Genomic DNA, 72,089 nt, shown 5'->3' with positions numbered 1-72,089 from the left:
AGTGTGTGTGGTTAACCGACACACTAATTTGGGGATGACATTGGTGGCGAAGGGTGGCTCAATGCCTATCATAGATCAATGGAGTGTGCGTGGCTAACCGACACATTGATTAGGTGATAGTAGCATTGGGTGCACCACGTGATTCGTATGGTAATTCACACCTTGTTTGTGATCCTTGGTATCCCAGTCACAAATAGTAGGGCATAATCGAGATTAAAGATGCCATTGAAAAGTTCAGCGAATCTAAAAAGATCTAGGAGTTTCAATTCATTTAAAACTTAAACTTCCTTTTCGTTTTTCATGGTGGAATTTGGTAAATCATCATTTACCTACATTCAAATATTATGCGACTAGATTACGGCATCCCTCTTCTAGGTTGTAGAGTATTGTGTTGGATCCTAGCTTGATGTTTCATTTGGGTTTTACATCAATAATTCTAATCAACTTAACTTGAATTTTCTCCCATTTTGTAGATGTCTAGTTCTGACAATCATGGTCTTCCTAAATCCCATGGAACAAGCTTTCCAAATGAAGATGATGTTCCACGATATGATCAAGGAATAAGAGATCATGCTTCACTTCCTCCAACTCCTCCAATTGTTCTCCCTTCCCCGAAAGTTCAAGCTCACTCAAGCTCTATTGGCAATTAAGCATGAAGATGGAAAGTCTGTGTGTGCACACGTCATAGAGATGAAATCGTACATTGATAGGTTAAGAATGTTGGGTGTTCATATCTCAGAAATATTGACTGTTGACTGGGTTCTTCAGTCACTTCCTGAATCATATATTGTGTTTGTTATAGAGTACTATATGATGGATCTCACCTATTTGCTTATAGCTGCTGAATCAACAATGATTTGGCGTGCTGGTCAAGAAAATTTGTCTGGTGAATCAAACTCCCAAACTTCAATGGACACAGGGAACATTAGAAGTCCAGAAGAACTAAGTCTGTGATTGTCCAATGTGTTGTACCAAAGGAGTCCATTTGCTTTTATTGCCAAGAGAAGGGGCATTGGAGACGAAGCTGTGCAAACTACATGAGAGATCTAAGAGATGGGAGAGTCAAGAAGTATGGCTCTACTTCAGGTAAAATCCATTATTCAACTCTATTAAGTTCTTATTCTATATTCTTAATACATGATGTGATAATATTACATTTTGATGTTTTGTAGGATCGAAGAAAAGAGAGGAAGCTTATGGGAAGAAGTGAGCTGAATCTAATTATGAAGAAATGGATTTCGATCGCATTGCTTGAAGATTGGATTCTTGAGCTACTACTTGGAGTTAGAATAGATTGCTAAGAAATATGTAATAACATAAGTTTTCAGTTGAATTGCATTGTAAGAACAAGTTTTTCCGCAATAAAATAAATTTTGATTTGGTCTTATTTATTTATCCTTACAATGGCGTGTATGAAAAATTAATGTTTGAAGGTTTCTATTATTAGCAATAATGGATTTGATTCTTAATTATGTTATTTGTGAAGATGTCAAGAATTTACCAAATAGGGAGAGTTTCTCATTGTCACACCCCCAAACCGGAACGGCGGAAACGTTCGGGGGCGGATGACTTCATGTAGTACCATAACAATTGAATACATAGTAAAGAAAGCAATATAACCATTATATATATAATTGAAAGTTTACATTGTTAAAAGGTGCATGTTCAAAACCAATTACAAGTACTTTTGAAAGAGTAGATCAACATTTAAGCTGGTGAGTTTCATAAGTATTAAATGACAATATTGATATGAATTAAAATGAAACAGTTTGTTTTTGTTTGTTTGTTCCTAGAAAATCCCATATTTTCTACTGGTATAACTGTAGCCTTCTATCAAGACCAATGTTTGTTTCTAGAAAATTGATGTTTTTCCATATGTGGATGGCAGTTTAGAAGTTCCAAAACTGTAACACAATAGTGTTTTTCATGCCTAAAGTAGTTAATTTATGTAAGTGTAAAGTCGCCAAGACGTTTGAAAAACCCCGTAAATCAATGTATTTTTAATACTCCATGTGAGTTTTATAACCATGCTATTGACTAGGACGGCCTATGCACAACGTTCTTCAGGCGTTGGAATGTTCTGACGTTTGTCACCCCAAATGGTGTACTGTAGCTAACAGTTAGGGTGCGGGGTTGTCAATCCCGTATAGATCTATACACAAACACCATGCTCCCCCTCCTAGGGATTCTGTTATATAATATAAGACTTGAAATGTGTACTCGAACGTACGTGAAGTTTAATGTCTCAAAAAACATAGTATAAAACAGATTTACGTATGAAAATGTTCGTTTGTTCTTTATATGAATGTATCTCTTTGAAATAGTGTTTCTAGTACGTAAAAGTTTGTGATGTTCTCGTAAAACTATACCTATTATAGTTTTCTAAAAGTGTGACTCGTTTGTATAGTAAACCCTAGTGAAATGCTCACTTGTTATGAAAAGTATAACTTTTGTAGTGCCAAAGATGGACACATATACATATAGTATAAGCACAGTGTTTGATTTCTATATATATATATATATATATATATATATATATATATATATATATATATATATATATATATATAACAACATTTTTCATTTCAAAAGACAAGATGTTATCGTGATATATTTTGCATACGAAAGTTTCCCTATAATAGTTATGATTCACATATGATTCAATTTATAAAAAGTGTATAATGAAACTTTATATAACACACGATAATAATCGTGTGTTCTACATGTATCCCCCCCCCCCCTAAAAGCATATAAAAGCATTTATAAAACATTTAAAAGTGTGGATTATAAGGGTATGAACTCACTTGATAGATCGAAGAAGGCGAGATGAAAACCGAGCAGAACTTCGACTCGAGAAAGTGGATTTTCTCAGGATTCTCAGGAATCTCAGGAGCACAAATGTGACCACCCGAAATTTCCATTATGAACAAACCATATCAAGCCAATAGAGGTTAGAACAGTTTCTGTGAAATTCCAGACTTCGGGTATAAGTTTGGCAGTTTTTCAGGATTTACACTTAAGAAGATATCAGGAGAGTGGATGCACTTGGGTTTTGTGCAACACTGTTATTTCGATACTCTATGATATTAGAGTTCATTCTGGGAATAAAATATTTTCTGCCAAAAATCTCAGGACCATAAATAGAAAACTGAACCAAATAATTAATTAGTTACATTTCCAATTAGAGAAAAGCCAAATTCTCTTTCAAGGATCTTCGGGTTTTTATCCCAAATCGTGAGTACTTCAATCTAGTTGTATTATATAGCTTAGATTGTGCTTAATAACATCAAAATCAAGACAGAACAGCAAGATCTGTGAGTTTACTCCCCAAGAACATCTTGGAGAGTAAACTCCTTTAAAAGAGCCAAATGGTGCCTAGTCTTTCCTTAAGCCATGAAACTAGTTTGGACTTGTACACTAACGAGTTTAGGGACCGAAAAAAAACTCAAATCAACAAGATTTGAGAGTTTACTCCCCATGAACATCTTGGAGAGTAAACTCCTCTTGAAGAGTTGTCACACCCCCAAACCTGAACGGCGGAAACGTTCGGGGGCGGATGACTTCATGTGGTAACGTAACAAATGAATACATAGTAAAGAAAGCAATACAACCATCATATATATAATTGAAAGTTTACATTTGTCAAAGTTACATGTTCAAAACTCAATTACAATATGATGTCAAAATACGAGATTAAACTGGCGCCGCAGCATCCCTTCATCAAAAGCGAAATGAATACCTGAAATTACTGATTTCCTGGGACATACAAGTAATTTTGAAAGAGTAGATCAGCATTTAAGCTGGTGAATTTCATAAGTATTTAAGTGACAATGTTTGAATGAAATGAAATGTTTTATCTTTGTTTGTTTGTGTTTAGAAAATCCTATATTTTCTACTACTATAAAAGTAGCCTTCACTCAAGACCAATGTTTGTTTCCAAAATGTATGTAAATGTAAAATAACCAATGAGTTTGAAAACCTTGTAAATCAATGCATTTTTAATACCCCTTGTGAGTTTTATAACCATACTATTGACTCGGAATGCCTATACACAACGTTCTTCAGGCGTTGGAATGTTATGACGTTTGTCACCCCAAACGGTGGACTGCAGCTAACAGTCAGGGCGCGGGTTGTCAAGCCCGTATAGATCTATACACAAACACCATGCTCCCCCTCCAAGGGATTCTGGTATATAATACAGGACTTGAAATGTGTACTCGAACATACATGAAGTTAGTGTCTCACAAAACCGTGGTATAAAAACAGATCTACTTGTTAAAATGTTACGTTTGTTCTTGTATATGACAGTAAACTTCTTGAAATATATGTTTCTAGTACATAAGAGTTAGAAATCTGTTTGTAAAACTATACCTATTATAGTTTTCAAAAAATGTGTCTTGTTTGTTTAGAAATACTGAGAAAAGGAATCACTTGTTTATGAAAGTATAGATTTTTGGTGTAGAGTCTAGGATAGACAAGAAAAATCTATGAACAGTTTAGTTTATACATGCATTTCAACAACTTTATATTTTAAAAGATAAAATGCTATTGTAACATATGTTATATATATAAAAGTTCCTTTAAAGTTTTATAAATCGCATGTGATTTGAATATATAACAGTATATAAAAGGGTTTCTTTATGTAACACACGATAATACTCGTGTGTTTTACTTGTAATCCCCCCCTTGAAAGCATATAAAAGTATTTAGAATAATTAAAAAGGTTGATTAAGGGGTATGAAACTCAGTTGAAAGTTTTGGAGATAGCGAGATGGAAAAAACCAGGCAGAGTTTCGTCTCGGGAAACAGATTTTCCTCGGGATTCTCGGGAATCTCGGGAGTAAAATTGACCTTCGGGACATGAGCCAAAAAGACCAGAGCTTCGGGTTTGAACGGACACGGAAAACGAGGCAAAGTTGAGGGAGAGAGGAGAGAAATGAGCCCTTTCTTTGGAAACCCTCGCATCCTATTTATAGTAAGGCTGGTCTACCTCGGTACGCGGGGCGTACGCTCGTACGCAGCGCGTACGCATACGTCATGCATGACCGAAGCCTCGACTGCCTCGGTTCGGATGGGTCGGGTTGCTGGGTACGCGGGTCGGATGGGACGGCGGGTCAGACGGGTCGGGGCTTCGGACGGGTCGGACGGGTCGGTTTCCTTCGGATAGCGCGACGTGGACGATCAGAGGCCAATCCTCTCGGTTACGCGGGGCGTACAGGGGTACGCAGCGCGTACCTCGGATGAGGACGCTGACTCCCCTTCGGATAATATCCGAATTTTGAATAAAATAAATAATTAATTTCTTTAATAAACTTCAAAAATTCATATCTTCTTCATACGAACTCCGTTTTCGATGGTCTTTATATCCTCGCGTAGGTGAGACTACGCTCTACAACTTTCGTTTAGACTCCGTCGGCAAATTCCGAAATTATTTTTTTATTATTTATTAAAAACCCATCGTGTTTAAGGAATTTCTTTGAAAATTCATAACTTCTTTATCTGATGTCGGTTTTTGCCAGACTTTTTACCGCTGGAATACTAATGTCGAGACCTTCGATTCTCGTTTAGGTCATTCCGGCCAAAAGTCGCTCGAGTTCCGATTCGGGTTTTTAGCTGTCCATTGCTAAGCCGAACTTGGAAAAATCATAACTTCGCTATATGAAGTCGGATTTGGGCGTTCTTTTCATGTACAATCATGGTTCAAAGACATTTAATCATAGAAGGAAATTAAATAGAACTTATTTGTACATTTTATTATGAAAGTGAATTTTATTACTCAAAAGTGGTTACAATACTTGACCCGTTTTGGTTGTTACAAAGAGTTGAAATATCGGGTTGCCACATCATCCCCCCGTTAGAGAGAATTTCGTCCCGAAATGTAAAGTAGTAAAGATACTAGTGAATATGAAAGAGATGAGGGTACTTTTGTTTCATCTGATCTTCGCGTTCCTATGTGAATTCGGGTCCCCGCTTGGTGTTCCAGCGAACCTTCATCTGATCTTCGCGTTCCTATGCGACTTTGTTTTGTTTGTTTGACCTCTCGGTCCATGATTTCTACTGGTTCTTCCACAAAGTTGAGGCTCTCGTTGATCTCGATCTCGTCGAGTGGAATAACAAGAGTCTCGTCGGACAGACACTTTTTCAAGTATGAGACGTGGAAGGTTGGATAGATGTTACTAAGTTCGCGCGGTAGGTTAAGCTTGTAAGCCACAGCGCCGATTCTGGCAAGAATCTCGAAAGGCCCTATGTATCTTGGATTCAGTTTCCCACGCTTTCCAAATCGTATTAAACCCTTCCACAGTGAGACCTTTAATAAGACGTGGTCTCCTACCTAGAATTCCAAAGGTTTCCTCCTTTGGTCAGCGTAGCTTTTCTGTCGGTCTCTTGAGGCTTTCAATCGTTCATGAATCTGAACGATTTTCTCTGTTGTTTCACGTATGATCTCCGGACCTGTGAGAGTGCTTTCAGGAACTCTTCCTCTAGCTAACTGGGTATCGCCAACTTCAGTCCAGCACAGAGGGGATCTGCACTTTCGACCATAGAGGGCTTCAAACGGAGCAACCTTTATGCTTGTATGATAACTATTGTTGTATGAAAATTCGACAAGGGGTAAATGAATATCCCATGTCTTTCCAAAGTCAATCACGCAGGCTCTCAACATGTCTTCTAAAGTTTGTATTGTTCTCTCACTTTGTCTGTCTGTCTGTGGGTGGTAGGTTGTAGTCATGTCTAGCCTAGTTCCCAGGGAACTTTGTAGTGACTGCCAGAATCTTGAAGTGAATCTACTATCTCGATCGGAGATAATGGATATCGGAACACCATGCAGTCGCACTACTTCCCTTAAGTAAGTTCTTGTAAGCTTCTCCATTTTGTCAGTCTCCTTGATGGGTAGGAAATGTGCGGATTTGGTCAATCTGTCGACAATGACCCATATGGTATCGAGTCCACTTGTCGTCTTGGGTAACTTGGTTATCAAGTCCATAGTAATCCGCTCCCATTTCCATTCCGGTATCTCTGGTTGTTGTAGTAGTCCTGACGGTTTCTGATACTCGACCTTAACCTTAGCGCAAGTAAGACATTTACTCATGAAGGTAGCAATTTCTGCTTTCATGTTAGTCCACCAGTACAGTTTCTTAAGATCCAGATACATTTTATCTGAACCCGGGTGAACGGAATATCTTGAGTTGTGAGCCTCGGTCATGACTACATTTCTGAAACCACCATGTTTTGTGGTCCAGATTCGGTCCATGAGATAGTAGGCTCCGCCACCCTTGACCTCTAAATTCTTCTCCATTCCTCGCAGGGATTCACCCGCCACATTTTCAGGTTGCAAAGCTTCCATTTGTGCTTCCTTAATTTGTGTGGATAAGTGGGAATGGATAGTCATGGTCAGAGATTTGACCCTCCGACCAGTGTATTCCTTTCGACTGAGGGCGTCGGCTACTACGTTGGCCTTGCCAGGATGATAACGAATTTCGCATTCGTAGTCATTCAGTAACTCAACCCATCGTCATTGTCGCATGTTGAGTTCCTTCTGATCGAAAATGTGTTGAAGGCTCTTGTGATCGGTGAATATAGTACTCTTTGTTCCGTATAAGTAGTGCCTCCAGATCTTCAGAGCAAATACCACTGCTCCTAACTCGAGGTCGTGTGTCGTATAGTTCACCTCGTGTGTCTTAAGCTGTCGGGAGGCATAAGCGATAACCTTCCCTCTCTGCATAAGAACACAACCAAGTCCTTGATTTGAAGCATCACAATACACTACGAAGTCTTCTATCCCTTCGGGGAGGGATAGTATCGGTGCGGTGCACAAGGCCTGCTTTAGTGTCTGGAATGCCTTCTCTTGTTTCGCTTCCCAGTCAAAGGCCACACCTTTCTGGGTTAATGAAGTAAGAGGTTTCGCAATGCTCGAAAAGTTCTTTATGAATCTGCGATAGTAGCCAGCTAGACCTAGAAATTGACGAATTTCTGTAGGTGTCTTTGGTGCCGACCAGTTCTCAATAGCCTTAATTTTGGAGGGGTCCACGTGTATACCTTTCTCGCTAACAATGTGACCTAAAAATTCGACTCTTCGAATCCAAAATTCGCATTTAGAGAACTTCGCATAGAGTTTCTCCGTTCCCAGTGTTTCTAGGACCTTTCGCAGGTGTTGACTATGCTCTTCCTCACTTCGAGAGTAGATAAGTATATCATCGATAAAGACGATGACGAACTGATCCAAGTAAGGGCGGCATACCCTATTCATTAGGTCCATAAATACTGCTGGTGCATTGGTTAATCCGAACGGCATCACCACGAATTCATAGTGTCCATAACGAGTTCGGAAGGCTGTCTTTGGAATGTCTCCTTCTAGAACTCGTAATTGGTGATATCCGGATCGCAGGGCTATTTTGGAGAAGTAGTTCGCCCCTTGAAGTTGATCGAATAGGTCATCGATACGGGGTAGAGGATAGCGGTTCTTGACAGTAAGTTTGTTCAGCTCTCTGTAGTCGATGCACATACGGAACGATCCGTCTTTCTTCTTTACAAACAAGACCGGTGCTCCCCAAGGTGAGAAACTTGGCCTTATGAACCCTTTGTGAAGGAGTTCATTAAGTTGACTGGAAAGTTCCTGCATCTCTGCTGGTGCAAGACGATAAGGCGACTTCGCTACTGGGGTAGCTCCTGGAATTAAGTCGATTCTGAACTCGACTTGGCGTTGCGGTGGTAATCCTGGTAGTTCTTCTGGAAAGATATCGGGAAAGTCGCGTACTACCGAGATGCTCTTGATGTCCTTCAGTTCTTGACTTGTATCAACGATGTGCGCTAGGAATGCTCGACAATCCTTCCGCAAGCACTTTCGAGCTTGGATGCACGAAATGATGCGAAGGTTTGTACTAGATTTGTCGCCGTAGATAACTGATGTTTCGTTGTTAAGGAGGTTAAGACGGACTGCTTTCTCAAAGCACATGATGTCGGCGCGAAGAAGACTCAACCAATCCATGCCGACTATGACGTCGAAACTTTTAATTTGAACCGGCATGAGATTGATTTGGAAAGAATGGCCGTCTAATGTTAACGTACAGCCCATGTATATGCAATTTGTGTTTTCGGTTTTTCCATTGGCCATCTCTACAGTGAATGAGTTTTCTAACTTGCTAGGTTTAGGTTTAAGTAAATGAATAAAGTTTTGACTCACGAAGCTTCTCTTCGCTCCACTATCGAATAATATGCATGCGTATGAATTATCGGGAAGGAACGTACCAGCAACTATAGTTGGGTCAGCTACAGCTTCGTCGTGGCCTATTGCCAAAACTCGTCCCACACCTCCGGTGCCTGCTGCCTTAGGACAGTTTCTCTTGTAGTGGCCCACCTCGCCACAACCATAGCAAGCCTGCCCTACACCCGCACCGGGAACTTGAGTGATCGGCTTTGCGGGTTCCTTGCAGAAACGGGCTGTGTGTCCTTTCCTGCTGCAGTTGGCGCACTGCATATCTCGACAAGGTCCATGGTGGTGGTAATTGCATTTGGTTCATTTTGGGAGGTTACCTATATAAGGCTTTGTTGGGTAGGTATTTGTAGGGGCTGTAGCAGGTACAGTGGCAGCATTTACTGACACCAATTGTTTCTTTGCGGATTCTTGGGAAGACCCACCCTTCCCTTTAATCCACGCTCTCTTCCTTCCATTGTTGTTGTTGTTGCTGTTGTTGTTGTTGTTGTTGTTTCCTTTCTGTGGTGCTGGTGCAGAAGTGGTTGAGTTCTGATGACCTCCGTAGTCGATCAGAGATTGTGCCAGTTCCTTAGCACTTTCAAAGGTGTCAGGTTTAGACGCTAACACGCTTGATCGCATTTGGGGCGTCAGTCCCCAGATGTACCTTTCTATCTTCTTGCTCTCGGGAGCAATCATATCTGGACAAAGGATTGCCAGTTCGCAGAATCTGTTGGTATAAGTAGCGATGTCGGTACCCACCATTCCGAGAGTCCATAGCTCGTGTTCAAGCTTTTGAATTTCTCCCCGTGGGCAGTATTCTCTCATCATCATGGCCTTCAAGCTCTCCCAGCTTATGGAGTTCGCCACGATTAGGGTAAGTACTTTAACGTAGCCATTCCACCAAGTTAAAGCTTTATCGAGTAGGGTGAAAGTTGCAAATTTGACCTTGCTATGCTCGGGGCAGGAGCATATTTCAAAGACTGCCTCCGTCCTTTCAATCCACTGCCTCAGGGCCATCACACCACCAGTACCATAAAACATTCGGGGCTTGGCATTAGTGAAGTCCTTATAGGTGCATTCTCGAGGTGGTCCATGACTCTCGCCATGGTTGGATAGGTGTGTGCCAGATCCCGAGCCATTAGTACTCGAGTTATTGATTTGTCACATGGCAGCTGCTACCGCTGCGGTGACTGCTGCTTGAAACATAACATCATCAAATTGGGGTGGTGGAGGTGCTGGTGGTATAGGTGCTTCCTCACCGTTGTTTCGCCTTGGATTCCTACGCGGAGGCATCCTTCAACTGTAGATTGAAAAGACAAGGATAAGGATTTCATAGAATGGAAAATGTATGTGTCTCATGAACTAAATCGCTATAGTTCAACAACAAATGATAGTATGAGTTTTAAAATAGAAGAATGAAAGTTATTTGTAAGACTGAAGGTATGAAACAAGTATTTGGGTTCACACAGACCATTCAAGGTTCAAACGAAATACTCAACATAGTAGTAATAGTGCCACTTATATTAATATAAAAGTTGTTACAACGATCATGAAAATTTGACCCCTATAAGGGTCTCTGATTACAAAGTTCGAGAAATTTAAAGACTTTTAGCCGAGGTCCTAAGCTACAACAAAATTTGAGTCTTTGACAAGCACTACTTGCGTCGAAGGTTGCGCTTGGAGCTTGACTCCGTATCTGATTGCTTTGACTCCATTAGACGCCTATCTAAAGCGGCTTGTTGTTCCCTTAGTTCGGCGAGGGCTGCAATCATTTGCGCTTGAAACGCTTCGGTTTGGAATTGAGCGTTGTCTTGCATCTTGTCCAGCCTACGGATGTCAGAAGTGTGAACCTGTACTTCTACGTTGATATCCCAGAGTCAACTAGCTTGTACTCCAGACTGATAGGACTGATTGGCTAACTTACCTACCATTACCGGGAGTGCTCGATCAGCCGAACCTCCGCCGCGGACATCATAGAAGTCCCGACACATGTCGTAGGGAGGGCGTAGGTTTTGCTGTTGGCTCCAATGGTGGAGGTGACTTCCCCAGACGGGAGTCGGTCCTTGAATGTTCCTTACGAAGACGGGAGGTTGAATGGGTGGTGGATCGATAACTTCCGGCTCTGAGTCGGTACCATAGTCATCACCCACTTCTATGGGTTCCTCGTCCTCTTCGGGATCATCTTCGATCCATCCTCCGTTGCCTTGGTTGGGAAAGTAGGGGTCGCCAGGGTGGTGAAATCCATCCATTTGACTGTACGAGAAATAGGGTTATAAGAATTGAGTAAAGTCGGAACATGTAAAACATGTAAGTTAAACTAGTTTAGATAGCAAATACTCCTATAGTATTTAAGTTCTTGTGTTTGATTCTTGTAATGGTTTGGTAAGTTTTGACTTGTTGCTTACTATGATCATTCCTCGATATACGTTGGTCCAATCTTGGGCAAATATAGTTGATCACGCTATATTTGTCCAAAATCTGATTACATATATTGAGTCTCAATCGTAGTGTCAACTTGTCTAAATACTTGTACAGTTGTATAACATGAAAATAGTTTGTGGTATGCATGTAATTGTACTTAAATGAACTATCAATTTAAGTTGAACGAAATGCTGCTTGAGTGTAAAAAAAAAAGAAAATTTGTTTTGTCAGAGAGTATTAGACCCTTAAGCATTTATAGTTTGTATATCTTATGTGGTTCGATATACTTAGTTCACTATAAACATTGCTCTGATACCAATCTGTCACACCCCCAAACCTGAACGGCGGAAACGTTCGGGGGCGGCTGACTTCATGTGGTAACATAACAAATGAATACATAGTAAAGAAAGCAATACAACCATCATATATATAATTTAAAGTTTACATTTGTCAAAGTTACATGTTCAAAACTTAATTACAATATGATGTCAAAATACGAGATTAAACTGGCGCCGCAGCATCCCTTCATCAAAAGCGAAATGAATACCTGAAATTACTGATTTCCTGGGACATACAAGTAATTTTGAAAGAGTAGATCAGCATTTAAGCTGGTGAATTTCATAAGTATTTAAGTGACAATGTTTGAATGAAATGAAATGTTTTATCTTTGTTTGTTTGTGTTTAGAAAATCCTATATTTTCTACTAGTATAAAAGTAGCCTTCACTCAAGACCAATGTTTGTTTCCAAAATGTATGTAAATGTAAAATAACCAATGAGTTTGAAAACCTTGTAAATCAATGCATTTTTAATACCCCTTGTGAGTTTTATAACCATACTATTGACTCAGAATGCCTATACACAACGTTCTTCAGGCGTTGGAATGTTATGACGTTTGTCACCCCAAACGGTGGACTGCAGCTAACAGTCAGGGCACGGGTTGTCAAGCCCGTATAGATCTATACACAAACACCATGCTCCCCCTCCAAGGGATTCTGGTATATAATACAGGACTTGAAATGTGTACTCGAATGTACATGAAGTTAGTGTCTCACAAAACCGTGGTATAAAAACAGATCTACTTGTTAAAATGTTACGTTTGTTCTTGTATATGAGAGTAAACTTCTTGAAATATGTGTTTCTAGTACATAAGAGTTAGAAATCTGTTCGTAAAACTATACCTATTATAGTTTTCAAAAAGTGTGTCTTGTTTGTTTAGAAATACTGAGAAAAGGAATCACTTGTTTATGAAACTATAGATTTTTGGTGTAGAGTCTAGGATAGACAAGAAAAATGTAAGAACAGTTTAGTTTATACATGCATTTCAACAACTTTATATTTTAAAAGATAAAATGCTATTGTAACATATGTTATATATATAAAAGTTCCTTTAAAGGTTTATAAATCGCATGTGATTTGAATATATAACAGTATATAAAAGGGTTTCTTTATGTAACACATGATAATACTCGTGTGTTTTACTTGTAATCCCCCCCTTGAAAGCATATAAAAGTATTTAGAATAATTAAAAAGGTTGATTAAGGGGTATGAAACTCACTTGAAAGTTTTGGAGATAGCGAGATGGAAAACCGGGCAGAGTTTCGTCTCGGGAAACGGATTTTCCTCGGGATTCTCGGGAATCTCGGGAGTAAAATTGACCTTCGGGACTTGAGCCAAAAAGACCAGAGCTTCGGGTTTGAACAGACACGGAAAACGAGGCAAAGTTGAGGGAGAGAGGAGAGAAATGAGCCCTTTCTTTGGAAACCCTCGCATCCTATTTATAGTAAGGCTGGTCTGCCTCGGTACGCGGGGCGTACGCTCGTACGCAGCGCGTACGCGTACGTCATGCATGACCGAAGCCTCGAATGCTTCGGTTCGGATGGGACGGGTTGCTGGGTACGCGGGTCGGATGGGACGGCGGGTCGGGGCTTCGGACGGGTCGGACGGGTCGGTTTCCTTCGGATAGCGCGACGTGGACGATCAGAGGCCAATCCTCTCGGTTACGCGGGGCGTACAGGGGTACGCAGCGCGTACCTCGGATGAGGACGCTGACTCCCCTTCGGATAATATCCGAATTTTGAATAAAATAAATAATTAATTTATTTAATAAACTTCAAAAATTCATATCTTCTTCATACGAACTCCGTTTTTGATGGTCTTTATATCCTCGCGTAGGTGAGACTACGCTCTACAACTTTCGTTTAGAGTCTGTCGGCAAATTCCGAAATTATTTTTTTATTATTTATTAAAAACCCATCGTGTTTAAGGAATTTCTTTGAAAATTCATAACTTCTTTATTTGATGTCGGTTTTTGCCAGACTTTTTACCGCTGGAATACTAATGTCGAGACCTTCGATTCTCGTTTAGGTCATTCCGGCCAAAAGTCGCTCGAGTTCCGATTCGGGTTTTTAGCTGTCCGTTGCTAAGCCGAACTTGGAAAAATCATAACTTCGCTATATGAAGTCGGATTTGGGCGTTCTTTTCACGTACGATCATGGTTCAAAGACATTTAATCATAGAAGGAAATTAAATAGAACTTATTTGTACATTTTATTATGAAAGTAAATTTTATTACTCAGAAGTGGTTACAATACTTGACCCATTTTGGTTGTTACAAAGAGTTGAAATATCAGGTTGCCACAAGAGTAAACTCCTTTTGGAGAGTAAACTCCATTTAAAGGGCCAAAAGTGTCCCAACGTCCCTCAAAGCCTTGGAAATGAACCTTGAGACTACCCATGACATGTTTAGACATCCAAAACAAATAGAATCAAGGGTTGAAAGTGAGTTCACGGCCAAGGAAGTTCTTGGGCCGTGAACTCCATTTTTGCGTGTCAAAATGCCCTAAATGCCACCCTTAAGCCAAGAGACTAGCATAGCTTTTTACCTTGATGTGTCTAAGACCGCAAACAACCAAAATACCAACACCCACAAGTGTTTATGGCCGCAAACACATGACCAAATGGTCTATGGGCCAAAAACTCAAGTTAGGGGTGTTTTGGTGCCACAAACACTTCCAAGGGCTTAGGCATGAAATAAATATGCTTCCTTATGACCTTTAAGACCCTCATAAACATATTTGGACATGAGTTTACGGTTGTAAACTCCCTTGGGCCGTGAAATCATGGTAGTAAACTCATATGTGTGCCTTATACCTTCCTATGTTGAATCACATGTGATTCCAACATTTGGTCAAGTTGTTTCCTAGTCCCGGAAGGTGTTATCTTTCATATAGTTGTTATAAACACTATATTCATTTCATTATGTGTCCTTAAATATCATTTAGGACTTATTGTGTCTCGGGACTTCATTCGTGGAACTTCTCATCCTTACACGCGTACTCGTTAGAACCACTCACAACAGGTGAGTTCATACCCCTTAATCAATATTTTAAATGATTTTAAATGCTTTGATGTGGGGGGATACAAGTAGAAAACAGTATGTTATTAAATCAATCTTATGTATTTTATAACTGTGTTTTCACTCCGTAGATTGCACATACTCCAAAAGGTGACACATGAAATGGTTTTCTATCTTAAAATCCCTTGATCACAAAAGTTTTAGTTTTGAAATGTTTATTAAAATGGCATCAAGTCACTCTTAATTATTGTTCAAAACTCTTAGATATCTTACAAAACCATTTTCAAATTCTTGAACTAAAACTATGCATATACGCTTATATTCTTATATATGTATTGATGTTATAGTTTCCGTCTTTCATTTAGCTTCTCACACTCTTGTGTAGTAAGGGTGTATAAACCTACTTGAACAACCAATTACCTTTCAGTTAACGATCTTGGGGATAGTTAGAAGATATCAAACATTATTCCTATTACAAGGAATCACACAAGTGTCAGTTCATTCATGAGTCTTTACGAGTACATTAGCTGATACGTGAGTACCTTTACATATGCTTAGATGATACATGAATACGCTTACATGAACACATTACATGAATACCTTTACGTAGACACGTCTACCTGTGTATACTTACATGAATACTTGAAACTCGATTCGTAAAGATGATTTATTAGTACCTTCAGTAAATCATCCAGCCCATCCCAGTTCAACGGGAGTCAATTACGGGACTAACCATTCCTGGAACCACTGTTCGCTACGGAGGTTAATGGACATCTACGGATGCCTAAGGTTATTACTTATATTAGGAGTCAATTACGGGATTAGCCATTCGTGGAACCTACTGTTCGCTACAGAGGTTAATTGGACAATCTTCGGATGTTCGTTAGGTTATCTATTTCTCTTACAATGATGTAGAGCCTGTTACGGGACTAACCATTCCTGGAACCTTCTATTCGCTACAGGGTTTAATTGGACAATCTTCGGATGTTCATTAGGTTATACCTTTCGTTTATTGCGATGTTATGTTAGTCCTAGTACCCAGTGACAACACTTACATGATTATGCTTTTTCCTGTTTACTTTATTTTGTGATACTTTCACATAAACGATGAGTTAGACTAAGTACTTTAGTACTGGTCAATAGAAAGGAAAAACTATCATTTTACTTACAGAACACTTAAGTCTTGGTAGAAGACTATCATATCATGTTCCTCTTTTACTTTATTTTGTGATACTTTCACATAAACGAGGAGTTAGACTAAGTACTTTAGTACTGGTCAATAGAAAGGAAAAACTATCATTTTACTTACAGCACATTCGGGTCTTGGTAGAAGACTACATTTCATACTTGTAGGAAATAAGGGATTTTCTAGGATTTTCAAACTTATATCAATTGTTACATTTAAAGATTGGCCAGACAATCATGATAGTTTTCCAAACAAGGAAATGACACTTAAATACTTATGAATTCACCAGCTTTAGGCTGATACTTGCTTTCAAAATAACTTGTATTCTCAGGTCACCAGTTAGACAGGTACAATGTCCAGGCCTTGAGAAGACGAAGCACAGTCAAGACTCGTCATATTTTGATTATTCATTTTTATTGTTGTACATTATGAAAGAAACACATGTATTAAAACTTTAGTTTTAATGCAATGGATGATGTTGTTGCTTGTTTACTACTTTACACTGTTAGGATACTTCACATGACATCCTCCACCCCGGAACGTTTCCGCCGTTCTTGGTTTTGGGGTGTGACAGATTGGTATCTGAGCATTGTTTATAGTGAATTAAGTATATCAACCCATAAAGGATATACTAACTATAAACACATTGGGATTAAAACACTCTGTCGAAGAGTTTATACTTTTAAATAATAAAACATTTAACATAGTATACATGCCTGCATTCATACTAAAATCCGTGTCACAATGACAAGAACAAAAGTATTGAGATTGTTGAATATCACAGGTAAGCTCGGGGATGTATGGTCAGTCTTGGGAGTGGCATAGCCTGATCAACTATGTTGTTCCAAGGAGTGATTAGCTCATGCCCAAGAATGGTTGTGATATGGAAACAAGTCTAAAAACGTACCAACATTACCACAAGGAGAACATTATAACAAAACCCAAGCCTAAAATACCATAGGGGTGTTTTGTGTTACTATAAGTAGTTTATACTTGAGAACTAAAATGGAATCTTCATTCCTAAGTTGATAATTGCTAAGTGGATACGCTAAAGTTATATGTAACTAGGATGTTATAGACTTAGAATCGGTGAAATTTTTGCTTTACCCTATTCCTTGTGAATTTGGAGTTGAGGGAACTTATTCGAAGGCCTATCCTGTGTTGATTACATATAACTGGTATGCATTTTACAAATAGCGATGGAACTAATGAAGATTTTCTAAATAATTATCTAGATAGTTCGTCTAATAATTATTTTCATACCCTAATTCTCGCGTAGATAACATGGTTGGATTCCATCCCCACGGCAACTTGTTCCTTCCGAACGATGTGATTGCTGGATGGTTTGGAGAAGAACCAGATAATGATCATCCAATCCCTCTGAATGATCACCATGCTGACAACCTTTCAGACGATGCCATCTCCAAAACCGAGGTTGAGAACCTACCTCAGGCAGCTCCCGTTCAAATTCTTAACCCTCGTCCGGCTTTTCAAGGCCCGACGCCTCCATGGGTGGAATGTCTAGAAACATGGAGCGAAGATCAAGATCAACCTATGCCGTTCAATGGAGACCAAGGTTTCTACAATGTAAGTGAAGGTAGCTCAGCAGACAGAGTTCTACCAATTCTGATATGAAGAGTTGCCTGAAACAAAATTCAGGGCAGGGCAGCTCTACAACGTATCGCAAAAGTTGATACAAATGGAGGAATGCATATGCTTCGTACCAGTCGCCTTGAACATGCTCGTGAGAGGTCTGAGAGAGACCATGAAACCCTGCTGCAAGCACTGGCTAAATCAGGAGCTGAAGTCATAGAACTTCGAGTACGCCAGAGTGTGTACGAAAGTCACCTACTTGATGTGGAACGCCAACTGCTTGAACTGAGAGTTCACCAGAGGGATGACCGTCACTAGTAGTAGATGCTTTACTTTATATTCCTTGTTAGAAAGGAATTGTGTTCATGTCTATGCCTGATTTGGCATTTTATATGAAACTATCTTCTGTGGATATGATGTACGACCTTTTACAAGGTCATTTTCCCGAACTTGTACGTCATGAATATTAAAGATATTGACAGCCGGCTAACTTTTGTGTCATTCTTTATTCAAATACTCTTATCATACTTTCATTTGAGTCTATTTGAAACATGCTCTAGTCAGGTCATTGGACTATAGAAATTTAACTACGGAGACATCTTCAAGTCCCTTTTAAATGGTTGAATCATGTTATTCGCCAACCAACGATATCTCGGCTAGAGCGACAAAACATCTTGAGACTATTGTACAAACTTACTTCCGATCTTTTCTAGGACTGCATCATAGGGATGTAGGTCAAACCTTCGTGAACATACTTCCATTCCGTAATAGGACTGCATCATAGGGATGTAGGTCGAACTTTAGAGAACATACTTCTATTCTTTTCATGAGCGATCGAACTACGTCTAGGTTCAACCATTCTTGCTCACAAATTCATTTTCTTTCCATGAAATAGAATCATGTCGCCAAAGAAAAACGATCAAACCAACAACGATGCACCAACTCTTCAAATTGATGCAGCTACCTTTCAAGCTGCAGTCTCGGCTGCCGTATCAGCGATTCTGACCCACCTAAATGCTAACAACTCAAGTGTTAGCGGGATCGTTATGAATCATTCCAATCCAAGTAACAATCCAGCACCGCAGCGGGCAAAAAACTACCACGATACCCCAAGTGCCGAGACTAAGAGTAACAGCCGGAAGTTTTGGGCCAAAAGGAAGAACAAATCGCTTCGAGGGGTGAATAAGAACACAGCTATGACATCTGCACCTCCTATGACCATTCCTTCTGGGGTCCCAACGGTCCCCACACCAGCCAAACAGTATGTCGGAAACCTACCGAAATGCTATGAGTGTAGCTTTCATCATATGGGTAGTTGCCGACCGTTACACTGTTATAAGTGCAACATGAATGGACATACTGCCAGTTGCTACAGGATCCAGATCCAACACATTTCTTCAACCACCAATGTCCAAACCTCTCAGATATGCCATCTATGTGGCGTCATGGGACACTTCAAGAAGGACTGTCCAGCAGGGAAGGGCAACGACGAATCCGGAGGAGTTTGACCTCAGAATGGGAAGAGGCAGTTAAGGACCCTAATACAGTATAAGTTCCCTCCAATTCGTCAGTCTTTTGTATGTTCAAAAACATGTTTAAAACTAGTGCAACCAGGGTCTTATCTTTTGCGAGATCCCGTCCTTTTAGGGATGCTCGTGCTGTGTATACGTGTCTTTTGTAGTATACCTTGTTCGCAGCATTAGTCTTGTAGTAAATCCTAAGTACAGTAACTCTGTTAATGGTTGCGGTATTGTGTTTTTGTCTGTAACGCTTTATGTTCAAATCTAATGTCTTTAGTTTCCATATCTTTCCGACATTATCATACGACTCGAGTAAATTCAAATCTCGCAATACCAGCTTCATAAGTACATACTGTTTCTCAGAAATCTCCTTTTAGCGAAGCCGTCATATCAGAACACCGAAGTACTCATACAAGGAGTACCTTATAGTTCTTTTCCTTTCCGAAGGAATGCCCACAGTATTACTCGTGCAGTACGTCAAGTTTAATTCCAGGATTCATATGGGTGATCTATCACAAAAGAATGTATACATGAGAGTGATGTATAATCAATGTTCTACAGGTTTAGAATTGATGATTCCACTTTAACTTCTTTTCCCTTGAAGGGATGTGAGATTAAGGAAGAATCAGTTATTCGACTACCTTTTCAGTCTTAATTATATACGACTCGTATACACGAAATTGTGATCATTGAATCACGCATGAATTGTAATATGAACTTCAGGACGGAGACTGTCCAGGAGTACGAGTAATTGCATTGGCATATGAACAAACTTAGAACCCAGTATGACTCTTATAACCAGATCGCCTTCAGTCTAAACACCTACGGAAGATACAAGAACAGTCTGGACAACACAACGAACTACTCAACAATAGAATTAGAAGACCAGGCTTCTCACCCTTGAGAGCTCCGGTCTTATTCTTACCAGAAGTCGACGGAGTGCATCTTATGTACCTCGACGACCGGAAAACTTCATTAAGATTTCCTTTAGAAATCGTTGTCTCCGCCTCGCTTAGACGAGTTGATTGAGAAAACATAGGGAAATAGTTACTTTCAGAAATAGACCTGAGATTCGAATATCACCAGTTCGAGTGATAGGGAAGGATGTCTTGAAGACTATCCTCCAAACCCGATGCGGACATTTCAAGTCCATAGTGATACCCCTCGGATAGAACCAATACGCCCATAGTATTCATGAACTAAATGAGCGGTGTACATCTTCTTACTGGGATCAGTTCGTCATTTCCCCATGTAATGACTTACTTATCTACCCTCGTATTAAGAAAGAACCCATAGAAACATTACCCTCGGAGATACTTTTCGCAAAGTTCTCTGAACAAGAGTTTCGGAATTTAGAGTCAAATTTCCTGTGACACACTTTTAGTGTTGTGGAAATTTTTGAGTACTCTGTCAACTTATCCAAAACCGTTGGGAATTTGTCGGTACCGTAGACACCGACGGAAAATTCACCAAATTCTAGGTCTTACAGATCTACTATAATAGTCCATTCGGAACTCCCTGCAAAATTCAGGAACCCTTTCAACTTTGACCCAGCAAGGGATGGCCCTTGACTAGGAAGTAAGCGAGAGAAAGAACCTTTGGAATTCCAAGTGAGACCAAATTCTTTAGGAAACCATACTCTAGGAACGGCTTAATACGCTTCGTAAAGCGTGGAAAGCTAAAACCAATGTAGTTGGGACCTCCGAGATTCCTACCAGAATTGGTCCTGCATCTCACCGACTAGATCTACTCCGCGAACTCAGTAACGTACATTTTACCCTTCACGTCTTGAACTTGAAACAGTTCCTTTCCGTTAGGACTCTCGTAAGTGTAGTGACAAAGAACATGGTTTGACATGTGGAATTAAAGCTTGCACAATTGAACATGGTGATTTGGGTGTTTAAGAGATATATTGAATGTATATGGTCTTACACAAAAGGATCTAGATCTAGACTACATAATTAACACACACTTACACACTCACTTCTACATCTCTCAAGCACACCTCTACAAGTGGTATGAACCCACTATTTATAGAGGTGTTTACATGTCTCTCCCTCACTCTCTATCTCTCATGTGTCACAAGGCTAATACTCCACATGCAAGTGGGTTTTACAAAAGTCAAACATTTAGAAAGTCATGAATGAATAACTTTGCAACCCCAACATTCTCCCCCTCAAAGTTAGGAATGAATGACCCACTTCAAATCTTCCAAAATCAAGCACTACGCAGTTTGAGCCTCAAAGGTGACACATGTCGAAATGATCTTCAATCTTCAATTCTTCCATGACTCTTCAATTTGGGCTCTAGGATGTGAGACCATACAAACCAAGTAGCAACTAATGATTATTTCCAAATAATCACCCCAAAGTTGCGCATAAAAACACACCCCAAAAATCTTCAATAAACCAAACCCATTTCGAATACATTACTTCCGAACTTCCAATTGCATCATCTCGTGAGCTTTAAAAATTGAAGATCACTTCGGTCTTCAAATCCGCGTAATATGAAAAATTCAAGTTCGGATTTCCATATAAAACTTCTCCCCCTTTTTATAATCGAAATTTGATTATAAAACTCCATGGAAAAAGAACGTGCTCTATTCGGAATTTTTCATGCCAAAACTCCCCCTTAACATGTGGCATAAACATTTTGCTTCAATCCGAAAAATCCAAAAAATATTGAATTTTTAGCTTCGTTCACGGATCGCCTTTGACAAAGTTTCTCAAAAATGGGTAGAAATCATCAATTTCAAAATTCTGCAGTGACCCGTTGCGCCAAAAACAGGCAAATATGCAAAACTCTCCCCCTTTTCCAAAGTTGGGTAAAAAGTGTTAATTTGCACAAACTGCAGGGACCAGATTTGAAAATTCTGCAATTTCAGCATTTTACGACCCCATTTGCGAAGTTGGGTACAAACTGTCAAAAATGCGAAACTACAGGTATTCGTTTTGACAATTTCTGCATGTACTTCAAATTTGCGAAGTTGGACAACATGTGTTATTTCTTGAAAAGAGCAGGGACCAAATGCGAAATACTTGTGTTTCTTCCCCAATTCGCATTTTACTGTAAGAGCTTTTTCCAAATCACAGACTTCGCATGTTTCAATTGCTTCGCACGTTTTGACTTCGCATTTTGACACTTCGCATTCATCAAATGCGAACCATGTTTGACACACCCAAATGCGAAATCAAATTTTGATATACAAACTGAAACCCATATGCAAACACAATACTGATCTTTGATTCCAAATATGCGAAACCAAACCATCAAGATTGATTCCCATAAATCCTTTCATACGAACAATCAATTCTAGATTTCAAACAGATCATACCAAATGCGAATCCAAAATCAAAAGTGTGAACCCAATCTGGATCTTTAACCAAACACGAAAGCGAATCCATCTTATACCCTTTGACAATATTCTTCCCTGTATACACGAATGAACCCAACAATCGACTCCAAATTTTGCGAATCAACATTGATTTTCATTCAAGAACCCAATTCTATCGACTAACCTTAGAAATCTAACCCCAAAATCCACAGTGGAACTATTCGCATATCATAAGAACAATCGATCGATGCGAATATTAATCATTAATTCCAAAATCGACTCCAATCATTTTAGTCGATATTGACTCCCAAAATCAATCCATTGCCCTTCGCTGAACGAGACGTATTCCAAAATCAAAGCAAATTCCACTTTGCGATTCAAAATTTTGACACAGTTTCGTTTTTGAATCAATCGTCTCAGCAAAGAACTCAAAATCGAAAATCAATTCATTGAATCAGTTCCTGGACATTTGTACCCTCGACCATCGTTCTTCAACTTTTCTTGAATTTCGATTCCAAGAACCTTCGTTTAATCTTGCGAACTAGCGACTAACACCAAATTTTTTTTTCTCAAATCGATTTTTGGATTAAACTCACTAATTCAACAAATTCACCCTGTTCGTTCATCAATTCTTGAAATATTTCGACTGATACATTCAATAATCAAAATCGATATTGATCCAAATCAACAATTTCCGAGTTCAATCAAATTCTTCAAACCAAGAATCATAAACTTGTCATTCTGATTTAACTAATAACTTGATCATTATCGATTCTTGTATTCAAACAAATCGATTCACAAGTTCATAAAAAAAATCGAAGCTCATCAGAAAAAGTGAAAACGAAAATCAAGAACACGATTGACTTCCGATCTTCAAATATATGTCTGACAAACATATATAAATCAACAGATTTTGATGAATAAATGGGATCGATTATGAGAAGTGTATCGGATCTATTCATTTGGGCTTAAACAAGATTATGAACAGTAAGTTTCTTTTTGTTCGGGCTTTCATTCGATCATTGTGAATAGTAACTAAAATATTGATTTTGGGATTTAAAATCGGATCCTATGAACAGTAACAAATTAGTGATTCAAGAAATTTGATCTGAATTTTGATCTTAAAATTCAATTCAAACAAACACTTGTAATTTGAGAATCAAATAGAACAAAAGAATAGGATTGGATCGGGCTTGATCAACAAAAAATTTTATTGGATCACAACAAATGGGTTTTTCAACAAAAATTTAGATCCAACGAGTCAAATGATCACAAATCAAAAACGTTACGCACGATTTCAACAAAATTAAGAGAGATCATAGAGAGAGACTCACCAAAATTGTTCAAGTTGCGACAAAAATTGCCAAACCGAGAATCATTCTTCAAAAGTCACGTTGATCTTGAAAACCAAGCTCTGATACCAATTGTAGTGACAAAGAACATGGTTTGACATGCGGAATTAAAGCTTGCACAATTGAACATGGTGATTTGGGTGTTTAAGAGATATATTGAATGTATATGGTGTTACACAAAAAGGATCTAGATCTAGACTACATAATTAACACACACTTACACACTCACTTCTACATCTCTCAAGCATACCTCTACAAGTGGTATGAACCCACTATTTATAGAGGTGTTTACATGTCTCTCTCTCACTCTCTATCTCTCATGTGTCATAAGGCTAATACTCCACATGCAAGTGGGTTTTACAAAAGTCAAACATTTACAAAGTCATGAATGAATAACTTTGCAACCCCAACAGTAAGGCCACTCGACGAAATCGAGATTTACGAGATCGTTGCCTTCGTATTAGAACCATAGTGACCCTCGACCGAGAGGTCAAGCGGACGAAGCAACACCGTCTCCCGTTAGTGAAGGTTCGTTGGGATACCAACCAAGAACCCAATTTCACTTAGGAGTGCGAGAACCAATCGATTAGGAAGTTCACCTAACGACTCGATCATTTATACCTACTTCCTTGCCTAAATTCTAATTTCAGGAAGAAATTCCCTTTAACAAGGGGATGATGTGACAACCCGAAATTTCCATTCTGAAGAAGCCATATGAAGCCAATAGATGTTAGAACAGTTTCAGTGAAATTCCAGACTTCAGGTATAAGTTTGGCAGTTTTTCTGGATTTACAATTAAGAAGATATCAGGAGAGTGGATGCACTAGGGCTTTGTGCAAAACTGTTATTTCGATACTGTATGATATTAGAGTTCATTCCAGGAATAAAATATTTTCTGCCAAAAATCTCAGGACTATAAATAGAAAACTGAACCAAATAATTCATTAGTTACATTTCCAATTAGAGAAAAGCCAAATTCTCTCTCACGGATCTTCGGTTTTTATCCCAAATCGTGAGTACTTCAATCTAGTTGTATTCTATAGCTTAGATTGTGCTTAATAACATCAAAATCAAGACAGAACAACAAGATCTGTGAGTTTACTCCCCAAGCACATCTTGGAGAGTAAACTCCGTTTCCAGAGCCAAATGGTGCCTAGTCTTTCCTTAAGCCATGAAACTAGTTTGGACTTGTACACTAATGAGTTTAGGGACAGAAAAAAAAAACTCAAAGCAACAAGATTTGAGTGTTTACTCCCCAAAAACATCTTGGAGAGTAAACTCCTCTTGGAGAGTAAACTCCTTTTGGAGAGTAAACTCCATTTTAAGGGCCAAAAGTGTCCCAACGTCCCTCAAAGCCTTGGAAATGAACTTTGAGATTACCCATGACATGTTTAGACATCCAAAACAAATAGAATCAAGGGTTGAAAGTGAGTTCACGACCAAGGAAGTTCTTGGGCTGTGAACTCCATTTTAGGGTGTAAAAATGCCCTAAATGCCACCCTTAAGCAAAGAGACTAGCATAGCTTTTTACCTTGAGGTGTCTAAGACCCAAAACTACCAAAATACCAACACCTACAAGTGTTTACGGCCACAAACATATGACCAAATGGTCTATGGGCTGGAAACTCAAGTTAGGGGTGTTTTGGTGCCACAAACACTTCCTAGGGCTTAGGCATGAATTAAGAATGCTTCCTTATGACCTTTAAGACCCTCATAAACATATTTTGACATGAGTTTACGGTTGTAAACTCCCTTGGTCCGTGAAATCATGGTAGTAAACTCATATGTGTGCCTTATACCTTCCTATGTTGAATCACATGTGATTCCAACACTTGGTCAAGGTGTTTCCTAGTCCAGGAAGGTGTTATGTTTCTTATAGTTGTTATAAACACTATATTCATGTCATTATGTGTCCTTAAATATCATTTAGGACTTATTGTGTCTCGGGACTTCATTCGTGGAACTTCTCATCCCTACATGCGTACCCGTTAGAACCACTCACAACACGTGAGTTCATACCCCTTAATCAATATTTTAAATGATTTTAAATGCTTTAATGGGGGGGGGGGATACAAGTAGAAAACAATATGTTATTAAATCAATCTTATGTATTTTATAATTGTGTTTTCACTCCGTAGGTTGCACATACTCCAAAAGGTGACACATGAAATGGTTTTCTATCTTAAAATACCTTGATAACAAAAGTATTAGTTTTGAAATTTATTAAAATGACATCAAGTCACTTTTAATTATAGTTCAAAACTCTTAGATATCTTACAAAACCATTTTCACATTCTTGAACTAAAACTATGCATATACGCTTATATTCTTATATATGTATTGATGTTATAGTTTTCGTCTTTCATTTAGCTTCTCACACTCTTGTGTAGTAAGGGTGTATAAACCTACTTGAACAACCAATTACCTTTCAGTTAACGATCTTGGGGATAGTTAGAAGATATCAAACATTATTCCTATTACAAGGAATCACACAAGAGTCAGTTCATTCATGAGTCTTTACGAGTACATTAGCTGATACGTGAGTACCTTTACATATGCTTACATGATACATGAATACACTTACATGAACACATTACATGAATAACTTTACGTAGATACATCTACTTGTGTATACTTACATGAATACTTGAAACTCGATTCGTAAAGATGATGTATTAGTACCTTCAGTAAATCATCCAGCCCATCCCAGTTCAATGGGAGTCAATTACGGAACTAACCATTCCTGGAACCACTGTTCGCTATGGAGGTTAATGGACATCTACGGATGCCTAAGGTTATTACTTATATTAGGAGTCAATTACGGGATTAACCATTCGTGGAACCTACTGTTCGCTACAGAGGTTAATTGGACAATCTTCAGATGTTCATTAGGTTATCTATTTCTCTTACAACGATGTAGAGCCTGTTATGGGACAAACCATTCCTGGAACCTTCTGTTCGCTAGAGGGGTTAATTGGACAATCTTCGGATGTTCATTAGGTTATACCTTTCTCTTATTGCGATGTTATGTTAGTCCTAGTACCCAGTGATAACACTTACATGATTATGCTTTTTCCTGTTTACTTTATTTTGTCATACTTTCACATAAACGAGGAGTTAGACTAAGTACTTTAGTACTGGTCAATAGAAAGGAAAAACTATCATTTTACATATAGCACATTCAGGTCTTGGTAGAAGACTACATTTCATACTTGTAGGAAATAAGGGATTTTCTAGTATTTTCAAACTTATATCAATTGTTACATTTAAAGATTGGCCAGACAATCATGATAGTTTTCCAAACAAGGCAATGACACTTAAATACTTATGAATTCACCAGCTGTAGGCTGATACTCGCTTTCAAAATAACTTGTATTCTCAGGTCACTAGTTAGACAGGTACGATGTCCAGGCCTTGAGAAGACGGAGCACAGTCAAGACTCGTCATATTTCGATTATTCATTTTTATTGTTGTACATTATGAAAGAACACACATTTATTAAAACTTTAATTTTAATGCAATGGATGATGTTGTTGCTTGTTTACTACTTTATACTATTATGATACTTCTCATGACGTCCTCCACCCCGGAACGTTTCCGCCGTTTTTGGTTTTGGGGTGTGACAACAAACGACCCTCGGGGCTTGAGTATGGAAACAAGGGCTTCGGGATATCACGTGCACGGAAAACGAGGCAAAAACATAAGAAAGATGAGAGGAAATGAGCCTTTTCTTCAGAACCATCACATCCTTTTTATTGGGGCTGGGAACCGCCTCGGTACGCTGGGCGTACGCATGCGTCATGCGTGACCGCATCCTCGACTGCCTCGGAGCTCGGATAGGACAGGGCATAGCCTCGCATAGGGGGTGAAGTCGACAATCCGAGGCCTAGTCCTCGAGTACGCTGGGCGTAACTCGGATTGGCCCGGTGACTCCTCCTTCGGATAATACCGAAATTTAATTTAAATATATATTTTTATTATTTAGTAAAATTCAAAAATTCATATCTTCTTCATATGAACTCCGTTTTCAACGTTCTTTATATCCACGCGTAGGTCAGAGTACGCTCTACAACTTTCGTTTAGTCTCCGTTGGCGAATTTAAATATTATTTTTATGATTTATTTTTAAAAGGTCGCGGTAAGAAAATTTCATTAGAAATCCATAACTTCATTATCCGACGTCTGTTTTTGCCCGACTTTTTACCATTGAAAAACTATTGTCGAGACCTTCGATACTCATTTAGGTCATTCCGGCCAAAATTCGCTCGATCTCTGTTTCGAGTTTTTAGTTGTCTGTCGCTATGTCGAACTTGGAAAAATCATAATTTCCTTATACGAAGTTAGATTTGGACGTTCTTTTTATGTATGATCATGGTTTAATGATATCTAACATACTAGGTAACCAAATAGAGACTTTTGAACATTTTATTTTCGAAGTTAATTTTATTATATCAAAAGTGGTTACAATACTTGAGTTTTTAGGTCATTACATAGAGTTGAAATTGTTGGATAAGGTGTCTAAGTCCATAACAATTTCTGGTTAGTACTTGACCCGACTCGGCATGGTCCATTTGGGTTGCATGGCACCATGCAATTAGATAGACTAAATGAGAGGAATAACACTTGGAGATTATTAATATATTATAAGTTCTATTATATTAATAATATTATTTGATTAGTTTGATCAAAGAATTAATTTGGAATTAATTAAGTGATTAAAAGATAACTAATTAAACATATGGGTTGATTATGTAAATCATTCATATCTTGTATAGTGGGCTAAGAGGCTCCATGGATTATCAAGTTGGGTTCTACCCATAGGATGCTCCATGGGAGTTACAAACCCATGGGTCATGGAAATGAAGATTCATGACACATTAGGGTTTACATGGTGTAACCCTAGATGTGTCTGTTGGATAAGGTGTCTAAGTCCATAACTTATTTGGTACATACTTGACCCGGCCCGACATGGTCCATTTGGTTTGCACTTCACCTGAACTATTTATGGATAATTTTATGAGAGTTATACACATATGTTTATTAATATATTGTAAGTTATAATATACTAATATGAAGTTATTTAATTAGTCTTAGTCTTAAATTAATTATGAATTAATTTAGAGATTAAAAGGAAGACTAATTAAATTGTGGGCTATTGTTGTATATGGTGTGGGCTAAAACTCATTTGTTAATGGGCTAGGCTTATATGGAAGTCCATGGATGATCCATGGAGCTTTTAACCCATGGATCCTTGGAAAAGGAAAGGTCATGGGTTATTAGGGTTTCACCTGAATCATGTACACTGTATAAGCATGCTTATGTTGCATGAAATAGCCACGAGTGCCACTAGTGTGTGTGCTTGTGTGTGGCCGATTTTATAAGTATGGATACACTCTCTCAAAGTTTTCCAAGAGTTTGTGGTAATTTGTGATTCCATTTGAGACATTCACACTATTGGTGCTTGGCTCTCAAACTCCAAACAATCAACCACCATCAAAAGGTATGTATTTCTACTAGTAGTTTTATGATTCATAATCCTCATGCTATGCTAGTTAGGAAGAAACCTTGGAAATTATTATTTGCATGTATTTTAGAAGAAAACATAGATCCAAGGTTTATTAGGGTTGCATGCACACTTTGGAAGTGTTAGATTGCTCAAAACCCAACAGTCCAAGATTTTATGCAAATTGTTGAATACTTTATGCAAATTGTTGAAAATCGAAGATTTTATGCTGTCTGCACAGCTGACTCGCCGAGTCCATGAAGGGACTCGACGAGTCCAAGACAAAATTCATCCAACTCGGCGAGTTGGTTCATGCACTCGACGAGTTGGAACCCCAGACATCATATATTCGGGTTTTGGTGCTGGAATTGGTCTAGAATCATTACCTTAAACAATTTTGGACTCATAAAACATGTTTTTAATGTGGTAATGATGATGGTGGACCAATTTCAAAGTTATAATCAAAATTTCAAGTTTATATGTGTTAATATGATTCTTGAAATCGTTGATGTGGATGTTCATGTTCATATGAGTTTTGTTAGATCATAAGAATTATTTGCAAATTGTTTGTTAGTTAATTCTTGATCGTAATGTGTTTTAATGGAATTCTTAATTTGTCCTCACGTTATGGAATTCCAAGAGTTTTTCTTTTAAATGTTTTTTAAGAAGTTGTAGGTTACATTTTCTTGAAGAGTTTTTCCCATAAATGTTTTATGGACTCCATAACTTGTCCTCAAGTTATGGATTTCCAAGAGACTCTTCATTAAAAGCTTTAAAACACTTAATTAAAACTCATAAGTTATGAATATCCAAAAGTTTATGAACTGTTCAAAACTTGCCCTCAAGTTTTGGAATTTGTAAAGTCTCACACAAACTTTAATTCCATACCCTAGAAGTTTTAAAAGTTAAAATTCTACCCTTATACTATTATAAAATTAATGGTTAATTGTTATATATATGTATAAGAACAAGTCGTTTTACCGTTAGTAGGCCTCATTCACGAAGCCGGTCTATAAGGTGGGTATAAGGTTGTTGCCTATAAAATGGCAACTTAATGGGTGTCCACTCTCACCCACCGCTTGCTTGATCGGTGGAGGGTCGTTAGCCGAACGGGTAGGACAATGACTTTAAATTCTCATTAAAAGTATAATGAATATTATAAAGTAACTAAATATTTTTTATTTAATTCCCAATCTTAGTTACTTTAGGAAAAATGTGAATTTGGTGCTAGCCCATGGAATTCACACTTTGTACCTTACCAAGTCGTTGGTGGAGCGTGTGTGGTTAACCGGCACACTAACTTGGACTAGTAATGATGACGTTGGGTGACTTAATGTTTGTAATAGATCAATGGAGCGTGTGTGGTTAACCGGCACATTGATTAGGTGATAATATTAAGGGTACCAAGTGAATTGGTATGGTTATTCACACCTTGTTTTGTGATCCTCGGCATCCCAATCACAAAATTTGAGAGGGCACACTCGAGATTGAAACATGCCATTGAAAAGTTCAATGAATCTCAAAAGATCTAGGAATTTCAAATCCAATTAAAACCTAATAAATTATTTCGTTTTTCATGGTGGAAATTGGTGAATCGTCATTCGCCTACCTTCAAATATTTTATAGTTTGGATTACGGCATCCCTCTTCCAAATTATAAAATATTGTGTTGGGTCCTAGCCTTAATATTTCATATTGTGTGTTATATTAAGGATTTTGAATCAACTAACTTGATTTTCTCCCATTATAGATGTCTGGTTCAGACAACTATGATCTTCCCAAATCTCTTGAAGATGGTGTCCCTCAACATCATGCTTCACTTCCTCCACCTCCTCCAATTATTCTCCCTCACCCACAAGTTCGTGAAAAGTTTAAAGTCACTCAATCCCTATTAGCAAGCATAGTCTATGTGTGCTAACATCTTGGAGATAAAGTCAGATATTGACAAGCCGGGAGAGTTAGGTGTCAAAGTCTCGTGAAAGTTGGATGTTCAATCACTTTCTTAGAAAAATAGTGAGTCTCTTTGGGACTACTATGAGACAGACTATGACATGACGCTTAATGATGTTATCTATTTGCTTGGTGTTCTAGAATCAGCAATGATTTGGAACACCAGTAAAGCAAATTTGATTAAAAACAACTTCCCAAGTCTTAAATGGACATTGACAATGGTAGCATTGGATATCTAGAAAAGCATTTCTCTTCCCAATGGAAAGGGATCGGCCATAGTCAACTCGGTTGACCAAATGCTAAAGAGAAAGGCTAAGTCTGAGATAGTCTCATGTGCCATTACCAAAGGGTCTATATGTTTTATTGCCAAAGGGAGGGACACTGATTGCGAAGCTTCCATATTTACCTGAAAGATCATAAGATTGATCAAGTCAAAATGTTTGACTCTACTTCAGTTAAAGTCCACTGACTAACTCTATTAAGTTTCTATTTGGAGATTCTTATTACATAATGTGAATGGGTCGCATGTTGAAGTTTTTAAGAATCAAAGAAAAGATAGGAAGCTTAAAGTAAGTATATGTTGATTTTGATTGTGCAGGTGGGTTTCGATCGCATGGTTCGGTAATCAGAATTTTGAGCTGTTGCTTAAGAGTTATAATATATTGCTTATGAATAGATAACAACAAGGTTTTCATGTGGATTGTAAGGATAAGTTTTTCCGCAAAGTTTTAAAATAAAAGAAAAAAAGGGTTTTAATTTTATTTATTTTAAAAATATCCTTACAATGGCATCTGTGGAAAATTGTTGCTTCTATGTTTCCAGTAATAGCAATATTGGAAAGTGGATTTGATTCCTTCATTTGTGGTAGTGTCTGCATTTACCGAATGAAGAAAGGTTTTCATCACCCAAGTTTCAATTGGATAGAAACTTGGAATCATAGAAGTTGTATTGTATGATGAATGAGAATTTTCATCTTTAAAAATTAAGACTAATTCTTTGATCACATGTATATGTGAGTCAATTGAAGGACTAAGGAATTAGGTACACTAGGTGTGCGCTGGTCAAGGTCCACCACAAAGATTGATTTGTCATGATTTACTAAAGATTAGTAAATATGATTATACTTATAAGGTTAAGTATAATTCTGTAACATTGGAAAGGTTACAATGTATGACAAAACAAATGAGAAGAATCAAATTAGGCAGAAAGATAAAAGTTTCTCAAATCTGAAAGGATGGGAGAGTACTTTAGTATCGTATTTCATGATCATCTTAATGATTATGAAACCATATCACAAATTCATACTCTAAGGACGTCTTAGTGCATTGTTATGGCTAAGAAGAGAGGTCATGAATTGTTGGATTGGTTAAAATCAAGAAGATTAGTCATACTTTGTTCCAAAACAATTCTTAGAGTCATACTCCAAGATTGTAACTTTGAGTGACATAAAGGAAGATTTATTAACACTAGTCAAATGTAAGAGTAAAATGTTTTCTACTCTTGTACATTTGAGATTGGTAAGTTGTGATGTCTTGGATGAGACAAAGACCAACTAAGACCAATTGTGTGGAGTGTTAGTCTTGATAAGAATCCGCACTGTCCCTTGAATATTTGTTTTGTCAAGGAATGGTTCTTGACTGGGGAAACTTATATGTCAAGGGGACAGTGGGAGCCTTAAAGATCCTGAAAGAGTTTCAAGATTTAATCAAGAGTAAAACCTGTAATTTATCACTAGCACACGGCTTAAGGTTTGCAACCTATCGTGTTAACATAATTCTTATTTCTGTACCTACTTCAAATAAGTTGAATTTGCATGTGAGTTTTCAGAGTTCAACATGGAAGCATTGGTGGGCATTGTGCTACCAAGGTGACAAGAAACTAAGATTGAACAAGTTTAATCCATGTAAGGCTGAATTTGTCACTAACCTTATCTTGTGGTTATGGTTTTGACAAATTCACATGGATAGGAACTCATACACTATAAAATCTAAGTGTCATAAGGTTTCTCTCCGATTCATGAAAATGATGGTGAGGAAACGCTTTCACTAAGTAGATTTTACGTAGATATCAATTGTGTTATTTGCATTTTCAAAAGTCGTTAGTGGAGCGCGTGTGGTTAACCGGCACACTAACATGGACTTGTGAGAAATGGAAAATGCCTAAGCAATTGAGACTATGATTACGGCATCCATTTTCATAGTCCTGAATGATGAGATTAAAACTTAATCTTGAAGATTGATTAGATCTCAAACAGGTAAATAATGATTAAACAGCAAGAACACGAAAATAAAGAACAAGTCAAGGATGAATCAAACGTGTCGAATGATTATAAAATAACCCTCAAAAGAGCTCGATCAAGAACATCAACTGTAGAGGGTTGGAGGTTTACAAGAACGATAAAGAAATCTGTAATACTATCGTAATTCTCTAAAGTGTTAATCGTTAACCTAATATGCATGCAAGAATATACTTATATAATAAACCTAGCAAGCTCACGGTTGGACAGGCCCAAAACCGGAGCACAAAATAAATGGACTAACAGCCGAGCCCAATGACGCAATCTTCAAACGAATCTTCGACTCAACAATCTCCCCCTTTGTGTCAATTGGAGCGAGATCTTTACTTGTTACTTGGGCCAGCAGCAGCAGCAGGTACCTTCTTCTTCACGGTCTGAAACAGACGAGAAATCAGAGCAAGTATCGTCTGCCTGAATCTGATGTACCATCCGATCATGTCATTGAAGTACTTGACATCGTCTGCTGCATTCTCTTTACACCTTCGGATGATTGATAGCACGTGCTCTAGACAAGCAGTGGTGTAAAGATGTTTGTGAGCTAAAGCACGTGCCTTAGAATGAGATGACTTCTTGGTTGGAGACTCTTGGTGACCCTTTTGCTTTTGGTCATTAGTGGGACTGACCTTAGAGTTTTGATCTCTTTTGACTTCAGAACCGAACCTTCGTTTTCGGTTGGAGTAGTTCTTTGAACCGAACCTATGCTTTCGGTTGGAGTCATCCTCAGAACCGAACCTTTGCTTTCGGTTGGTATTCTCTTCCAAACCGAACCTTGGCTTTCGGTTGTTGTGGCTCTCATGGTTTTTGACAGGATTGTTCTCAAACTTCAGATTCTTGTCTTGATGTGAGAAGTATGCATTCTAGGATTGCCAGAATTGTTTCCTTTCAGAGAGATTTTTCCTGTATCTCTGGTTCCTTTCACGTTTCTTATTCCTCATCTGCTTTGGTTGATGATGGATATTGGCTTTCATTTTCGGTTTCTCCTTGGCTGGTTCACTTTGAGTTGTGGGAGTTTCACTTTGAACTGAGGAACTAGAGGGAATATCTTCTTTTGCCGAACTTCCATTTTCTTGAGGAATATCTTTCATACCACTGGTGCTTGGCTCATCGAAATTATCTGGCTTGTTCAAGGGTTCTGGTATGTATCTACCTTTACTCATCCATGAGGTTCTTTCTGATAAGCCTACCGTTTCATTTGCATTATCGATTGGAGCTGACCAGAAGTACTCATCGTAGCCATCAGCATTGTCTTCATTTACAATAGCTGTGAGTTCAGCGGTTTGATGTTCGGTTACTCCAGTGACCTTGTACACTTGATTTGGAGTGGTCCTGACCTTTTGATAAACAACCGCTTTTTTTGCTAAGATCGGGGACTTTTGTTGGGACAATCGAGCAAACTCCACTGAATTTTCTGAAATTAGATTCTTGTGGTTTTCAGGTTCGCTTTTCACAAATTCTGAGCAGTCAACCGTGTCCTCTACAAAAATTTCACTCATGTTGTCATCCTCATTAAGCTCAGATGCATTTTCAACATCAATTTTGTTTTCTGAGCTCAAGTTGGCGTTTAAAGAGTCAAATTTTTGTATGGTTTCGGTTCTCAGTTTAAGTCTATCATTTTCATACAAAAGGTTTTTAGGCATGTCCTTGTGGTCCTTGGATTTAATGAAAGATTCTATTTTGTCCAGTCCATACATATAGGTCGGATTGACGTCATCAGCCGATATCACACTCTCACAATTATAAGCTTCGGCATCAATTTTGTCCTGCTTAAACTCAAGAAAGGGCAAAATCATGCGATGAGTCTTTTGGCCTATTTCACAGTCCAAGTGAAGCTGAGTAATATTAGTGTAAAGACGTTTTGCAATTAAACAAAAAACATTCCGCTGTTTTAACAACTTTAAATTGTCTCTTTGTAAATAAATGTTTTCGTCTTTTATTTTAACTAATTCAGACTCCTTCAACTCGATCCACATGCGCCGCTCCTCACTCTTCGAAGACACCCTGCTTAATTGATCAGTTAGGTTAGAATTGGTGACTCAAGTTTGAGTTAAACTACTATCTAGATGAGAAATTCGTGAATTAGCATTTTTTAGTTCTTTCTCATATGAGGATTGTGGTACTTTAAATAAAACAAAAACCGATTGTACCTTCTTAATCAGTTCATCGAGCTTGTTGAACTGCATGCTGAGCGGTTTGGCCGTAAAGCACATATCCTGCTGCTCCTTCGGTTCATTGCTTCCACCATCAGTGTTGTATCCCCTCATCTGAGATATATCGGACACCATGAAGCACCTTCCTCCACTGCTCTCCTCCTTTGCCGCACAAGCCTTTCCATGAGAAGGCTTCCTCACTTCATCGTCTTCAGAGTCGGTTGACCAAACTTCCACTCCACCGAACTCGTCATCAGCAACCGAACCCTGCACAATTAGAGCATTCATGGAAGGGTTAGCGGTAGATTTCTTCTTTCTCATCTCATCAAGCTTTTTCTACAGCAAAGCTTCCTCATCCTTTTCCTCATCTTTTTCAGCCATCTTTTTGAGGACACAATCCTTAGCATAGTGATTTTTCCCTCCACAGTAGTAATAACTTACTCCAGAATCCCCATCTGCCTTCGGTTCCTTCTTGGGCTCTTCAACCTTCGGTTCATTGTTAACTTTTTCTGAATTATAACTCCCCTGCCAGTTTCGGTTTTTGTTACTGGGGAATCTCTTCTTAATGAACCTATTGGGGTTGGACACCATCATAGCATAATCCTCAGACGTGAGGTCATACTCTTCCAAGTTGAGCTCTTCGTCCTCCATCACAGCTTTGCTTTTCGACAAGAGGGCCAGCAAACCTAGGCTTGAAACAACGTTCTTTTCCTGCAGCATAATCTTCTCCTGAGACTTGAGAATACCCACCAGTTTCGCCAAAGAATATGATTTAAACTGCTCATGGGCTTTAACAGTTGACACCACTGCTCTCCACTCTAACCTTAGACCATTTAAGAACGTAACCTTCTGCTCGATAAGCTTCCTTTGGATGTCATGTTTGATCATCTTGCTGAGAAGATGATTGAAGCAATCGAACGTCTGGGTCACAGTTTCTTCGGCTCCTTGCCTGAATTCTCCAAACTCAGATAAGAGCAAGATTTGAATAGAATGTTCAAGATCCTCGTCTGTAGAGTACAGTTCACGAAGTCTATCCCAAACTTCCTTTGCCGTCGTGCATGAGCTTACCAACCTGAAAGTGTCGGACTGAAGAGCGAATCTGATCAATCTTAACGCCTTGATATTGCACTGGAATTTATCCTTTACATCTTGAACAATATCTTTGACATCCTTCAGCAGATCATTATACTCCTTTTGAGTTTTAATAATCCTTGACGTTGCAGAGTGAGAAAAAGGTCCATTAATGATTGCTTCCCATATGAGGTATCCATTATCCTCAGATCCTATAACGTAGTCTTCGATGTGATGCACCCAGACTTCATAATCATGGGTATATGGGATGGGAATCTTCGTGGTTGAACCAATGCTATTGGAAATATTGATGGGATTCGATTGCGTCTCGTCCATAATGATCGGATAACCTATTTAAAGATCAGACTTGTAATAAATCAGATTAGGGCAAAACAATAAATATCAAGATACGTCAATAATGAGATGACGACTCAATAAATATCAGTAATTGCGGAAAAACCCTAATTAAAACCTTTTCACAGAAAAGATGTGTATCGATTACACAGCCTCCTGCTCTGATACCAATTGATGAGATTAAAACTTAATCTTGAAGATCCATTAGATCTCAAACAGGTAAATAATGATTAAACAACAAGAACACGAAAATAAAGAACAAGTCAAGGATGAATCAAACGTGTCGAATGATTATAAAATAACCATCAGAAGAGCTCGATCAAGAACATCAACTGTAGAGGGTTGGAGGTTTACAAGAACGATAAAGAAATCTGTAATACTATCGTAATTCTCTAAAGCGTTAATCGTTAACCTAATATGAATGCAAGCATATACTTATATAATAAACCTAGCAAGCTCACGGTTGGACAGGCCCAAAATTGGAGCACAAAATAAATGGACTAACAGCCGAGCCCAATGACGCAATCTTCAAACGAATCTTCGACTCAACACTGAAAATTGTTTAGACACACATGTGAGCTATCTAAGAAAGGGTGTATGAATCTAAATTTAAGAAGTTCAGCAGATTTCTGGAAATATGTCAAAGCTAGTGGGAGCATAAGTGTTATGCTGATAATCATCATGTTAGTGGGAGCATGATTATTACGTTTAGTGTTGCAAGTTAGCAATGTTAATTATAGAAAACAAAGTTTCAATTCGTGAAGTTGCAGGGGTTGAAAAATTGTTTTGCTATAATTAAGGGAGAGGAAATTATACTTCATTTCAATTCTAAAGCTTAGATTGAGATTTTAATCATCTTTAGTCAAGAATATATATATATATATATATATATATATATATATATATATATATATATATATATATATATATATATATATATATATATATATATATGAATTTTATGTTGGAATGGTTCAACTTGAAGAAATTCTATATATATTGCGTTTTCAAAATTCGATTATGATTACGGCATCCCTCTTCATAGTTAAATTTTGAAAACATGGCAAATAAAAAATATTGTAGCAAAAGACTGGTCTAGTATCATGTCTTTATGTCAAACATCATGAATCGTGTCCCATATGCTTCGGATATAGGATCGATTGCATGTGCTATAATATTCATCTTTTCTAAATTTTCCAAATGCTTAAGGCATTGAGAAGGGAAAAGTCTAAAACTGGATATGACTAAAGTGATTAAGCAATTGTTGAGGACAATCTGAGGTTCGCCAAAGATTGGTTGCTCAGGGAAAGTTGGATGTATGATGTAAGTTGTCGGAAAGGACCATATTGACATTTTCTGAAAAGAGGCAACTCTTGTTCAGAAGTGATAGTCAAAATGGGACTATGGAAATGTCTCCATAGGTGGAAGTGATTTAATCTGTGTAAGATTAGAAAAGTTTAATGCAAGAAGGATGTTTAAAGCAATGTACTTTGAATATGAAACTTCGTTTCCATAGAGTTGATCTTCTTTGGAATACTCTGTAATGACTGATGACAAGGTTTTGGTGACTTTGTGAATAATCATTACAAGAGGAACATTGCATAAAAGTTTAAAATCTAACAGATTTTGTGGTAAATGATAGGAATCGGGGATTCTCACATTTACAATAAGGATTTGGGATTGTGAAATGAGTATCATTGGAATCATGTTCAATTGATCTACATCACAATGTAAGGATCATAGACAAACATAGTGTGCATACTTGGAGTATGGCATAACTATTGTTTAGAAAAACAAAGTGTACATGCCAGGAGCATGGGACGACTGTTGTTTTTTATTCAAGTCTTAAGTTGATTGATTGAAACATTATACAATGAATAATGTGTAATCAATATGGTGATAAATAAAAGGTGGTTCTATTTATATTCAAAAGGGTTCTGAGACCATATTGGATTCGATTATTATTGTGTTTCACTTTGCATGTTTTGACTTCCAGAATAGCTAGGTTATTCTTTCCGAATGACTAAGTTATTTAAACACTCCACAGTCGTTCATATGTTGGGAGTAGGTATGAATCAAGACTGTCATGAATCGAGTTTGTACATGGCTAAATGGGTTTAGTCATAGCAATGGTTGCTACAACATTCATGAGTGCTCATAAGTTATGAGTATGGAATACACCCACGCTCACTTGTATCACTTAATGGAATTTATCTCGAGTGATCGTGAGACGGTAATATCATGTAAATCTTCAAACCTAGAGATATGAGTTGTTACCTATGAGTTGGTTGTGGATTGATTGCACATAAACGCATTAGTAACTTGATGTTATAAAACGTGCCTTTGTGTACAATTCAACAAGTAGTAGAACAAGCATATGATTCAAAGTTTATCTGTTCCTTCTAGAAATAGAAGCGATATTTGGGCCCCTCGATGATTTTGTTGTGACCTATGTACCGGCCGATCAGAACTAAATGGCGCTTCATAGTTCAACAGAGTTTTCGAGAGCTATGATTGCTGGTTGGTTCCTGAAGTAACATACGCAAATATAGTTATTAGAATTATCCAAGTGGGAGTCTGTTGGATAAGGTGTCTAATTCCATAACTTATTTGGTACATACTTGACCCGGCCCGGCATGGTCCATTTGGGTTGCACTTCACCCGATCTATTTATGGATAATTTTATGAGAGTTATACACATATGTTTATTAATATATTGTATGTTATAATATATTAATATGAAGTTATTTAATTAGTCTTAGTTTTAAATTACTTATGAATTAATTTAGAGAATAAAAGGAAGACTAATTAAATTGTGGGCTATTGTTTTATATGGTGTGGGCTAACACTCATTTGTTAATGGGCTAGGCTTATATGGAAGTCCATGGATGATCCATGGAGCTTTTAACCCATGGATCCTTGGAAAAGGAAAGGTCATGGGTTATTAGGGTTTCACCCTAATCATGTACACTATATAAGTATGCTTATGTTGCATGAAATAACCACGAGTGTCACTAGTGTGTGTGTGTGCTTGTGTGTGGTCGATTTTATAAGTGTGTATACACTCTCTCAAAGTTTTCCAAGAGTTTGTGGTGATTTGTGATTCCATTTGAGGCATTCACACTATTGGTGCTTGGCTCTCAAACTCCAAACAATCAACCACCATCAAAAGGTATGTATTTTTACTAGTAGTTTTATGATTCATAATCCCCATGCTATGCTAGTTAGGAAGAAACCTTGGAAATTATTATTTGCATGTATTTTAGAAGAAAACATAGATCCAAGGCTTATTAGGGTTGCATGCACACTTAGGAAGTGTTAGATTGCTCAAAACCCAATAGTGTCAACACTATATAAGGATCCCATTCTCCACCAAAATTGGCTACACATAAGAAACTAGAGGGCTAGGTCGATTTCAAGAAGTGTGTATTCTCTCAAAAGTCTTTCCAAGAGCATTTGGTGTTGTGTGAAGCATTTGAGGCATCACACTTGGGGTACTAGGCTCACAAGGTTTCAAGGAACATAAGCAACAACAAGGTAAGTTATTCTATCTTTCATTCAAGTTAGAAATTGTTCCCCATGTATGATAGATAGGAATATAACCTTGGAATTCAACTTTGGATGATAATTAGACAAACATAGATCCAAGGTTATTAGGGTTGCATGTACACTTAGGAAGTGTTAGAATGCTCAAAACCCATTAGAAATATCGGGTTGTCACATCATCCCCCGGTTGGAGGGAATTTCGTCCCGAAATTTAAAGTAAAAAAGATACTTGTGAATTAGAGAAAAAGATGTGGTTGTCACATCTCCGCGTTCCCATGTGAATTCAGGTCCTCGCTTGGCATTCCAGCGAACCTTCGCGATGGGTATGCGACTTTGTTTCGTTTGTTTGACCTCTTGGACCATGATTTCTACCGGTTCTTCCATGAAGTTGAGGCTCTCGTTGATCTCGATCTCATCGAGTGAAATAAAAAGAGTTTCATCGGACAGACACTTTTTCAAGTTCGAGTCGTGGAAGGCTGGATGTATGTTACTAAGTTCACGTGGTAGATTAAGTTTGTAAGCTAGAGGGCCGATTCTGGCGAGAATCTCGAAAGGCCCTACGTATCTTGGATTTAGCTTTCCACGCTTTCCAAAGCATATCAAGCGTTTCCAAGGTGAGACCTTCTATAGAACGCGGTCTCCTACCTGGAATTCCAAAGGTTTCCTCCTTTGGTTAGCGTAGCTTTTCTGTTGGTCTCTAGAAGCTTTCAACCGTTCACGAATCTGAACGATCTTCTCTGTCGTTTCTCATATGATTTCCGCACCGGTGAGAGTGCATTTAGCAACTCGTCCTTTAGCTAACTATGTGTCACCAACTTCAACCCAGCACAGAGGGGACCTGCACTTACGGCCATAGAGGGCTTCAAATGGAGCAACCTTTATGCTCGTATGATAACTATTGTTGTATGAAAATTTGACAAGGGGTAAATGGATAATATGAAGTCCATAGTAATCTGTTCCCATTTCCATTCTGGTATCTTCAGTTGTTGTAGTAATCCTGAAGGTTTCTGATACTCGACCTTAAACTTAGCGCAAGTAAGGCATTTACTTACGAAGGTAGCAATTTCTACTTTCATGTTAGGCCACCAGTACAGTTTCTTAAGATCCAGATACATTTTATCTGAACCTGGGTGAACGGAATATCTCGTGTTATGTGCTTCGGTCATGACCACGTCTCTGAAGCCACCATGTCACGCTGTCCAGATACTGTCCGTTAGATAATATGCTCCGCCACCCTTGATTTCTAGATACTTTTCCATTCCTCTCAGGGATTCACCCATCACATTTTCAGGTTGCAAAGCTTCCAGTTGAGCCTCCTTAATTTGTATGGATAAGTGGGAATGGATAGTCATAGTCAGAGATTTGACTCTCCGACCAGTGTATTCTTTTCGACTGAGGGCGTCAGCTACTACATTGGCCTTGCCAGGATGATAATGAATTTCACATTCGTAGTCATTGAGTAGCTCGACCCATCGTCGTTGTCGCATGTTGAGCTCCTTCTGATCAAAAATATGTTGAAGGCTCTTGTGGTTCGGTGAAAATAGTACTCTTTGTTTCGTACAGGTAGTGTCTCTAGATCTTCAGAGCAAATACCACTACTCCTAACTTAAGATCGTGTGTTGTATAGTTTACTTCGTGTCTCTTAAGCTGACGGGAGGCATAGGAAATAACCTTCCCTCTTTGCATAAGAACACAACCGAGTCCTTGATTTGATGTATCGCAATGCACTATGAAATCTTCTATCCCTTCAGGGAGGGATAGTATCGGTGCGGTGCACAAGGCCTGTTTCAGTGTTTTGAATGCCTTTTCTTCTTTTGCTTCCCAGTCAAAGGCCATGCCTTTCTGGGTTAATGTAGTAAGAGGTTTCGCAACGCTAGAGAAGTTCTTTATGAATTTGCGATAGTAGCCAGCGAGACCTAGAAATTGACGAATCTCTGTAGGTGTCTTCTGTTCCGACCAGTTCTCAATGGCCTTAATTTTGGAGGTGTCACACCCCAAAACCAAGAACGGCGGAAACGTTCTGGGGCGGAGGACGTCATGTAAGGTAATCACAACACAGTAAATGTAAATAGGCAAACAACATCATCCATTTCATGAATTTAATACATGCGTGTTCTATACAGTTTTAGACACCAAAAATATAACGTAAATCAAAATAATAAAATGATGAGTCTTGAGTACGCTCCATCATCTCAAAAGCTGGCATCGGTACCTGTCTACTGATGACCGGAGAATACAAGTTATTTTGAAAGAGTTTATCAGCATTAAGCTGGTGAGTTCATAAGTATTTTAGTGTCAATGTTCGTTGTCAAAAACGTTTGAACCTGTCTCAATGTTTAAGTTTGTAAAAATGTAAGTAAATGTTTTAAAAGTGTTTGTAAAAGTTTGAATCTCTCAGAAAATCCTATATTTTCTATAAAAGTAACCTTCTACCAAGGCTTAACTATTTTGTAAACTCGTCTGTTGTAAAAGTGTGTAATTACCCAAGTATAACTATCATTTGATAAAATATAGTTTGTACAATAATGCTTAAGTGAGATTATCACCAAAATACGTAATGGGTAAATCATTGTAGTACTGTAGTTTTGTATAATAAGAACTACTGTTGTACTAATTAATACTACCTTAAACCGGATTTATATTAAGGTATAATGTGATGATTGCACCATACTATCGACTGATAACAACGACATAAAGAACGGTCGTAATAACGGAATGACGTTTGGCACCCGCAGACCTGCAGGTCCGGCTGTAGCTAGCAGCAAGGTGTAGGATAGTCAATCCAGTATAGATCTATACGCAAACTCAACGCTCTCCCTCCAAGAGAATTCTGGCTACAACTCAGGCCATGACATTTAAGGCATTCTCCGATACAGTGGATCACATTTGTTATCGTATTCTTGCATATGTGATGAAATGTTTCTTGTTCTAGTATAGTTGTATATGTTCTCATAGTATAGTTGTATATGTTCTCATAGTATAGTTGTATATATTCTCTTCCTAGTATAGACTCATGAATGAACTGACTCATTGATCTAGCAGTTGTAATAGTATGATTATGTGTTACCCCGATGGTAACTTGTTAACAGTGCGTCTAGTACGTATGATTATGGAAGTACTTTTATGTCTATATATGTATATTTGATATATAATTAATATGGAAACGACCTTCGGATGGTCACCCAAAATCCCACCAGACCACATCTCAAGGCGCGAAAAGGAAATAGGGTGGATAGCCTTCCTAAGTCTTTTAAACATTACTTATACGTCTATACATATATGGGCATGCAATTTATAATATAAAAACATAAATAAGTATTTATAAGACATTTGAAACATAAGTATTATTTTTAAAGAAAGATTGACTTGATGTCAATCTATAAAACAATTTGAAGGCGTAAATTTGATTAAAACAGATTAAGTATAAGGAACATTTATTTAAATCACAGTTGCAGTGTAAATTCGAAAAGTAAATGGGTTTCGAAAACATTTAGAAGTAAAATAGTTTGATAGATAGTTTGAATAGTGATAAAATCACTGATTTCCCGAGTTATTAATCAGATGTGATTAATGCAATCACATGTGATTGAAACAATAACTGTAAGTATTTAACTTGTATTCCCCCCCTTTGAAAGCATATAAAAGTATTTAGAATATTTAAAAGGTTGATTAAGGGGTATGAAACTCACTTGATTGATTGAAGAAAGCGAGATGGAAAACCGGGCAGATTTTCGTCTCGGAAAACGGATTTTTCTCGGGATTCTCGGGAATCTCGGGAGTAAAATCGACCCTCGGGACTTGAGCAAAAAGACCAGAGCTTCGGGTTATAACGGGCACGGAAAACGAGGCAAGGTTGTGAGACAGAGGAGAGAAATGAGCAACATTTTCGGAAAGCCTCGCATCCTATTTATAGGAAGGCTGAACCGCCTCCGAACGCGGGGCGTACGCTCGTACGCAGCGCGTACGCGTACGTCATGCATGACTGAAGCCTCGACTGCCTCGGTTCGGATGGGACGGGTTGCTGGGTACGCGGGTCGGATGGGACGGCGGGTCGGACGGGGCAGCGGGTCGGACGGGTCGGAGCTTCGGACGGGTCGGACGGTTTAGAATTCTTCGGATAGTGCGACGTGGACGATCCGAGACCCTCGATCTCAGTACGCGGGGCGTACGAAGGTACGCAGGGCGTACTTCGGTCCAATCCGATGACTCCCCTTCGGATATTACCGGGAATTTACAATTAAATTTATATTTATTATAAATAAACTTCAAAAATTCATATCTCCCTCATACGAACTCCGTTTTTGACGTTCTTTATATCCACGCAAAGGTGAGACCATGATCTACAACTTTCGTTTAGATTCCGTTGGCAAATTCCGAAATTATTTTTATTATTTATTTATTAAAATGACGTGATTAAGGAATTTCTTCAAAAATTCATAACTTCCTCATCCGACGTCAGATTTGGACGTTCTTTTTATGTATGCAAACCTTGATATGATTCCTACTACTTTATTTAATCCGAATAAGATTTTAGGAAGGTTACATTTTGACCTAAATTTGATCGGATTTACATTTCATTGACTCGAAATATCGGGTTGTCACATCATCCTCCCGTTAGAAGGAATTTCGTCCCGAAATTAGAATTTTAAGTAAGATAGAAATTACAAATAACTAAGCAAAAAGGTGAGGGTATTTCAGTTTCATCTGATGCTCACGTTCCCAAGTGAATTCTGGTCCTCGCTTGGCATTCCAGCGAACCTTCACGATAGGGATGCGGCTTTGCTTTGTCTGCTTGACCTCACGGTCCATGATCTCTACAGGTTCTTCCACGAAGTTGAGGCTCTCATTGAATTCGATCTCGTCGAGTGGGATTACGAGAGTCTCGTCAGATAGACACTTTTTCAAGTTAGATACGTGGAATGTAGAATGTACGCTACGAAGTGCGTCTGGTAGTTCGAGTTTGTAAGCTACGGGGCCGACTCTTGCAAGAATCTCGAAAGGCCCTATGTACCTCGGATTAAGCTTTCCACGCTTGCCGAAACGTATCAAGCCCTTCCAGGGTGAGACTTTGAGGAGGACTCGGTCTCCCACCTGAAATTCCAAAGGTTTCCTTCGTTTATCAGCGTAGCTCTTCTGTCGGTCTCTAGAGATTTTCAATCGTTCACGGATCTGAACGATTTTCTCTGTTGTTTCCCGAATGATCTCCGGACCGGTGAGAGTACTGTCGGAAGTTTGCCCCCTGGCTAATTGGGTATCACCCACCTCAGCCCAGCACAGAGGGGATCTGCACTTACGGTCGTACAGAGCTTCAAATGGAGCAGCCTTGATGCTCGTGTGATAACTGTTATTATAGGAAAACTCGACAAGGGGTAAATGAGTATCCCATGTCTTCCCAAAGTCAATCACGCAGGCTCGCAACATATCTTCCAGAGTTTAGATGGTCCTCTCACTCTGTCCGTCGGTCTGAGGATGGTAGGCTGTGCTCATGTCCAGCCTTGTTCCTAGGGAATGTTGTAGTGATTGCCAAAATCTTGAGGTGAACCTACTATCTCTATCGGAGATAATGGACATAGGTACACCATGTAGCCGTACGATTTCCCTAATGTATGTTCTCGTAAGTTTCTCCATCTTGTCGGTTTCTTTGATAGGCAGGAAGTGTGCAGACTTGGTCAATCTATCAACGATGACCCATATGGTGTCAAGTCCACCCGTTGTCTTGGGCAACTTGGTTATGAAATCCATAGTGATCCGCTCCCACTTCCATTCCGGGATCTCTGGTTGTTGCAATAAACCAGAGGGCTTCTGGTACTCGACCTTTACCTTTGCGCAAGTAAGGCATTTCCTTACGAAGGTAGCAATCTCTGCTTTCATATTAGGCCACCAGTATAGCTTCTTAAGATCCAGATACATCTTATCTGAACCTGGGTGGACGGAATACCGAGTGTTGTGCGCCTCGGTCATGACCAAGTCTCGGAACCCACCATGTTTCGGTGTCCAGATCCGGTTCATGAAATATAAAGCTCCGTCACCCTTGGCTTCTAAATTCTTGTCCATTCCTCTAAGGGATTCACTTGACACATTTTCAGGTTTCATGGCCTCAAGTTGAGCCGCCTGAATTTGCTTAGCCAGGTGTGAATGGATGGTTATCGATAATGACTTGACTTTGCGACCAGAATATTCCTTCCGACTTAGGGCGTCTGCTACTACGTTGGCTTTACCCGGATGATAACGAATATCACATTCGTAATCACTGAGTAGTTCGACCCATCGTCGTTGTCTCATGTTGAGCTCCTTCTGATCGAAAATGTGTTGTAAACTCTTGTGGTCGGTAAAGATAGTGCTCTTCGTTCCATACAAGTAATGTCTCCAGATCTTCAGAGCAAACACTACTGCTCCTAGTTCAAGATCGTGGGTCGTGTAGTTAACCTCGTGTGTCTTCAATTGTCTCGAGGCGTAGGCGATGACCTTACCTCGCTGCATCAGAACACATCCGGGCCCTTGATTCGATGCATCGCAATAAACTACGAAGTCTTCTATTCCTTCGGGAAGGGATAGTATTGGTGCGGTGCACAAGGCTCGTTTGAGCGTTTGGAACGCTCTTTCTTGTTTCTCTTCCCAGTCAAAGGCCACGCCTTTCTGGGTTAGGGTTGTAAGAGGCTTCGCTATTCGTGAGAAGTTCTGAATGAACCTGCGGTAGTAGCCAGCGAGACCTAGAAATTGTCGAATTTCTGTAGGCGTCTTTGGTGCTGACCAGTTCTCAATGGCTTTTATTTTGGATGGGTCCACGTGGATTCCCTCTTCGCTTACCACGTGTCCTAAGAATTCGACTCTTCGGATCCAAAATTCACATTTCGAGAACTTCGGATAAAGTTTCTCTTTTCGTAATGTCCCTAAAACTTGTCTCAGATGATCGCCATGTTCTTTCTTACTTCGAGAGTAGATCAGGATGTCGTCAATGAAAACGATGACGAACTGATCCAAGTAAGGTTGGCATACTCTATTCATCAGATCCATGAAGATTGCGGGCGCATTGGTCAATCCGAATGGCATCACCACGAACTCGTAATGTCCGTAACGAGTTCGGAAGGCGGTCTTCGGCACATCATCCTCTAGCACTCGTAACTGGTGATATCCGGATCTCAGATCAATCTTAGAAAAATAGTTCGTCCCTTGCAGTTGGTCGAATAGATCATCTATGCGTGGTAGAGGATAACGATTCTTGACCGTCAGTTTGTTGAGTTCTCTGTAGTCAATACACATACGGAAGGATCCGTCCTTCTTCTTAACGAACAGGACTGGTGCTCCCCAAGGTGAGAAACTTGGCCTTATAAAGCCCTTGCTGAGCAGTTCGTTAAGTTGACCAGAGAGTTCTTGCATCTCGGCTGGTGCTAAACGGTTGGGCGACTTGGCTACTGGGGTAGCTCCTGGGACTAAGTCGATTCTGAACTCGACTTGTCGTTGCGGAGGTAATCTGGGTAGTTCTTCTGGGAAAATGTCGGGGAAGTCGCTCACTACTGGGAGGTTCTTTAGTTCTTTCGTTTCTAGGTTCGTGTCGACGACGTGAGCAAGGAATGCGTGGTATTCCTTACGCAGGTATTTCTGTGCTTGAATACTCGATATGATGCGAAGACTTGCACCGGGTTTGTCGCCATAGACTATAAGAGTTTCGTTAGACGGAAAGTTTAGATGGACTGCTTTCTCGAAGCACATGATGTCGGCACGATGAAGGCTTAACCAGTCCATGCCAATGATGACGTCGAAACTTTATATTGAGACTGGCATGAGGTCGATTGGAAATGAATGGTTATCAAGAGTTAGGGTACAACCTAAGTATATGCTTCTCGTATTTTTAGTTTTTCCATTAGCCATTTCTACTGTGAATAGTTCTTTGAGTGCGTGCGGTGGTTGATTAAGCATGCAAGCAAATTTATGGTTTACGAAGCTTCGCTCCGCTCCACTATCGAACAGAATGCACGCATAGGAGTTATCGAGGAGGAACGTACCGGTCACCACTGTCGGGTCAGCAACTGCTTCCCCGTGGCCAATAGCTAGTACCCTCCCTGCTCCTCCTGCATTCCTCGCCTTGGGGCAGTCCCTCTTAAAGTGGCCTGCTTCGCCACATCCATAGGAGGTTGGGCTCGCGCCAGAGCCAGGGACTTGGTTGATAGGTTGTGTCGGGAACTTACAGAATCGGACGGTGTGTCCTTTCTTGTTGCAGTTAGAGCACTGCAATTCACGGCAGGGGCCGTTGTGGTGGTAGCTGCATTTGTTGCACTTGGGCGAACTCCCAGCATACCGACTCACCGGAGCAGTAGTAGCAGCAGTAGGGGTTACTGCGGCATGAATTGCCACCAATTGCTGCTTTTTGGCAGCCTGATGCTTCTTCCTTTCATCCTAGATTTTCCGCTTAGTGTCGACGGGTTTGGAGGGTTCCGGGATGGCTAGGGTGGTTGTGGTTGCAGGGGTTTTGACTCCATGGTCAATGAGTCGTTGTGCCAATCGTTTGGCACTGTCGAAGGTAGCGGGGTTTGACGCTAGCACATTCCCCTGATACGGAGGCACTAGCCCCCATATGTACCTCTCGATCTTCTTCCCCTCAGTGGGAACCATATTGGGGCAGAGGGCCACCAGCTCACTGAAGCGGGCAGTATAAGCGACCACATTGGTGCCCTTCATTGACAGGTTCCAGAGTTCCTGCTCCAGTTTCTGGATCTCGCCCCTCAGGCAGTATTCCTCAGTCATGAGGTCTTTCATTGTTTCCCAGCCCATGTCGTTAGCTACGACGAGAGTTAGGGCTTTGACGTGGCCGTTCCACCACGTTAGGGCTTTACCCTCAAAGGTGCATGCGGCATATTTCACTTTGCACGCAGCAGGGCATGAACAGATTTCGAAGACTGATTCAGTCTTCTCGAACCATTGCGAGAGAGCAATGACTCCGTCGGTGCCATAGAAAGGCTTCGGCTTGCAGTTTGTAAAATCCTTGTAAGAGCACTCCCTTGAGCGCACAGGGATTTCGATCGGAATAGATTCCACAGGGGTTCCACCTCTGCTGGCATCAGAAGAGTGATACTGAGCCATGGCAGTTGCCACTGCTGCAGCTACGACAACATTCAGGGCTACAGTATCGATGACCGGAGGCGGAGGAGGTGGTGGAGGTGCAGGATTATTCCTATTCCTGGGAGACTTGCGAGGAGGCATCCTTCAGCTAAAAGTTTATAAAGATAAGAAAGATGGTAGGAATCAATTTGTAAGCAACGTGAGAGTGACACATGGACTAACTAACCATAGTCCAACAGTTGAAAGAGTGTTTGAAACCATAATAAGAAATATTAGTAGGAAAGCACAAGTGTATAGAAAAGTTTGATAGTCCTTAGATTTCAAATTTTGAGTAAGGAAAGTTAGAAACATTTTACACACAAGTGCTACTTGGAGCACAGATGTTAAAGGCTATCCTTTAATTAAAGGACGGAGATGTACTAGAAATCAACCAACGGCGATGGGAAAATCCCGGGCGAGTACTGCGGTCGGACACTTGACGAAACACCTCTTGAATGGGTCGATCCTGAGTCCTCTGACGAGCTCGAAGTTCCAATATTTCAGCTTGTGAGGCAGCCAACTGCTACAGCAGGGTTTTATTTGTCCTCCGGGTCCATTCCATGTCCCCTCCAAGACGGCGGATGCGGACTGTGTTGACACCTGAGTCGGCATCAATCTCTATGACCCGGTCGACGGCTGCTCCACCTTGCTTGACAATACGAGCTATTCTGCGGATAAGGACAGGCAGAGCTCGGTCAGTAGAGCCACCATCGCTGACGTTGTAAAAGGTTCGGTCCCCAAAGTATGGTAAGGGTTGACCCTGATCATTACTCCAGCGGTTCAGGTTGTTTGCCCACATGGGTGTAGGACCTGGAAATGCCGGTCGAGGGTTGTTGTTCGGGGCTTGACCTACAATCGGTAGGTTGTTGACTTCAGGCTCGGAGTCGGACCCATCTGAAAAGCCTTCTGCGAGGTGATCATCCAAAGGGATTGGATGATCAACTTCGGGCTCTTCATCGATCCACCCGGCATTGCCTTCATTGGGAAAGTACGGGTCGCCATGATGGATATCTAGCCATCAAGATCTACGCGAGAATAGAGGTATAAGAATATAGTATACGTGTAACTAGTAGCGCAAAATACTCCTATAGTATTTTAAGTTTAAGTTCTATTGATCTTCTTGTGGTATTGTTGGTAAGTTTTTAGACTTGTTAACCTATCACAACCATTCTAAGGCATGTGCTAATCATTCCTAGGATCAGCATAGTTGATCAGGCTATGCCATTCCCAGGACTGACCATACATCCCCGAGCTCACTTGTGATATTTAACAATCATAATACTTTTGTTCTTGTCATTGTGACACTTATTTTAGTATGAATGCAGACTAGTATACTTAGTTAAATATTTTATTATTTAAAGTATAGACTCTTGGTCAGAGTTTAATCCCTAATGGGTTTATAGTTTAGTATATCTTTTATGGGTTGATATACTCAATTCACTATAAACAATGCTCTGATACCAATCTGTCACACCTCAAAACCAAGAACGGCGGAAACGTTCTGGGGCGGAGGACGTCATGTAAGGTAATCACAACACAGTAAATGTAAATAGGCAAACAACATCATCCATTTCATGAATTTAATACATGCGTGTTCTGTACAGTTTTAGACACCAAAAATATAACGTAAATCAAAATAATAAAATGATGAGTCTTGAGTACGCTCCATCATCTCAAAAGCTGGCATCGGTACCTGTCTACTGATGGCCTGAGAATACAAGTTATTTTGAAAGAGTTTATCAGCATTAAGCTGGTGAGTTCATAAGTATTTTAGTGTCAATGTTCGTTGTCAAAAACGTTTGAACCTGTCTCAATGTTTAAGTTTGTAAAAATGTAAGTAAATGTTTTAAAAGTGTTTGTAAAAGTTTGAATCTCTCAGAAAATCCTATATTTTCTATAAAAGTAACCTTCTACCAAGGCTTATCTATTTTGTAAACTCGTCTGTTGTAAAAGTGTGTAATTACCCAAGTATAACTATCATTTGATAAAATATAGTTTGTACAATAATGCTTAAGTGAGATTATCACCAAAATACGTAATGGGTAAATCATTGTAGTACTGTAGTTTTGTATAATAAGAACTACTGTTGTACTAATTAATACTACCTTAAACCGGATTTATATTAAGGTATAATGTGATGATTGCACCATACTATCGACTGATAACAACGACATCAAGAACGGTCGTAATAACGGAATGACGTTTGGCACCCGCAGACCTGCAGGTCCGGCTGTAGCTAGCAGCAAGGTATAGGATAGTCAATCTAGTATAGATCTATACGCAAACTCAACGCTCTCCCTCCAAGAGAATTCTGGCTACAACTCGGGCCATGACATTTAAGGCATGCTCCGATACAGTGGATCACATTTGTTATTGTATTCTTGCATATGTGATGAAATGTTTCTTGTTCTAGTATAGTTGTATATGTTCTCATAGTATAGTTGTATATGTTCTCATAGTATAGTTGTATATATTCTCTTCCTAGTATAGACTCATGAATGAACTGACTCATTGATCTAGCAGTTGTAATAGTATGATTCTGTGTTACCCCGATGGTAACTTGTTAACAGTGCGTCTAGTACGTATGATTATGGAAGTACTTTTATGTCTATATATGTATATTTGATATATAATTAATATGGAAACGACCTTCAGATGGTCACCCAAAATCCCACCAGACCACATCTCAGGGCGCGAAAAGGAAATAGGGTGGATAGCCTTCCTAAGTCTTTTAAACATTACTTATACGTCTATACATATATGGGCATGCAATTTATAATATAAAAACATAAATAAGTATTTATAAGACATTTGAAACATAAGTATTATTTTTAAAGAAAGATTGACTTGATGTCAATCTATAAAACAATTTGAAGGCGTAAATTTGATTAAAACAGATTAAGTATAAGGAACATTTGTTTAAATCACAGTTGCAGTGTAAATTCGAAAAGTAAATGGGTTTGGAAAACATTTAGAAGTAAAATAGTTTGATAGATAGTTTGAATAGTGATAAAATCACTGATTTCCCTGGTTATTAATCACATGTGATTAATGCAATCACATGTGATTGAAACAATAACTGTAAGTATTTAACTTGTATTCCCCCCCTTTGAAAGCATATAAAAGTATTTAGAATATTTAAAAGGTTGATTAAGGGGTATGAAACTCACTTGATTGATTGAAGAAAGCGAGATGGAAAACCGGGCAGAGTTTCGTCTCGGAAAACGGATTTTTCTCGGGATTCTCGGGAATCTCGGGAGTAAAATCGACCCTCAGGACTTGAGCAAAAAGACCAGAGCTTCGGGTTATAACGGGCACGGAAAACGAGGCAAGGTTGTGAGAGAGAGGAGAGAAATGAGCAACATTTTCGGAAAGCCTCGCATCCTATTTATAGGAAGGCTGAACCGCCTCCGAACGCGGGGCGTACGCACGTACGCAGCGCGTACGCGTACGTCATGCATGACCGAAGCCTCGACTGCCTCGGTTCGGATGGGACGGGTTGCTGGGTACGCGGGTCGGATGGGACGGCGGGTCGGACGGGACAGCGGGTCGGACGGGTCGGAGCTTCGGACGGGTCGGACGGTTTAGAATTCTTCGGATAGTGCGACATGGACGATCCGAGACCCTCGATCTCAGTACGCGGGGCGTACTTCGGTCCAATCCGATGACTCCCCTTCGGATATTACCGGGAATTTACAATTAAATTTATATTTATTATAAATAAACTTCAAAAATTCATATCTCTTTCATACGAACTCCGTTTTTGACGTTCTATATATCCACGCGAAGGTGAAACCATGATCTACAACTTTCGTTTAGATTCCGTTGGCAAATTCCGAAATTATTTTTATTATTTATTTATTAAAATGACGTGATTAAGGAATTTCTTCAAAAATTCATAACTTCCTCATCCGACGTCAGATTTGGATGTTCTTTTTATGTATGCAAACCTTGATATGATTCCTACTACTTTATTTAATCCGAATAAGATTTTAGGAAGGTTACATTTTGACCTAAATTTGATCGGATTTACATTTCATTGACTCGAAATATCGGGTTGTCACAGGAGGGGTCCACGTGTATTCCCTTTTCGATAACAACGTGGCCCAAAAATTCGAATCTTCGAATCCAAAATTCGCATTTGGAGAACTTCACATAGAGCTTCTCCGATCTTAATGTTTCTAAAACTCTTCGTAGGTGTTGACTATGCTCTTCCTTACTTCGAGAGTAGATAAGTATATCATCGATGAAGACGATGACAAATTGATCCAAGTAAGGATGGCTGTAACATCCGGAATTTCAGGTATTATATTTATTCTTTTTATTTTGAGTTTTGTGGAAGAACTGGGCGAGTTGGTGTGTAGATTCTCCGAGTAGAGACGGGATTTCTCACCCAGATTAATGACCGGACTCGACGAGTTGCATTGGTGGACTCGACGAGTCCGCGCTGTTTAATGAAACCCTAATTTCTCGGGTTTAGGGCCTATTTAAAGGGCCTTATGGCCGTCATTTGTGCTCACCATCCCCCAGAGTGAAACCCTAGTGAGCTTGAGCGTTTGTAGTGAGAGAAGGAGCCATTTTTGACCTTGGAAGTGTTATCTAGCAAGGGAAAGAAAGCTACAACCAAGAGGAAGCAAGAGGGTTAACTTCCTGAAGATCTGAGGTCCAGGACATCACGTTTGAGGTACTAGTTTCGAACCATTTTCTGTTGAGGCGATGTTCATGTTGATTTAGGGCTTATTGAGCACTTTTGTGACTAGATCTAGTGCACCCTTGGTCCCTTAAGCATGTTAGGTTCTGGATCTGGACCCTTGGAGGTCTAGAGTGCCTCTTTTTCCATGTTTATATGAGTCTATGGAGGTTTTGGGTTGGGATCTTTGTGTTTGAGGTTAAAACACCATTTATGAGTCAATAGAGGTGATATGAACGCCAAGACATAGACTTTACGTGGTAAATAAGCTTGGAAAGACTGGATCTATGAGTTAGTGGAACAGATCTAACCTCAGAAGGTCGTTTGGGGTTGTGCATGGAATGCGCTCGTCGAGTCCATTGGCAGACTCGACGAGTTGGAGTGGGTTGTTCCGTGTTTTCGAACTAGGGGTTGAGTAACCGAGTTGGGTGAGTGACTCGGTGAGTCGGAAGGGATTCAGAAGAATCGGATCCCCGTAAGGACTCGGGGAGTCCACGCCAGACTCGGCGAGTTGGGTTGACCGTTGACCATTGACCAGAGTTGACCGGTGTTGACTTAATAGGGTTAGTCAACCTTAGTGGGAAAGTGTTAATTAGAGATGTATTTGTGCTATAGGAGGACTATAGCTCGGGATATCGAGCACTAGTGATATCAGGGATTTGCGAGTTACCGAGATACGCGAGGTGAGTCTTCTCACTATACTTTAGCTTTAGTAGGTTACTAGAGTTATGTGACAGAGTATTTGTATGTTATATGTTATGTGTTGTATTGCATTATTTCTATGTGATTTATGTTGTGCATGTTTATAGAGTTAGAACCGGAAGGTTCACAGAGTTAGAACCAGAGGGTTCACAGAGTAGGGTCCACGGACCCACAGAGTTATATCCTCGAGTGGCTAATATGTGTTATGTGTGGTATTTTGGGGAACTCACTAAGCTTTGTGCTTACAGTGTTTGGTGTTATTTGATTCAGGTACTAGTGAGGATCGCCGGAAGGCGTCGGCCTGATCAGTACACACACGGGATTTTTATGTTATGAGATCTTGGGATTTTTATATGCTATGAATTTGAGTTTCAAACAGTGATGTTTTTATGAATAATAATGAATTGTGTTTTGTATAAAATGCGAAAAAAATTGTTTTGAAATTTACGGTGTTACAATGGCACACTCTATTCATTAGCTCCATGAATACCGCTAGTGCGTTGGTTAATCCGAACGGCATCACTAAAAATTCGTAGTGTCCATAACGAGTTCGGAAGGCTGTATTTGTAATATCCTCCTCTAGTACTCGTAATTGGTGATATCTGGATCGTAGATCTATCTTCGAGAAGTAGTTTTCTCCTTGAAGCTGATCAAATAGGTCGTCAATGCGGGGTAGAGGATAATGATTTTTCACAGTAAGTTTGTTCCGTTCTCTATATGTCAATGCATATACGGAACGATCCGTCTTTCTTCCTTACAAACAAAACCGGTGCTCCCAAACGTGAGAAGCTTGGTCTAATGAATCCTTTTTGGTGGAGTTTGTTAAGTTGACTGGAAAGTTCTTGCATCTCTGCTGGTGCCAGACGATAAGACGATTTTGCTACTGGGGTAGCCTGTGGAACTAAGTCGATTCTAAACTCGACTTGACGTTGCGATGGTAATCCTGATAGTTCTTCTGGAAAGATATCAGGAAAGTCGCGTACTTCTGGAATGGTCTTAATGTCCTTTACTTCCTGACTCGTATCGACGATGTGTGCAAGAAATGCATGATAATCCTTCCGCAAACACTTTCGAGCTTGGATGCACGAAATGATGCAAAGGTTTGTACTTCATTTGTCACCATAAATCACTGCTGTTTCATCGGTAGGGAGATTAAGACGAACTGCTTTCTCAAAGCACATGATGTCGGCGCCAAGAAGACTTAACCAATCCATGCCGACTATGACGTCGAAATTTGGACCGACATGAGGTTGATTGGGAAAGAATGACCGTCTAAAGTTAATGTAGAACTCATGTATATGCAGTTAGTGTTTTCCGTTTTTCCGTTTCCAATTTCTACAGTGAATGATTTTTCTAACATGCTAGGTTTATGTATAAGTAAGTGAATAAAATTTTGGTTTACGAAGCTTCTCTCTGCTCCACTATCGAATAGTATGCATGCATATGAATTATCGAGAAGAAATGTACCAGCAACTACTGTAGGATCAACTACGGCTTCTTTGTGGCCTATATCCAAAACTCGTCCCACTCCGCCGGTATTCGCTGCCTTCGGGCAGTTTCTTTTGTAGTGGCCCATCTCGCCACAACCGTAGCAAGCTTGGCCTACACCAGCATTGGGAACTTGATTGATCGGCTTTACGGGCTTTGTGGAAATGGACAGTGTGTCCCTTTCTGTTGCAGTTAGAGCACTGCATTTCCCGACAAGGTCCATTGTGGTGCTAAGTGCATTTGGTGCACTTTGGAAGGTTACCCACATAAGGCTTTGTTGGGTCGAGATTTGTAGGAATGGTAGTAGGTACAGTAGCAGCATTCAATGTAACTACTTGTTGTTTCTTTGAGGATTCTTGGGAAGACCTACCCTTCCCCTTATTCCATCCTCTCTTCCTGTTATTGTCGTTGTTGTTTCCCTTTTGTGGTTCTGGTGCAGAAATCATTGAGTTTTGATGACTTCCGTGATCAATAATAGATTGTGCCAGCTCCTTGGCACTTTCAAAAGTATCAGGTTTTGAAGCTAACACGCTTGACTGAGTTTGGGGCGACAGTCCCCAAATTTATATCTCTATTTTCTTGCTCTCAGGAGAAATCATATATGGGCAAAGGATTGCCAAATCGCAGAATTTGTTGGGATAAGTTGATATGTCGGTACCAATCATTCCAAGAGTCCAGAGTTCGTGCTTGAGTTTTTGAATCTTTCCTCGTGGACAATACTCTCTCATCAGCATGATTTTTAAGCTCTCCCAGCTTATTGAATTCACCACTATCAGAGTAAGTGTCTTAACGTGGCCATTCCACTAAGTTAAAGCTCTAACAATAAGCGTGTAAGTTGCAAACTTAACTTTGCTATGCTCGGGACAGGAGCAAATTTGAAAGACTGATTCTGTCCTTTCGATCCATTGCCTTATAATCATCACTCCACCAGTTCCATTAAACATCCGGGGTTTTGGAATTCGTAAAGTCTTTATAGGTGCACTCTCGGGGTTGCCCATGACTCTCGCCATGGTTGGAAGGAAGTGTGCTAATTCCCGAACCAGTAGTAACAGGGGTATTGATCTGTGACATGGCAGCCGCCACAACTGCTGTGACTGCTGCTTGGAACATAACAACATCAAATTGAGGAAGTGGAGGTGGTGGTGGTATCGGTGCTTTGCCACTTTTGTTTCGTCTACGTGGAGGCGTCCTTCAACTATAGGTTGAGAATATAAAGATAAGAATTCCATAGCATAGAAAATGAATGTGTCTCATGAACTAAATCGTTATAGTTCAACAACAGATGATAGTATGAGTCTCAAAGGTAGACGAATGGAAGTTATTCGCCAATCTGAATATATGAAACAAGCGTATCGTTTCTACATAATATTTTAAGGATTGAACGAAATACTCAATGTAGTAATAATAGCGTGCCAATTATATTAGTATAGTAGTTGATACAACGATCACGAAAATTTGACCCCTCTAAGGGTCTCCGGTTACAAAGTTCAAGAAAAATAAAACTTTTAGCCAAGGTCCTAACTTTTATCAAAATTTGAGTTTTTGGCAAGCACTACTTGCGACGTAGGTTGCGCTTGGAGCTTGACTCCGCATCCGATTGCTTTGTTTCCATAAGACGCCTATCGAAGGCGGCTTGTTGTTCCCTCATCTCGGAGAGGGCTTCAATCAATTGTGCTTGGAATGCTTCGATTTGGAGTTGGGCATTGTCCTGAGCTCTGTCCAGCCTACAGATGTCGGAAGTGTGAACCTGTACTTCCACGTTGACTTCCCGAATCCAGCTAGCTTCAACTCTGGATTGATAGGACTGGTTGGCTAGCTTGCCCACCATGACTGGGAGTGCTCGGTCGGCTGAACCTCCACCGCGGACATCGTAGAAGTCTCGACACATGCTGTAGGGAGAACGTATCCCTTGTTGCTGGCTCCAATTATGGAGGTGACTTCCCCAAACAGGAGTCGTTCCTTGAAAGTTTCTCACAAAGACGGGAGGCTGTGTGGGTGGTGGGTTGATTATTTCCGGCTCTGAGTCGGTACCGGAGTCCTCCCCTTCATCCAATTCTATGGATTCTTCGTCCTCCTCGGGATCTTCTTCGATCCATCCCCCGTTGCCCTGGTTGGGATAGTAGGGGTCGTCGGGGTGATGAAATCCAGCCATTTGACTGTACGAGAATAGGGTTATAAGAGTTGAACAAAATTTGGAACATGTAAGACTAAACATGTAGGTTAAACTATTTTATGTACCAAATACTCCAATAGTATTTAAATTCGTGTGTTTGATCCTTGTGATGTTTTGGTAAGTTTCGACTTGTTGCTCACTACGAGCATTCCTCGATATACATTAGTCCGATCTCGGATAAATATAGTTGATCATGCTATATTTGGCCCAAATCTGATTACATATATCGAGTCTTAATCGTAGTGTCCAACTTGTCTAAATACTTCTTGTATAGTTATAATCATGAAAATAAGTTTTTGTATGCATGTATCTGTACTTAAATGAACAAACAATTTAAGGTAAACGAAACGCGGCTTAGTCGTAAAACAAAAAAAAATGTTTTGTCACAGAGTATTAGTCCCTTAAGCATTTATAGTTTGTATATCTTATGTGGTTCAATATACTTAGTTCACTATAAACATTGCTCTGATACAAATCTGTCACACCCCCAAACCGGAACGGTGGAAACGTTCGGCGGCGGATGACTTCATGTAGTACCGTAACAATTGAATACATAGTAAAGAAAGTAATATAACCATCATATATATAATTGAAAGTTTACATTGTTAAAAGGTACATGTTAAAAACCAATTACAATATGATGCCAAAATATGAAATTAACTGGCGCCGCAGCGTCTCTTCTTCAAGAGCTGTTTGTTACCTGTAATTACTGAATCCCTGGGACATACAAGTAGTTTTGAAAGAGTAGATCAACATTTAAGCTGGTGAGTTTCATAATTATTAAATGACAATGTTGGTATGAACTAAAATGAAATGGTTTGTTTTTGTTTGTTTGTTCCTAGAAAATCCCATATTTTCTACTGGTATAAATGTAGCCTTCTATCAAGACCAATGTTTGTTTCCAGAAAATTGATGTTTTTCTGTATGTGGATGGCAGCTTAGAAGTTCCAAAACTGTAACACAATAGTGTTTTTCATGCCTAAAGTAGTTAATTTATGTACGTGTAAAGTCGCCAAGACGTCTGAAAAACCCCGTAAATCAATATATTTTTAATACTCCATGTGAGTTTTATAACCATGCTATTGACTAGGACGTCCTATGCACAACGTTCTTCAGGCGTTGGAATGTTCTGACGTTTGTCATCCCAAATGGTGTGTTGTAGCTAACAGTTATGGTGCGGGGTTGTCAATCCCGTATAGATCTATACACAAACACCATGCTCCCCCTCCAAGGGATTCTGTTATATAATGCCAGACTTGAAATGTGTACTCGAACGTACGTGAAGTTTAATGTCTCAAAAAACTTAGTATAAAACCGATTTACGTATGAAAATGTTCGTTTGTTCATTATATGAATGTATCTCTTTGAAATAGTGTTTCTATTATGTAAAAGTTCGTGATGTTCTCGTAAAACTATATCTATTATAGTTTTCTAAAAGTGTGTCTCGTTTGTATAGTAAACCCTAGTGAAATGCTCACTTGTTATGAAAAGTATAACTTTTGTAGTGCCAAAGATGGACACATATACATACTGTATAAGCAGAGTGTTTGATGTATATATATATAAATATATATATATATATATATATATATATATATATATATATATATATATATATATATATATATATATATAACAACATTTTTCATTTCAAAAGACAAGATGTTATCGTGATATATTGTCACACCCCAAAACCAAGAACGGCGGAAACGTTCTGGGGCGGAGGACGTCATGTATAATATCAACAACAATGTAAATTAGTAAACAAGCAACAACATCATCCATTGCATTAATAATATAATTATTATACAAATGTGTTTTGTCAAATTTTGATAAACACCAAAGTATAAATCAAAATGAAAGATAAGTCTTGAACAAGCTCCATCTTCCTTTCTCCTTGCATCGGTACCTGTCTACGATGACCTGAGGATACAAGTAATTTTGAAAGCGAGTATCAGCTTTGAAGCTGGTGAGATCATAAGTATTAATGTGTCTTAATTTGTAAAACTTATAATTTTTAAGACTTGACATTGTTTTGAAAGAAAGCTCGTATAAGTATGAAAATGTTTGTAAATCAACTGTAAATGTTTGAAAAACCCTAGAAATCCCTATGATTCCTATTAGTAACAAAAGTAGTCTTCTACCAAGACTTAACTGTTCTCAATGTAATCTTCTACCAAGACCTAGTTGTGTTACTATTATTATTATTATAAGAAATTGTATCCTTTCGTACTAGGATACCTAAATATAATTCACCTCATTGGTTATGTGAATGTGTCACAAAATAAAGGTAATAATATAACTAACCTGAATATTACCCTTTGGTACTAGGGTAACTAACTTTGTTAACTTTAAGACATCCGTAGACGTACTCTTACCTCTGTTGCTAACAGGTGGGTATAGGAATAGCTAATCCCTTAAAGTATACCTGTAATGGTACCAACCGTTGACATCCGTGGATGTGCTTTTACCTCTGTAGCTAATAGAGATTCTAGGAATGGTCAATCCCACAATCGTATCCTTTGGTACTAGGATATTAAATCCATTCTATCTCGTCAAATATGTGATTGTATCACAAGGTAAAGATAAGAATGAGGATTTGATAACAGAGTCGATACATATAAAATGTAATAGGACTCCTCCTGATCTATCTATGTAAAAGTACTCCTATAACTGTGATCATGTAATAGTATAGTAGAGTACTGTAAGGTTCTACGTGTGCTAGCTATAATGTGTGTTCTCTCTATCTAGCAAGTATAGTAATGTACCGTAATGTTCTACGTGTGCTAGTTGTAATGTGTGTTCTCTCTATCTAGCAAGTATAATAATGTACTGTAATGTTCTACGTGTGCTAGCTGTAATGTGTGTTCTATCTATCTAGCAAGTATAATAATGTACTGTAATGTTCTACGTGTGCTAGCTGTAATGTGTGTTCTCTCTATCTAGAAAGTATAGTAATGTACTGTAATGTTCTAGAAGGTATTGACTCATGAATGAATTGACTCTTTTGTATGATATCGTGTTCTAGTAATTGTTCTAGTATCTTCCTAAACTACCCATATGGTAGTTTACTAGTAATCTATCTGGTAAGTAAGGACATGGATGTATACCCTTGCTACCCAAGGGCATATGTTGAACTGGAAGGACCTTTTATGACTATATGTGTACAAATGATACATAACTAATATTTAAACGACTTTCGGACGAATACCCGATATCCCACCAGACCACATCTCAAGGCGCGGAAAGGAAATAGGGTGGATAGCTTTCCTAAGTCTTTTAAACATTTCTTATATAACTATACATATAGAGGCATGCAATTTATAATATAAAATCATAAATAAGTTTTGTAAGACATTTGTAACATAAATATTATTTTAAGAAAAGATTGACTTGATGTCAATCTATAAAACAGTTTGAAGGCATAAGATTTGATAAAACAGTTTAAGTATAAGGAAACATTTGTTTGAAACACAGTTGTAAATAAGTTTGAAAGGTAATGTACGGAGTAAGATGTACAGTGTAATAAGGAGTTTAAAACATATAAAATGTTTATAAAAATCATTTGAAGGAAACTGTTTGGTAGAACGGCTAATGATTAGCCAAATCATTTGAATACTATATATTAATCACATGTGATTGATGTAATAAGTAATATGATTCTACTTGTATCCCCCCCATAAAACATTTAAAAATAGTTTAAAACATTACTTAAGGGGTATGAACTCACCTGCAGTAAGTGACTGGAATTGAACGGACTGTTATTGTACGGAAGGATCGGACAAGTGCTTGGTGTCAAGTAGAGACTTAGACACACACAATGATCCTAATTACATATGAAAACATATGTATATAAATAATTAGTGATTTTAACACTAATTATACAAGTAATAATATTTAAGCGCGAGGATAACACTTTTGGTCAAGTGCTAGGAGGCTAATGGGTTGCAACTAAGGAGTGCAATGCCCCTAATGTGAGTTTAAGGTCTAATGACCATATTCATTGGAGTTTACGGCCCAGCGGAGTAAGCTCCTGGCCGTAAACTCCCAACCATGTCTTGAAATGGTGCTTAGAATTACAACTCTAGTGGGAATTGATTCAAGGCTTATACAAGTGTTTGGGCACCATATTGACTCCTTTGGGGAGTTTACGGCCCAAAGACCCTTTTCCCTTGGAGTTTATGGCTGTAAACTCCCTTGGGAGGGTGATTATGGTGCTTTCAAGTCTCTATAATAACTAGGAACAATTCAAGGCTTTAGTACTTGGCTTTAGGGGGTTTATGGCACCATTTGGTACCATTTTATTGAGTTTACGGCCTTGGAACCTTTTGGGCCGTAAACTCCCTCACACATGGGGTTGTAAATGTTTTAGCTAGTCCATAACTCATCTAGGTACATGCCCAAATTGTCTCTTGGCTTAAGGAAGTGTTGAGGGTGTCCTTTGACCCCTTTATGGGAGTTTACGGCCCAAGAACCACTCTTGGCCATAAACTCTTCAATACTTGTGCTTTTCTTATGTTTTCTAGGTCCTAAGCACATTAGGGTATTTGTCTATAATAGAGTCCAAGCCTTTTGGGGTGATTAGGGCACTCTTAGCCCTTGAAAAAGGGGTTTACGGCCCAAGAGCATATCCTTGGCCGTGAACTCCTAAAACTATATGGTTTTGATTGATTTCTAGCCTCTAATGTTCATACATAAAGTCCCTAACTAGTTGCCTAACAAGGAAATGGGACTAGATAGCTTTTAGGACTTGTTTTGGAGTTTACACCCCAAGAATGTTCTTGGGCCGTAAGCTCCCGGATCTTGTATTTTGGACATGTAAATAATGTTATTAAGCATATAACAAGTATTAAAACACATCTAGGAAAGTAGACTCACAATCTGGGATGAAAACCCGAAGATCCGTGAGAGAGAAATTGGTTTTTCTCTAATTGGAATTCAACTAACGAACCAATTTGGTTTAGAATTCTATTTATAGTCCTGAGATTTTTGGAAGAAAATATTTCTATTCTCGGAATGACTTCTAATGACCTAGAGTAATGGATTTACAGTGTTGCTCAAAATCCTAGTGCATCCACTCTCCTAATATCTCTTTAGGTGTAAAACCTTGAAAACTGCCAAACTCATACCATAAGTCTGAATTTTCACTGTAACTGCTCTACTTCTATTGGATTGAAATGGTTTGATTTGAATGGAAATTTCGGGTTGTCACATCATCCCCCTGTTAAAGGGAACTTCGTCCCGAAATTAGAATTTAGGCAAGGAAGTATGCACGAATGATCGGGTTGTGAGGAGGAAACTTCCTAATCGATTGGTTCAAGCGCACTTAAGTGAAATCGGGCTCTCGGTTGGCATTCCAACGAACCTTCACTAAATGGCGACGGCGTTGCTTCATCCGCTTGACCTCTCGGTCGAGGGTCACTACGGTCCTAATACGAAGGCGAGGATTTCGACGAGTGGACTTGTAAGAGTCCTAACGGAAAGGTATGGTTTCACGATCGAGATGCGACGGGTGGAATGTACGTTACTGAGTTCGCGGAGTAGGTCTAGTTTGTGCGAGGCGCGGACCGATTCTGATAAGAATCTCGGAGGTCCTGTCTATCTTGGATTTAGCTTTCCACGCTTTACGAAGCGTATTAAGCCATTCCCAGAGTGAGTTAACCTAAAGAGCTTGGTCACTCACTTGGAATTTCAAAGGTTCCCTTGCTTGCGTAACTTCCCAGTCAACGGCCACCCCTTGTTAGGTCAAAGTCGTATGAGTATCTATAGCTTGCGAGGAGTTCTGAATGAACTAAGGCGGTAGGTCGGTAAGACCTAGAATTTGGCGAAAGACTGTCGGCGTCTCTGGTGTTGATAAATGATCTATGGCTTTGACAAATTGAAAAAGTGCTCAAAATTTCTCACATTACTAACAGTGTGTCATAGAAATTTGACTCCTCAATTTCAAAACTCGTGCCTAGAGAACTTCACAAGAAGTTCCTCTGGAGGTAATGGTCCCATGGGTTCCATCTTACTACAAGGGTAGATAAGTAAGTCATTACATGGAGAAATGATGAACTGATCCAAGTAAGAAAGACGTACCCTACTCGTTTAGTTCATAAAAGCTATGGGTGTATGGGTCCTATCCGAAGGGTATCACTATGGACTCGAAGTGTCCGCATCAAGTTCAGGAGATAGTCTTCCGGGCATCTTTCCCTAACACTCGTACGGTTGATATTCGGATCTCAGATCCATTCCTGGAAGTAATTCTTTCCTGGTGTTTGCTCAACCATTTTCATCTATGCGAGGCAGAGATAACGATTTCTATGGAAACCTTGACGGAGTCCTCAATAACCGAGGTACATACAATGCGATCCGTCGATCTTTGGAAGAATATGACCGGGGTTCTCTAGGGTGAGAAACCTAGTCTTCTAATTCTATTTCTCTGTAGTTCGCTAAGTTGTTTGTACTGTTCTGGTATCTCCGTATGTGTTTAAACTATAGGGCGATCTGTTTTCGGGAGTCGTACTGGGTTCTAAGTTTGTTCGCATGACGATGCGATTACTCGTAGGCTTAAGCAGTTCTCCATCCTGAAGTTCATTTTAGAATTCATACTTGGCTTCACGATCACAATCTCGTGTATACGAGTTGTGACAACCCGATATTTCGAGTCAATGTAATGTAAAACCGATCAAATTTAGGTCAAAATGTAACCTTCCTAAAATCTTATTCGGACTAAATAAAGTAGTAGGAATCATATCAAGGTTTGCGTACATAAAAAGAACGTCCAAATCTGACTTCGTATGAGGAAGTTATGAATTTTTGAAGAAATTCCTTAATCACGTCATTTTAATAAATAAATAATAAAAATAATTTCAGAATTTGCCAACGGAATCTAAACGAAAGTTGTAGATCATGGTCTCACCTTCGTGTGGATATAAAGAACGTCAAAAACGGAGTTCGTATGAGGGAGATATGAATTTTTGAAGTTTATTTATAATAAATATAAATTTAATTATAAATTCCCGGTAATATCCGAAAGGGAGCCATCGGATTGGACCGAAGTACGCCCTGCGTACCTTCGTACGCCCCGCATACTGAGATCGAGGGTCTCGGATCGTCCACGTCGCACTATCTGAAGAATCTAACCCGTCCGACCCGTCCGAAGCTCCGACCCGTCCGACCCGCTGTCCCGTCCGACCCACCGTCCCATCCGACCCGCGTACCCAGCAACCCGTCCCATCCGAACCGAGGCAGTCGAGGCTTCGGTCATGCATGACGTACGCGTACGCGCTGCGTACGAGCATACGCCCCGCGTTCGGAGGCGGTTCAGCCTTCCTATAAATAGGATGCGAGGCTTTCCGAAAATGTTGCTCATTTCTCTCCTCTCTCTCACAACCTTGTCTCGTTTTCCGTGCCCGTTATAACCCGAAGCTCTGGTCTTTTTGCTCAAGTCCCGAGGGTCGATTTTACTCCCGAGATTCTAGAGAATCCCGAGAGAAATCCGTTTTCCGAGACGTAACTCTGCCCGGTTTTCCATCTCGCTTTCTTCAATCAATCAAGTGAGTTTCATACCCCTTAATCAACCTTTTTAAATATTCTAAATGCTTTTATATGCTTTCAAGGGGGGGGGGGTTACAAGTTAAATACTTATAGTTATTGTTTCAATCACATGTGATTTCATTAAGCACATGTGATTAATAACTAGGGAAACCATGATTTTATCACTATTCAAACTACCTATCAAACTGTTTTACTTCTAAATGTTTTCCAAACCCATTTACTTTTCGAATTTACACTGCAACTGTGATTTAAACAAATGTTCCTTATACTTAATCTGTTTTAATCAAATCTACGCCTTCAAATTGTTTTATAGATTGACATCAAGTCAATCTTTCTTTAAAAATAATACTTATGTTTCAAATGTCTTATAAATACTTATTTATGTTTTTATATTATAAATTGCATGCCCATATATGTATAGACGTATAAACAATGTTTAACGGGCTTAGGAAGGTCGTTTCCATGTTAATTACATATCAAATATACATATATAGACATAAAAGTACTTCCATAATCATACGTACTAGACGCACCGTTAACAAGTTACCATCGGGGTAACACAGAACTATACTATTACAACTGCTAGATCAATGAGTCAGTTCATTCATGAGTCTATACTAGGAAGAGAATATATACAACTATACTATGAGAACATATACAACTATACTAGAATAAGAAACATTTCATCACATATGCAAGAATACGATAACAAATGTGATCCACTGTATCGGAGCATGCCTTAAATGTCATGGCCCGAGTTGTAGCCAGAATTCTCTTGGAGGGAGAGCGTTGAGTTTGCGTATAGATCTATACTGGATTGACTATCCTACACCTTGGTTCTAGCTACAGCCGGACCTGCAGGTCTGCGGGTGCCAAACGTCATTCCGTTATTACGACCGTTCTTTATGTCGTTGTTATCAGTCGAAAGTATGGTGCAATTATCACATTATACCTTAATATAAATCCGGTTTAAGGTAGTAGTAATTAGTACAACAGTAGTTCTTATTATACAAAGCTACAGTACTACAATGATTTACCCATTACATATTTTGGTGATAATCTCACTTAAGCATTAATATACAAACTATATTTTATCAAATGATAGTTATACTTGGGTAATTACACACTTTTACAACAGACGAGTTTACAAAACAGTTAAGCCTTGGTAGAAGGCTACTTTTATAGAAAATATAGGATTTTCTGAGAGATTCAAACTTTTACAAACCTATACATTGAGACAGGTTCAAACGTTTTTGACAACGAACATTGACACTAAAATACTTATGAACTCACCAGCTTAATGTTGATAAACTCTTTCAAAATAACTTGTATTCTCAGGTCATCAGTAGACAGGTACCGATGCTAGCTTTTGAGATGATGGAGCGTACTCAAGACTCATCATTTTATTATGTTGATTTACGTTATATTTTTGGTGTCTAAAACTGTACAGAACACGCATGTATTAAAATTATACATTTAATGCAATGGATGATGTTGTTTGCCTATTTACATTTACTATGTTATGATTACCATACATGACGTCCTCCGCCCCAGAACGTTTCCGCCGTTCTTGGTTTTGGGGTGTGACACGAGTCGTATATAATTAAGATTGAAAAGGTAGTCGAATATCTGATTCTTCCTTACCCTCACATCCCAAGGAGGAAAAGAGTTAAGGCGAAATCATTAATTCTAAATCTGTAGAACCTTGATTATATAACACTCTTATGTATACATTCCTCAGTGATAGATCATCCGCATGAATTCCTGGATTGAACTTGACGTACTGCACGAGTGGTACTTCGGGGATTTCTTCAGAAAGAAAATAACTAAGAGGTACTCCTGGAATGAGTACTTCGGCCTTCTGATGTGACGGTTTCGCTGGAAAAGTGATCTAGAAAAAAAAAAAGAGATGTACGTATGAAGCTGTTTTTGTGAGGATCAAATTGAATCAAGTCGTATGATAATGTCGGAATCATACTGAATCTTAAAGACATTAGATTTGAACATAAGACGTTTACAGACAAAACACAACCGTGCAACCATGAACAAGAGTTAAAGTACTTTAGATTTACCACATGACTATTGTTGCGAATAAGATATACTACAAAAGACAAGTATACGCAGCACGAGACTCCTTATACAGTCAGGATCTCGCAAAAGGTAAGACTCTAGTTGCACTAGTTCTAGATAGTTTATAAGTCTGTTACAACGAAAAGCCTAAATTACATTTAATGTGGTTCCTGAGCAGGCTCTCCTACAGCTGTGATCTTGAGAATTCTCCCATCTGCGCCAAAGTTCTTTGCTATCAGGCAATCTTTCTTGAAGTGCCCTGTCTCACCATATTGGTGGCATGCCTGACTAGTACTAGCTTTGGTGACGGGATTTCGGTGTTTAGCCAATGTTATGTGGACACGAGTGCCTTCCTCGTTACTCCACCTTGAAAATTGCTTCTTAAATCGTTCTGCGGTAAAACTTATCTTGTGTGCAGGGTTAGTCCCGATGAAAGGGACTTGAGTGATGGGTCGTTTCGGTGCTCCACAGTCACGAGCATGATGCCCTATGTTTAGGCAATTGCAACACTGCATCTCATGGCAAGCCCCATGATGATGGAAACTGCACCAATCACACTTCGGGAGTTTTCCCTCGTATGGCTTGCGCGGTATGGGAACGGCAGGGGTTTCCACTCGCTGCTGTTGTATAGCCAGCTTTTGGGATCTCTTGGGTTCTTTCCGGGCTTGACGCTTTCGTTTCTTGTTCTCTACTTTTCGGCTTTGCGAGCCTGTGACTATTACCATTTGGCAACCTCCTGTATGGATACCATGATTGGAAACTTCATTCCCATCAGCAACATTGACTGTTCTGATAGCGCTACAGTGCGCAAGGACCGCGGTTACGGCAGCCACCACGGCAGCTGTAACTGCTGTTTGAAAGGTAGCGGCGTCCACAGGAAAAACTGAGATTTCGCGGTTCGACTGATTGCTTCCAGATGACGACATGATTCTGTTAACATGAAAGATAAGGATTTTGTGAGCGGTTCTGGTTGACCCTGATGTACTTACATTGTTCATGTAAAGAGTAAAAGTACGTTCTCGAAAGTTTGACCTACATCCCTATGATGCAGTCCTAGTACAAAATGAAAGTATGTTCACGAAGGTTCGACCTACATCCCTATGATGCAGTCCTAGAATTGAGTAGAAGTGAGTTCGTAGAATGGTCTCAAGACGTTTGTTATGCAACCTGAGGTATCGTAAGTTGGTGAATAAAAAGATCCAACCTGAAAGAGACTTGGAAGTGTCTCCGGATCTAACTTGCTATAGTCCAATGACTTGACTAAAGCATGATTCAGATAGACTCTAATGAATGAATGACAAGAGTACTTGAGTGAAGAATGACACAGAAGTTAGTCGGCTATCAATATCTTTGATATTCAAGATGTAAAGATTCTGGAAAATGACCTTGTAAAGGTCTTACATCATATCCACAGAAGATAGTTCCTGACAGCATAAAGACCTAGCTAAAGTACTTACGAAACAAGATAATTTCATAGAAAATGCCACATCGGGTATAGACAGAAAATGATTCCTCTTTATAAGGAAATAAAGTAAAGCGTCTACTACTGGCGACGGTCATCCCTCTGGTGAACTCTCAGTTCAGTCAATTGACGTTCCATGTCAAGTAGGTGTCTTTCGTACACCCGTTGGCGTACTCGGAGCTCTAAGACTTCGGCTCGTGATTCAGCCAGCGCTTGCAGTAGGGTTTCATGGTTTCTCTCTGATCTCTCGTGAGCATCTTCTAGACGAACGGTGCGGAGGGTATGCATTCTAGCATAGGCGACTACTTCTATAATCCGATTTAGGGCTGTCCTGCCTTGAATCTTATTTCGGGCCATTCTGCGGACGAAGATTTGCAAGACTCTATCTGCTGAGCCCCCATTGCTCAAGTCGGAAAAGCTTTGATCGCCATCAAATGGCATAGACTGATCTTGTCCTTGGCTCCATGTTTCCAAGCATTCCACCCACTCAGGGTCGGGCCATGAAAAAGCCGGATGAGGGTTAGGAATTGGAAAGGGAGCTGGCCTGGGTAGGTTTTCAACCTCTGGTTCAGAGTTAGCATCATAAGAAAGGTCTTCATCATGGTGATCATTCAAGGGGAAAAGGATGATCATTCTCTGGTCATTCTCCAAATCGACCAGCTATGACTTCATTTGGAAGATACTGGTTGTCAAGTGGATGGAGTCCAGCTATGTTTTCTATGCGAGACTTTAGGGTAAAAGGATAATTATTAGACGAACTATCTAGATAATTATTTAGAAAACCTTCATTAGTTACATCGCTATTTGTGAAGTGCATACCAGCTATGTGTAATCTAAACAGGATAGACCTTCGAATAAGTGACCTTAATTCCAAATTCACACAGAATAGGGATAAGGCAAAATTATCACAGATTCTAAGTCTATAACATCCTAATTACATATAGCCTTAGTGTATCCACTTAGCAACTATCAACTTAGTAATGAAGATCCCGTTTTAAATTCTCAAGTATAAAGTACTTATAGTAACACCAAATACTCATATAGTATTTTAATTTTTAATGTTATGTTCTATTGTTCTCATTGTGGTAGGGTTGGTAAGATTTTAGCATTGTTGCAACCACACACTTAAACTTAGGCACATGCTAGTCAACCCTCGGATAATATAGGTGATCAGGCTATATCTTCCCAGTTTTGACCATATGTCTCTAAGCCCACTTGTGTTGTCCAACAATCGTAATTCTTTTGTACTGTCCTAGTGACACTGATTTTAGTATGAATGCAGCACGTATACTTTATTAAATATTTTATTATTTAAAGTTTAAACTCTTGGTCAGAGTATTTTTAATCCCTTATGTATTTATAGTTAGTATATCTTTTATGGGTTGATATACTTAATTCACTATAAACAATGCTCTGATACCAATTTGTCACACCCCAAAACCAAGAATGGCGGAAACGTTCTGGGGCGGAGGACGTCATGTATAATATCAACAACAATGTAAAGTAGTAAACAAGCAACAACATCATCCATTGCATTAATAATATAATTATTATACAAATGTGTTTTGTCAAATTTTGATAAACACCAAAGTATAAATCAAAATGAAAGATAAGTCTTGAACAAGCTCCATCTTCCTTTCTCCTTGCATCGGTACCTGTCTATGATGACCTGAGGATACAAGTAATTTTGAAAGCGAGTATCAGCTTTGAAGCTGGTGAGATCATAAGTATTAATGTGTCTTAATTTGTAAAACTTATAATTTTTAAGACTTGACATTGTTTTGAAAGAAAGCTCGTATAAGTATGAAAATGTTTGTAAATCAACTGTAAATGTTTGAAAAACCCTAGAAATCCCTATGATTCCTATTAGTAACAAAAGTAGTCTTCTACCAAGACTTAACTGTTCTCAATGTAATCTTCTACCAAGACCTAGCTGTGTTACTATTATTATTATTATAAGAAATTGTATCCTTTCGTACTAGGATACCTAAATATAATTCACCTCATTGGTTATGTGAATGAGTCACAAAATAAAGGTAATAATATAAC

Source organism: Lactuca serriola, chromosome 5 (genome assembly GCF_051521515.1).
Source record: "Lactuca serriola cultivar US96UC23 chromosome 5, Lser_US96UC23_V15, whole genome shotgun sequence".
Lineage (NCBI taxonomy): Eukaryota > Viridiplantae > Streptophyta > Magnoliopsida > Asterales > Asteraceae > Lactuca > Lactuca serriola.
This window is presented reverse-complemented; position numbering follows the sequence as displayed.